At 44.2% G+C, this 72,089-nt stretch overlaps 1 protein-coding gene across 1 annotated transcript; it reads right to left on the bottom strand.

Moving 5' to 3' along the window:
* Positions 1 to 31,942: 31,942 nt before the first annotated feature.
* Positions 31,943 to 71,742, bottom strand: ccdc85a (coiled-coil domain containing 85A). Its single transcript, XM_021610738.2, has 4 exons — positions 71,159 to 71,742; positions 68,033 to 69,080; positions 37,312 to 37,369; positions 31,943 to 32,778 (listed from the first exon to the last, which is right to left on the bottom strand). Exons 1-4 carry the CDS (start codon positions 71,387 to 71,389, stop codon positions 32,763 to 32,765), a joined length of 1,353 nt encoding a protein of 450 aa, XP_021466413.2. The 5' UTR covers positions 71,390 to 71,742; the 3' UTR covers positions 31,943 to 32,762.
* Positions 71,743 to 72,089: the final 347 nt, after the last annotated feature.

Here is a 72,089-nt window from a genome sequence, read left to right as displayed (position 1 = left end):
TCTCCAGACCTTAATCCCATTGAGAACTTGTGGTCAAGCCTCAAGAGGCGGGTGGACAAACAAACAAAAAAACAAATTCTGACAAACTCCAAGCATTGATTTTGCTAGAATGGGCTGCCATCAGTCAGGATGTTGCCCAGAAGTTAATTGACAGCATGCCAGGGCGGAATGCAGAGGTCTTGAAAAAGAGGGTCAACACTGCAAATATTGACTCCTTGCAACTTCATGTAATTGTCTATAAAAGCCTTTGACACTTATGAAATGCTTGTAATTATACTTCAGTATTCCATAGTAACATCTGACAAAAAATATCTAAAGACACTGAGGCAGCACACTTTGTGGAAATTAATATTTGTGCCATTCTCAAAACATTTGGCCACAACTGTAGAGCCATTATGGAGTAGCTGTTGTGTGAGAAAATCAGACAACCTCAGGATGAAATAGATTTGCTAGGAGGTGAAGAAAGCAAAACTATGAAATCACACATATGGAATCATATAGTAACCAAAAAAGTGTTAAACAGAAATCAAAATATTTTATACTTGAGATTCTGAAAAGTATCCACCCTTTGCCTTGATGACATCTTTGCACACTCTTGGCATTCTCTCAACCAGTTTCACCTGGAATGCTTTCCCAACAGTCTTGAAGGAGTTCCCACATTCTTGCCATTATATGGACAACTATTGCTCATCACAATATGAGCTATTGTGATGAGCAATAGTCGTGTTGAGAACAACCAAAATTTAAACTTATATTATACTCTCATTCAGACAACCTCAGGATGAAATAGATTTGCTAGGAGGTGGATGATAACGAGAAAAGCTGGGAACCTGTGACGCTGAGAATTCCGATCCGGAATTCCACTCAGTCTGTTTAAATCTTTGTGAGACAGCCAATCCATCACCACAGGAACCTAATTTCTGCCCTGTGTCCGATGCAAATGAACAGCGTTCCCAATCCCCCCGCCGTTGTCTTACCAATACTCCAAGAGAGGCGGGTATAATGTCGGACCATCCGTTTTCCGTTTAGTAAATAGTGTGGGTGTTTCGACGCATGAGGGGTCACATCTCATCTGCATAACTTAACAGAGACAAGATTTGCTCTATGTTATCACAAATGCTTAGTTTATGTGCTAAATATGCTATATGATGTTCATTTCAGAAATAGCTCATCTGACATACATTGTCTTCTGTAAATGGCAATTTAGTGTGCATTTTTAATACCTCTCTACACCTCACAGACTAATATATAACAGAGCTGAGCAAACACACGTGTGGGTGGGGGGGTGGACAGAAGTTTTTGCCCGCGCTGCAGATGGCTATATCGGTCCGCTATTCCAGGACTATTAAAAGCCTTGGGTACGACTTTTGTGAAAAATATTTTCTTCTAAAATATACAATGCCAGTCAAAGGTTTGGACAAACCTACTCATTCAACGGTTTTTCTTATTTTTTTCTATTTACTACATTGTAGAATAACAGTGAAGACAGCAAAACTATGAAATCACACATATAGAATCATTAATTGTTTACTCCATGTGTAACTCTGTGTTGTCTGTTCACACTGCTATGCTTTATCTTGGCCAGGTCGCAGTTGTAAATGAGAACTTGTTCTCAACTAGCCCACCTGGTTAAATAAAGGTGAAATAAATAAAAATATAGCAACCAAAAAAGTGTTAAACAAATCAAAATATTTTATATTTGAGATTCTGAAAAGTATCCACCCTTTGCCTTGATGACATCTTTGCACACTCTTGGCATTCTCTCAACCAGCTTCACCTGGAATGCTTTCCCAACAGTCTTGAAGTAGTTCCCACATATGACGAGCACTTGTTGGCTGTAGTTCCTTCACTCTGCGGTCCAACTCATCCCAAACCATCTGAATTGGGTTGAGGTCGGGTGATTGTGGAGGCCAGGTCATCTGATGCAACACTCCATCACTCTCCTCCTTTGTAAAATAGCCCTTACACAGCCTAGAGGTGTGTTGGTCATTGTCCTGTTGAAAAACAAATGATTATCGCACTAAGCCCAAAACAGATGTGATGGCATATCGCTGCAGAATGCTGTAGTAGCCATGCTGGTTAACTGTGCCTTGAATCCTAAATAAATCACTGTCAGTGTCACCAGCAGAGCAGCCCCACACCATCACATCTCCTCCTCCATGCTTCACGGTGGGAACCACATATGTGCAGATCACCCTTTCACCTACTCTCATAAAGACACGGCGGTTGGAAACAAAAATCAAAAATTTGGACTCATCAGACCAAAGGACTGATTTACACCTGTCTAATGTCCATTGCTCGTATTTTTTTGGCCCAAACAAGTCTCTTCTTATTATTGGTGTTCTTTAGTAGTGGTTTCTTTGCAGAAATTAGACTATGAAGGCCTGATTCACACAGTCTCCACTAAATAGTTGATGTTGAGATGTGTCTGTTACTTGAACTCTGTGAAGCATTTATTTGGGCTGCAATTTCTGAGGCTGGTAACTCTAATGAACTTATCCTCTGCATCAGAGGTATCTCTGGGTCTTCCTTTCCTGTGGTGGTCCTCATGAGAGGCAGTTTCATCATAGCGCTTGATGGTTCTTGCGAGTGCACTTTCAAAGTTCTTGAAATTTTCCGCATTGACTGACCTTCAAGTCTTAAAGTAATGATGACTGTTGTTTCTCTTTGCTTATTTGAGCTGTTCTTGCCATTATATGGACTTGGTCTTTACCAAATAGGGCTATCTTCTGTATACCCCCCCCCCCCCCCCCCCCCCTACCTTGTCACAACACAACTGATTGGCTCAAATGCATTAAGAAGAAAATAAATTCCACAAATTAACTTTCAACAAGGTACCTGTTAATTGAAATGTATTCCAGGTGACTAACTCATGAAGCTGGTTGAGTGTGTAAAGCTATCATCAAGGCAAAGGGTGGCTACTTGAACAATGTCAAATATAAAGTATATTTTGATTTGTTTAACACTTTTTTGGTTACTACATGATTCCATATGTGTTATTTCATAGTGTTGATGTCTTCACTATTATTCCACAATGTAGAAAATAGTTTAAAAATATATATATATATAAAGAAAAACCCTGGAATGACTAGGTGTGTCCAAACTTTTGACTGGTACTGTATATATTTTAAAAATATTATATATTTACTTTTTTTCAAATCTGATTTTTGAAGAGCCCCAAAGGAAATATTACCATGATTATTTAACCAACCAACCCCAACGCTGCAAAATTAACCACATGAATTGCAGTAGAGTTCATTGAAGGTACTTGTGTACAAAGATTCTGTGATTCTTTCTCAATTATTTATTTAATGTGACATTTACGAGATTCTGATCTGATATATCACCCCCCACAGAGTCAGGAAAAGAGGAGAGGGGATAGACTTGAGCAGATAGTTGTGTTTATTTATTTTTATTTAACATTTAAGCAGGTAAATCCCATTGAGACCAAGGCCTATTTTCCAAAGGGAGCCCTGCATGTACACAATCAATACAAATGTACATTTACAAATACAAAATACTCCACCATCAACATCATCAAAACGCAATCATACAAATCAAACACATTCTTCAGTAAAAATATGAACAATTAGCTGTCTGAATTGTGATAGCGGCACCAAAACATCAAATTTTGTGAGTTTTCGAGATTATTCCACAAATAAGGTGAAAAAAAAAAAATGAAAAAAAAAATCTGATGTAGGTTAACGATGAAGTAATGTATGGTGAAAGTTTGGTGCTAGAGGGCTTTATAAACAAAAATAGTGCAATGTATGGATCTATGAAACTTCAAAGAGGGCCAGCCTACTTTCTGATACAGAAAGCAATGATGTGTATTGAACCTGATGCCCATAATAAAATGCAGTGTGCTATGATAAACTATGTCCAATGGCTTCAATATAGTGGCAGCTGCATCCATATAAACAATATCACCATAATATACAACCGTATGAATGTCAACTGAGTTATTTGTTTTCTATTTAACGAAAGGTATTCCCTATTCCTATAAAGAAAGACCATTTTACTTCTTAACGTGTAACTGTCCAGTGTTTCCAGATTACTATGAAATATTACCTATTATTAATTACAATATGAGTGAAATTGTTTTCCTAAAATAAATTTTATTAAGTATGTTAAAAAGCAGCTTTTCTGTGTTGGAATTGTACCCCAACAACAGAATGGTGTGGGAGTATACTGGAATTGTCCATAGAGCTCCGAGGCAAGATTGTTTTGAGGCACAGATCTGGGTAAGAGTACCAAAACATTTCTTTGGAACCACCAGGACTCTTCCTAGAGCTGGTCGCCTGGCCAAACTGAGCACTCGGGGGAATAAGGCCTTGGTTACAGAGGACATCCAATAAAAAAAACATCACATCACATTTCTCAGTAATGATGTCAGACTCTGACACAACTTGCCCGGGCAGGGACGAAGAGCAATTTCCACATTTCCTAAATGTAGACGGATCACCAGCGGAATGGGCATTAAGTGTGGTTCTAAATGTGTTTAATCTAGATGTGTGTGATGGGCCAACAGATGGCAGCGGGGACAGATTATTGCTGGTGATTGAAGTGCCTGGTGGTGTGTGTGTGTGCGTGTGCGTGTGTGTGTGTGTGTGTGTGCATGTGCATGTGCATGCATGTGTGGTTGCAGTAATTGGGTGTCAGGTCAATGCTTCTGTCATCTTAATTGCATGCATGGTCCAATCTCACAGTCATTTTTTAATCCCGGTTTAATCCCTGTTATAATGAAGACTAGCGTTAACCAGTGGCGATTTTAGCATGTAAATCTTGGTGGGGCAAAAAAAAAAGAAAGTGGGATGCATGCCAGCGATTAAGAGGAAAAATTAAGAGGAGAAAATAAACCAAATTTAGGGTGAGGCACATGGGCTACTAACAGTTTACTACACAACATACACTTACAGTAGTATTAATTTCTTAGCTACAGTATACATATCTCCCTGGCACATTACATAATTTAGGCAGCTGCATACAAGACATGTTTGGACTCACCTTGTGCTGTGCTCACAAGTGGTGCAGCAGTCCGTCGTGGGCAAATTCTGTCATCAAACTATGGGATCAAAGTCTGGCATTATGGTGCATTCAAGACAACTGGGAAGGTTGAACCATTATGATGTCAGTGATCTTCAGGTCGTAGCTCTAGAAAAAGACCAGAGTTCCCGATTTACAATTCCGAGTTGGATGAAAGTGCAAAACGTATTTTCCCAGTCATAGCTCGTTTTTCTTGAGTTCCCAGTTGTCTTGAACTCACTAAAGTCAAATTTTGCAGTTCCAAGTTAACAGTTGTTTTGAGTGCGGCACAAATCATACTTAATTGATAGCATGGCCAATGTTGAATGTTTATCATATTAAACTAGGAAAAGAGACCTTTAATATTAGACTTGTGACCACACAGCCACTCCACTGAATAGCAGGGTAATGATTGCTTTGCAGTTAGCCACTGATTCCTTCCAACCTACTCTGTGTTGAATTTTTGTTGTGTAATATTTATGCCCAAAGGCCGATGAGCACCTATACGTTTTATCTATAATTTATCTTCATTACTTCTCTTCATATGACTAGGATTAAAAAGGATTTGCCAGTAGGTTTATCAAGGCGAGACCCAAATGCAGACACGGGAGGCAGATGGTTAGAGTCTTACAATGTTTATTAATCCAAAGGGGTAGGCAAGAGACAGTCGTGGTCGTGGACAGGCAATAAGGTCAAAACCAGATCAGAGTCCAGGAGGTACAAAGTGGCAGACAGGCTCGTGGTCAAGGCAGGCAGAATGGTCAGGCAGGTGGGTACAAAGTCCAGAAACAGGCAAGGGTCAAAACCGGGAGGACTAGAGAAAGGAGAATGCAAAAAGCAGGAGAACGGGAAAAACGCTGGTTGACTTGGAAACATACAAGACAAACTGGCACAGAGAGACAGGAAACAGGAATAAATACACTGTGGAAAATAAGTGACACCTGGAGGGGGTGGAGACAATAACAGGAACAGGTGAAACAGAAACAGTATCCCCACCCCCTAGGGACCTCCTACCTGGACGCATACCTGGCTGACCGGGTTGTCGGGGGTGGAAATCTGCGATGAGGGCCGGATCCAAGATTTCTTTAGCAGGAACCCAGCACCTCTCCTCTGGGCCATAACACTCCCAGTCAACCAGGTACTGGAAACCCCTACCCCGTGGTCAAACCTTCAGGAGGCGTCTGACCGTATATGCTGGCTGGCCACCGATAACCCGGGGAGAAGGGATGGGCCTGGACACAGAAGACAAAAGGACAGTGAGACACAGGCTTAATCCTAGACACATGTAAGCTAGGGTGAATGCGGGGTAACACAAGATGGACAGCAGTGGAACTCAGTACTCTGGAGATGGGAAATGGGAGACAGCTTGCGGGACTCTACCCGAAGGGGTAGATCCCAAGTGGAAAGCAATACCCTCTGCCCAATGCAGTAGCGGGGAGCTGGTGTCCGGCGACAGTCCGATTGTCGACAATACCTAGTGTTGGTCTTGAGAATAGCCGCCCTGGCTCTTCTCCAGGTACGTCGACAGCAGCGGACAAACATCTGGGCCGAGGGTAGGCTAACTTATTCTTATTCCGGGCAGAGTGGAGGCTAATATCCCATGGAGCACTCGAATGGAGAGAGTCCCGTGGCAGAACTGGGAAGAGTGTTCCGGGCATACACCACCCAGACCAGTTGACGGCTCCAGGTAGTTTGGTTAGTTGAGAACAGGCACCTTAAGGTGGTCTCCAGGTCTTGGTTGGCTTGGTCCAACTGACTGTTAGTTTGGGGATGGAATCCGGATGACAGGCTGGCCGACGACCCAATAAGGGTGCAAAATGCCTTCCAGAACTGAGACGAGAACCTGGATCGGAGACCATGTCTACCGGGAGTCCATGGGTCCGGAAGACATGCTGCACCATAAGCTGGGCTGTCTCCCTGGCAGAAGGTAGTTTGGGGAGAGGGATGAAATGGGTGGCCTTGGAGAACTGGTTGACTACCGTCAGAATGACAGTGTTGCCATCAGATGGAGGGAGCCCAGTGACAAAGTCCAGAGATATGTGAGACCAGGGACGATGAGGAACCGGTAGTGGCTGCAGAAGGCCAGAAGGAGCTTTCCGTGGAGTTGTTTTGAGCACACGCAGTGCATGCAGTGACGAAGGCAGAGACGTCAGGGACCATTTTGGGCCACCAGAAACATTGTCGAAGGAAGGCTAGTGTACGGGACCCTGGATGACAGGTCAGCCTGGAGGAATAAGCCCATTCCAGGATACGGGACCAGAACGGGTTAGGGACAAACAGCCGGTTAGACGGGCCCCCTTCAAGTCCAGGTTGGGAGCGTTGCGCCTCGCGAACCAGGTTCTCAATACCCCAATCCACAGTGGCAGAAAGGCATGAGGTAGGGAGAATGGTTTTGGAAGTCGAGGGTGTGGCAGAGGAACTGTGCAGTGGGAGAGAGCATCAGGTTTCACATTTTTAGACCCAGGAAGGTAGGAAATTGTAAAGTTGAGTCTGGTAAACAGGAGGGCCCACCGGGCCCGCTTGGCTCAACGGAGATATTCCAAGTTTTTATGGTCGGTCCAGACCAGGAATGGCTGTTCTGTTCCTTTCAGCCAGTACCTCCACTCCTCCAACGCCATCTTCACTGCCAGGAGTTCTCGGCTGCCAACATCGTAGTTCCTCTCTGCAGGATTGAGACGATGGGACAAGAATGCACAGGGATGAAGCTTCTAGTCCTGGACAGATCGCTGGGACAGGATGGCCCCCACTCCAACATCCGAAGCATCCACTTCCACCACAAATTGACACGTGGGGTCAGGATGGATGAGAATGGGTGCTGTTGTGAACCAATGCTTCAGGTCCACAAAGGATGTGTCGACAGCTGGAGACAATTTGAACAGTACCTTGGGGGAGTTGAGTGCAGAGAGGGGGGGCACCAGGGTGCTGTAATCCCGAATGAAATGGCGGTAGAAGTTTGCAAACCCCAGAAACCGATGCAACTGCACCCTGGACGTTGGTTGAGGCCAATCCACCCTTTTCCTTTCCAGGATCCATCTGAACATTTCCCTCAACAATGACATATTCCGGAAAGGTAATAGAAGAGCTGTGGAACTCACTTCTCGGCTTTCACAAACAATTGGTTCTCCAGGAGGTGGTGAAGGACCTATCTGACATGGAGTACATGTTCTTGGGCAGATCGGGAAAAAAACAGGATGTCGTCCAGGTAGACAAACACAAACCGGTTTAGCATGTCCCGAAGCACATCATTGACCAAAGCCTGGAAGACAGTGGGGGCGGGGCGTTGGAGAGTCTAAATGGCATGACCAGGTACTCATCAAATCAAATGTATTTATCTAGCCCTTCTTACATCATCTTATATCTCAAAGTGCTGTACAGAAACCCAGCCTAAAACCCCAAACAGCAAGCAATGCAGGTGTAGAAGCACGGTGGCTAGGCAAAACTCCCTAGAAAGGCCAAAACCTAGTAAGGAACCTAGAGAGGAACCAGGCTATGAGGGGTGGCCAGTCCTCTTCGGGCTGTGCCGGGTGGAGATTATAACAGAACATGGCCAAGATGTTCAAATGTTCATAAATGACCAGCATGGTCAAATAATAATAATCACAGTAGTTGTCGAGGGTGCAACAAGTCAGCACTTCAGGAGTAAATGTCAGTTGGCTTTTCATAGCCGATCATTAAGAGTATCTCTACCACTCCTGCTGTCTCTAGAGAGTTGAAAACAGCAGGACTGGGACAGGTAACACGTCCGGTGAACAGGTCAGGCTTCCATAGCCGCAGGCAGAACAGTTGAAACTGGGGCAGCAGCACGGCCAGGTGGACTGGGGACAGCAAGGGATCATCATGCCAGGTAGTCCTGAGGCATGGTCCTGGGGCTCAGGTCCTCCGAGAGAGAGAAAGAAAGAAAGAGAGAAAGAGAGAGAGAATTAGAGAGAGCATACTTAAATTCACACAGGACACAGGAAAAGACAGGAGAAGTACTCCAGATATAATAGACTGACCCTAGCCCCCCAACACATAAACTACTGCAGCATAAATACTGGAGGCTGAGACAGGAGGGGTCAGGAGACACTGTGGCCCCATCCGATGATACCCCCGGACAGGGCCAAACAGGCAGGATATAACCCCACCCACTTTGCCAAAGCACAGCCCCCACACCACTAGAGGGATATCTTCAACCACCAACTTACCATCCTGAGACAAGGCCGAGTATAGCCCACAAAGATCTCTGCCACGGCACAACCCAAGGGGGGCGGGGGGGGGGGGGGGGGGGGGGGGGGGGGGGCTCCAACCCAGACAGGAAGATCACATCAGTGACTCAACCCACTCAAGTGACGCACCCCTCCTAGGGACGGCATGGAAGAGCACCAGTAAGCCAGTGACTCAGCCACTGTAATAGGGTTAGAGGCAGAGAATCCCAGTGGAGGGGAACCGGCCAGGCAGATACAGCAAGGGCGGTTCGTTGCTCCAGAGCCTCTCCATTCACCTTCACACTCCTGGTCCAGACTACACTCAATCATATGACCATCTGAAAACATAAATAGGCAGACCATTCCATAAAAATCGAGCTCCAATAGGAGAAAGCCCTGCCTCCAGCTGTTTGCTTATAAATTCTACGGACAATTAGGAGGCCTGCGTCTTGTGACCATAGCGTACGTGTAGGTATGTACGGCAGGACCAAATCGGAAAGATAGGTAGGAGCAAGCCCATGTAATGCTTTGTAGGTTAGCAGTAAAACCTTGAAATCAGCCCTTGCCTTAACAGGAAGCCAGTGTAGGGAGGCTAAACCAAATTTTTTGGTTCTAGTCAGGATTCTAGCAGCCGTATTTAGCACTAACTGAAGTTTATTTAGTGCTGTATCCGGGTAGCCGGAAAGTAGAGCATTGCAGTAGTCTAACCTAGAAGTAACAAAAGCATGGATTAATTTTTCTGCATCATTTTTGGACAGAAAGTTTCTGATTTTTGCAACGTTACGTAGATGGAAAAAAGGCTGTCCTTGAAACAGTCTGGATATGTTTGTCAAAAGAGAGATCAGGGTCCAGAGTAACGCCGAGGTCCTTCACAATTTTAGTTGAGACGACTGTACAACCATCAAGATTAATTGTCAGATTCACCAGAAGATTTCTTTGTTTCTTGGGACCAAGAACAAGCATCTCTGTTTTGTCCGAGTTTAAAAGTAGAACGTTTGCAGCCATCCACTTCCTTATGTCTGAAACACAGGCTTCTAGCGAGGGCAATTTTGGGGCTTCACTATGTTTCATTGAAATGTACAGCTGAGTGTCATCCGCATAGCAGTGAAAGTTAACATTATGTTTCGAATGACATCACCAACAGGTAAAATATATAGTGAAAACAATAGTGGTCATAAAACAAAACCTTGAGGAACACCGAAATTTACAGTTGATTTGTCAGAGGACAAACCATTCACAGAGACAAACTGATATCTTTGCGACAGATAAGATCTAAACCAGGCCAGAACTCGTCCGTGTAGACCAATTTGGGTTTCCAATCTCTCCAAAAAATAAAATAACAAATAAAAAATAATGTGGTGATCGATGGTATCAAAAGCAGCTCTAAGTTCTAGGAGCACGAGGACAGATGCAGAGCCTCGGTCTGACGCCATTAAAAGGTAATCTACCACCTTCACAAGTGCAGTCTCAGTGCTATGATGGGGTCTAAAACCAGACTGAAGCATTTCATATACATTGTTTGTCTTCAGGAAGGCATCATTGTGTCAAGAGATATAGTACTAAAACACTTGAGCGTCTCTTTTGATCCTAGGTCCTGGCAGAGTTGTGCAGACTCGGGACAACTGAGCTTTGGAGGAATACGCAGATTTAAAGACGACTCCATAATTTGCTTTCTAATGATCATGATCTTTTCCTCAAAGAAGTTCATGAATTTATTACTGCTGAAGTGAAAGCCATCCTCTCTTGGGGAATGCTGCCTTTTAGTTAGCTTTGCGACAGTATCAAAAGGAAATTTCGGATTGTTCTTATTTTCCTCAATTAAGTTGGAAAAATAGGATGATCGAGCAGCAGTGAGGGCTCTTCGATACTGCTTGGTACTGTCTTTCCAAGCTAGTCGGAAGACTTCCAGTTTGGTGTGGCGCCATTTCGTTCCAATATTCTGGAAGCTTGCTTCAGAGCTCGGGTATTTTCTGTATACCAGGGAGATAGTTTCTTATAAAACATGTTTTTAGTTTTTAGGGGTGCAACTGCATCTAGGGTATTGCGCAAGGTTAAATTGAGTTCCTCAGTTAGGTAGTTAACTGATTTTTATCCTCTGACGTCCTTGGGTAGTCAGAGGGAGTCTGGAAGGGCATCAAGTATTCTTTGGGTTGTCTGAGAATTTATAGCACGACTTTTGATGCTCCTTAGTTGGGGTCTGAGCAGATTATTTGTTGTGATTACAAACGTAATAAAATGGTGGTCCGATAGTCCAGGATTATGAGGAAAAACATTAAGATCCACAACATTTATTCCATGGGACAAAACTATGTCCAGAGTATGACTGTGACAGTGAGTAGGTCCAGACATGTTGGACAAAACCCACTGAGTCGATGATGGCTCCGAAAGCCTTTTGGAGTGGGTCTGTGGACTTTTCCATGTGAATATTAAAATTAGAATATTATCTGCTATGACTATAAGGTCCGATAAGAATTCAGGGGACTCAGTGAGGAACGCTGTATATGGCCCGGGAGGCCTGTAAACAGTAGCTATAAAAAGTGATTGAGTAGGCCGCATAGATTTCATGACTAGAAGCTCAAAAGACGAAAACGTTGTTTTTCTTTTTTAATTTGAAATTTACTATCGTAAACGCATTAAATTCATCACGCTTAAGCCATGTTTCAATCAGGCCAATCACATCAAGATCATGATCAGTGATTAGTTAATTGACTATAACTGCCTTGGAAGTGAGGGATCTAACATTAAATAGCCCTATTTTGAGATGTGAGGTATCACGATCTCTTTCAATAATTGTTTTCTTTTTTATTTGATTTAACCTTTATTTAACCAGGAAGGGCTCATTGAGATTTAAAATCTCTTTTTCAAGAGCGTCCTGGCCAAGATAGGCAGCACCAAGTCATTACAAAAATTGCAGACAAACAACATGAAAAACTACAAGTAATCTAGTAAAAACCATAGAATTCACAAGAGTATAACAAAATCAAAAACAGCAAATTAAAAACATTGACAGGTCAGGGAATCAGTCTCAAGATCATTCATCAGCGATTTAAAATTATCGGGACAAGTTCTTGCAGTTTAAAAGTATTTTGTAAGGCGTTCCAAGACAATGGCGCAGAGTACATTAAAGCCCTTTTACCAAATTCAGTTCGGACATTTGGAACAGTTAGCAGGATAAAGTCCAGCGAACGAAGAGAGTACCCACCACATTTCTGAACAATAAAAATGCCCAAATAAAAAGGTAGTAAACCCCAAATGGCTTTGTAAATAAAAGTATACCAGTGCCTGAGCCTACGAGTGACAAGAGAAGGCCAGCCAACCCTGGTATACAAAGTGCAATGGTGTGTAAGGGTTTTGCAGTTTAAAATAAATCTCAAAGTGCCATGGTAAAGGGTGTCAATTGATCTCAAACACTGAGCGGAAGCATTCATATATAAAATGTCCCCATAGTCTAGTAAAGGCATAAATGTAGCTGATACTAGCCTCCGCCTTCAAAAGAAAAATAGGCCTTCATCCTAAAATAAAATCCCAATTTCAGCTTCAAGTTGTTGAATATGCCATTTAAAAGAGAGGCCATCATCAATTAAAATTCCAAGATATTTATATGAGGTTACAACCTCAATCTCCTTGCCCTGACAGGTAGTAATAGGTGAAAGGTTCAGAGGTCTATTTCTTGCTTTAAAAAACACCATTAGTTTAGTTTTGTCAGTATTGAGGATAAGCTTCAACCGACACAAGGTATGTTGAACAGTATAAAAAGCAGTTTGCAAGTTCTGGAAAGCTTTTGTAAGAGACGAGGCACAACAGTAAATAACAGTATCATCAGTAGGGATGGAGGAGGTCTTTATTCTAGTGAGATTGCTAAGGCGAACACCGCCATGTTTAGTTTTGCCCAACCTAAGTTGTGGCACAGACACGGTCTCAATGGGGATAGCTGAGCTGACTACACTGACTGTGCTAGTGGCAGACTCCACTATGCTGGCAGGCTGGCTAACAGCCTGCTGCCTGACGTGCACCCTATTTCAATGTGGAGCTAGGGGAGTTAGAGCCCTGTCTATGTTCGTAGATAAGATGAGAGCACCCCTCCAGCTAGGATGGAGTCCGTCACTCCTCAACAGGCCAGGCTTGGTCCTGTTTGTGGGTGAGTCCCAGAAAGAAGGCCAATTATCTACAAATTCTATCTTTTTGGAGGTGCAGAAAACAGTTTTCAACCAGCGATTGAGTTGTGAGACTTAGCTGTAGAGCTCATCACTCCCCCTAACTGGGAGGGGGCCAGAGACAATTACTCGATGCCGACACATCGTTCTAGCTGATTTACAGGCTGAAGCTATGTTGCGCTTGGTGAACTCTGACTGTTTCATCCTAACATCGTTGGTGCCGACATGGATAACAATATCTCTATACTCTCTACACTCTTCAGATTTAGTTTTAGCTAGCACCATCTTCAGATTAGCCTTAATGTCGGTAGCCCTGCCCCCTGGTAAACAGTGTATGATCGCTGGATGATTTGTTTTAAGTCTAATACTGTGGGTAATGGAGTCGCCAATGACTAGGGTTTTTAATTTGTCAGAGCTAATGGTGGGAAGCTTCGGCATCTCAGACCCCGTAACGGGAGGAGTAGAGACCAGAGAAGGCTCGGCCTCAGACTCCGACTCGCTGCTTAATGGGGAGAACCGGTTGAAAGTTTCTGTCGGCTAAATGAGCGACACCGGTTGAGCATTCCTACAGCATTTCCCTCCAGAAGCCATGAGAAGGTTGTCCGGCTGCGAGGACCGTGCGAGGGGATTTGTACTAACGTTACTATCTGTAGTTACTGGTGGCACAGATGCTGTTTCATCCTTTCCTACACTGAAATTAACGATTGCCTAACGATTGTGTCTGAAGCTGGGCTTGTCCAGCGACTGCAATTAGAAGGCTTCATGTTAATGTTACTACTTAGCTTCGGCTGTTGGAAGTCCTGACAAACCATGTCCAGATAAAGCGTCCGGAGTGAAAAAGTTGAATGAAAAAAGGTTGAGTGAGGGAAAAACTGAAAATATAAACGGTAATTAAAAAGTAAAAAACGTAAAGTTGTCAGGTAGCAAAGTAAGGTTGGCAACAAAATGCACAGCAACATGTAAACAAGTCTGCAAACAAGTTGATGTCAACTTGATGTCATAATTGATGTCATAATGTCCACTGGCTGTGTTGAAGGCTGTCTTCCACTCATTCCCCTCGTGTATCCGAACCAGGTGGTAGGTATTCCGAAGGTTCAACTTGGAAAACATGATAGCCCCCTGGAGAGGTTCAAACGCCGAGGAGAGGTAGGGTATACCAATTTTTTACAGTGATATTGTTAAGTCCCCGGTAGTCAATGCACAGGTCCTGTCTTTCTCCACAAAGAAAAGTCCTGCACTGGCAGGAGATGCAGAAGGACGGACGACCCCAGTTGCCAGAGACTCCTCTATGTACTCCTCTGTAGCCTTGGTCTTTGGTCCAGACAGAGAATACAATCGAACCCGTGGTGGTGTAGTGCCTGGGAGAATGTCAATGTCACAATCATAAGGACGGTGCGGGGGAAGGGAAGTAGCACGTGCCTCACTGAACACTTCCAGGAGGTCATGGTATTCAGTAGGAATAGCAGAGACATCCACAGTCTTGCTAACATCCTGAGGAGGACAACTTGGGGATGTGCTGCTTGAAGGCAGTGGGAATGGCAAAAGGACTCCATCCCAGGATGGAGCTTGTGGTCCAGTCAATCACAGGATTGTGTTTTTGTAGCCAGGAAAAGGGGAGGAAATGTGGTTACCAGAAACACGTAATTGAAGGGGCACACTACTGTACTATGGGTGACTTCCCCTATAGAGCGGCCGTCCAATGCCCTAGCATCCATGTGCACAGAGAGAGGCTGAGTGGGAATACCAAGCTTCGAAGCTATCGTGGCATCCTGTTAGGAGAATTATGTTCTCAATGTTCATAAACCAATTCAATTAAACTACTCAGTCTGCAACCAGGATTTGTCAGATACTGGCTGAAATGAAAACAGACAGAGGCCCAGTCCACAATAGTCAAATGTTTATTCAAGGGAACGTTCTGGAGTCCACAATACAAAGACATTCATTTTATAGCGACACACATACTTCCACACAAAACATTAGGTATCCTACGCATCCACTGTCCAGCTACCCAGCCAACAGAGATTAGGGGAGTCCGTGAGAATCACTCCCCGCCCTCCCTCAAGATAGGGAGACCCTGGGAAGTTCTCAGTGCCCCCAGCCAAGGTCGGCACCGAATCTTGCTCAGACAGTCTGTTTTCAAGATACTAGACATATTGTTACAGATATATTGTTATACCCTAATTCTGACTAAAAACTACACTCCCAGATATATAATTCTACTGACTAAAACTACACACAGCATTAGAATAATCTAATGATTCTAATCAATTTCATTCAATAAATGGTTTCAGAGTGGAATATTCTAATCATTCATTTAAACATATAAATCCCATTAACACATCCATAAGACATTCATCAGTCCCAGAGTTAATGAGCACTCAGAGAGACTTAGATTGGTCTCCCCACAGCACAAGAGCAAAAAGGGGTGTGCGGATGATGGGAATTAGGGAACTCCCAGTCTGACTCACCATAGTACTGGTACCCACTAGAGACAAGGGTTTCCTAATAGGGCAGGTAGCTAGCTATAAAATGTCCTGCCCCTCCACAGTACAGACAACAGTTATTATTTATCCTCCGTGCGCGCTCCCAAACTGATAGCCTAGCTCTTCCCAACGGCATAAACTCAGGAGTCTCCAACTAACCTGTCATAGATTCACGAGAGAGCTCGGGTGGCTTTGACTCCTCTCGGAAGAGCTGCCTTTGGAAACTTACGTGTGTGCCTGAGACCAGACCTCCTCTCACTCTTGCGTTCCCTTAGGCGTCCATCAATGTTAATGGTTAAGGTGATAAGGGAGTTGAGGTCCACCGGCAGTTCCCGAGCAGCTAGCTCATCCTTTACCTCCTCAGACAATCTGTGCAGAAAAGTATCGAAAAGAGACTCCGGATTCCAGGCACTCTCTGCAGGCAACGTGAGAAAGTCCACCGCGTAGTCTGCCACACTACGGGAGTTGTGACGTAAGTCAAACAGTTTGCTGGCTGCTGTTCTCCCGGATACCAGAGACTCAAAAACGTCTGACCTCTGCCATGAATTCCTCCAAATGACCGCAAATGGCAGATTGTTGTTCCAAAACTGCCATAGCCCAGGAGAGCACCCTTCCCGACATTAGCGTAATTATATACGCTATCTTCGATCGGTCTGAAGATAACGAAGATGGCTGCAGCTCAAAAATAAGCGAGCACTGACAAAGAAAACCGCAGCAGGTACCAGGATTCCCCAAACGTCGCTCTGGAGGAGGTAAGCAGGGTTCACAGGGAGTCGGGATAGGCTGTACAAACTCGCCACAGATAGGGATAAAATTACAGGTCGATTGGGGTTTTTAAGAGGTGGCAGACAGTTGATGAGCTAACTCCCTGATTTGCTCCATAATAGCCCTTAACCCATGGTCGTGGTGTTCCGTCAAGGAACTGAGCCCTTCCAAAAGGACCTGTAGTAACTCCTGATCTCTCCCAATGGTGGCTCCCTGCAGGGAGACAGCTTGACAGAGCTGGTCCAAGTCTACTGGGTCTGTCAGAGCCAGTTCGTACTATAAAGGCACAAGGCGAGACCCAAATGCAGACACAGGAGGCAGATGGTTGGAGTCTTACAATGTTTATTAATCCAAAGAGGTAGGCAAGAGAATGGTCATGGACAGGCAATAAGGTCAAAACCAGATCAGAGTCCAGGAGGTACTCTGAGAGTGAGGCGGATATATTTCATTGAGCTGATTATTTACAGTTGAAGTCGGAAGTTTACATATACCTTAGTCAAATACATTCAAACTCAGTTTTTCACAATTCCTGACATTTAATCCTAGTAAAAAATCCCTGTTTTAGGTCAGTTAGGATCACCACTTTATTTTAAGAATGTGAAATGTCAGAATAATAGTAGAGAGAATGATTTCTTTCAGATTTGATTTCTTTCATCACATTCCCAGTGGGTCAGAAGTTTACATACACTCAATTAGTATTTGGTAGCATTGCCTTAACATTGTTTAACTTGGGTCAAACGTTTTGGGTAGCCTTCCACAAGCTTCCCATAATAAATTGGGTGAATTTTGGCCCATTACTCTTGACAAAGCTGGTGTAACTGAGTCAGGTTCGTAGGCCTCCTTGCTCGCACACACTTTTTCAGCTCTGCCTGCAAATTTTCTATAGGGTTGAGGTCAGGGCTTTGTGATGGCCACTCCAATACCTTGACTTTATTGTCCTTAAGCCATTTTGCCACAACTTTGGAAGTATGCTTGGGGTCATTGTCCATTTGGAAGACCCATTTGCGACCAAGCTTTAACTTCCTGACTGATGTCTTGAGATGTTGCTTCAATATATCCACATAATTGTCCTACCTCATGATGCTATCTATTTTGTGTAGTGCACCAGTCCCTCCTTCAGAAAAGCACCCCCACAACATGATGCTGCTACCCCCGTGCTTCATGGTTGGGATGGTGTTCTTCGGCTTGCAAGTCTCCCCCTTTTTCCTCCAAGCAAAACAATGTCATTATGGCCAAACAGTTATATTTTTGTATCATCAGACCAGAGGACATTTCTCCAAGAAGTATAATCTTTCTCCTCATGTGCAGTTGCAAACCGTAGTCTGGATTTGTTATGGCGGTTTTGGAGCAGTGGCTTCTTCCTTGCTGACCGGCCTTTCAGGTTATGTCGATATAGGACTCGTTTTACTGTGGATATAGATAATGTTGTACCTGTTTCCTCCAGCATCTTCACAAGCTCCTTTGCTGTTGTTCTGCGATTGATTTGCACTTTTCGCATGATTTCTAGGAGACAGAACGCGTCTCCTTCCTGAGCGGTATGACGGCTGCGTGGTCCCATGGTGTTTATACTTGCGTACTATTGTTTGTACAGATGAATGTGGTACCTTCAGGCGTTTGGAAATTGCCCCCAAGGATGAACCAGACTTGTGGAGGTCTACATATTATTTTCTGAGGTCTTGGCTGATTTCTTTTGATTTTCCCATGATGTCAAGCAAAGAGCCACTGAGTTTGAAGGTAGGCATTGAAATACATCCACAGGTACACCTCCAATTGACTCAAATTATGTCAATTAGCCTATCAGAAGCTTCTAAAGCCATGACATAATTTTCTGGAATTTTCCAAGTTGTTTAAAGGCACAGCCGACTTAGTGTATGTAAACTTCTGACCCACTGGAAAATAAATTATAAGTGAAATAATCTGTCTGTAAACAACTGTTGGAAAAATTACTTGTGTCATGCACAAAGTAGATGTCCTAACCGACTTGCCAAACTATAGTTTGATAACAAGACGTTTGTGGAGTGGTTGATAAACAAGTTTTAACCTGTTGAGTGTATTGGGCAGTATTTTGATATTTGGAGGAAAAACATACCCAAATGAAACTGCCTATTTCTCATGCCCAGAAGCTAGAATATGCATATATATATATATTGTATATATTGTCAGATTAGGATAGAAAACACTCTAAAGTTTCCAAAACTGTCAAAATATTGTCTGTGAGTATAACAGAACTGTTTTTGCAGGTGAAAACCTGAGGAAAATCCAACTAGGAAGTGCCTCTTATTTTGAAACCTCCCTGTTCCATAGCATGCCTTCGCTACATTTAAAGGGATATCAACCAGATTCCTTTCCCTATGGCTTCCACATGGTGTGAACAGTCTTTCGACATAGTTTCAGCCTTTTATTCTGAAAAAATGAGCGAGAATGATTACATTGCATCAGTGGATGGCTGGGTGTCCCTAGAGTTTTGCATGCGCCAACAACTTGGAGCATTTTCTCTCTCTCTCCTATTGAAATATTATCGATTATTTATTGTAAAAACAACCTGAGGATTATTTATAAAAAACGTTTTACATGTTTCTACGAACTTTACGGATACTATTTGGAATTTTCTCTGCCCCGTCGTGACCGCTCGAGCCTGTGGATTACTGAACAAAACGCGCCAACCAAATGGAGGTTTTTGGATATAAAAATAATCTTTATCGAACAAAAGAAACATTCATGTGTAACTGGGAGTCTCGTGAGTGCAAACATCCGAGACATTTGTCTGCTGAGAGAGATGTCCTTACATAAACACTTGGTTTGCTTTCGCTGTAAAGCCTTTTTGAAATATGACACGCCAGGTGGATTAACAACAAGCTAACCTGTGTTTTGCTATGTTGCACTTGTGATTTCATGAAAATTAAATATTTTTAGTAATTTAATTTGAATTTGGCACTCTGCAATTCAGCGGATGTTGACGAAAATGATCCCGCTAAAGGGATGGGTGCGCCAAAAAGTTTTAATGACTCCAACCTAAGTGTAGGTAAACTTCCGACTTCAACTGTATCTCTCTGAAATTAAACCATCAAGTAATTTTTAACAAATACATGTCTCTCATTGAACAGCCCCATACCATGATTAGATAGTGACAAAACACACCAGTCTCTTATGCCATTTCTGAAAAAGGATATACTGTGTACGGTTGCATTTTGGAATGAAACTCTTCTATTCAAGTTTGAGGTAAAATGTAGATTCTTCTGACGTCCTTTTTTAGGTAGGGAATTAAGGAAGGAAGTAAAGTCGAAGTTCTCATTGGATGAATTCAAACTCTATTTCAATGTAGTTCATCAATAAATAGTTTCTTATCTCAAATTGTCAAATTAAAGTGTACGTGTCACATGATTCGTAAACGACAAATGTCGTAGACTAACAATGAAATGCTTATCTACGGGACCTTCCCAACAATACAGAGAGAAAAATAATAATGACACAAGGAATAAATAAACAATGAGTAACGCTAACTTGGCTATACACATGGGGTACCAGTACTGAGATGATGTGCTGGGGTACGAGGTAATTGGTAGATGTGAACATTTAGGTAGGGATAAAATTACTAGGCAACATAATAGATAAGAAACAGTAGCAGCAGCGTATGTGATGAGTCAAAAGAGTTAGTGCAAAAATAATAAATGCAGCTAGTCAGGGTAGCTATTGGTTAACTATTTAACTAACTATTTAGCAGGGAGTAGAAGCTGTTCAGGGTCCTGTTGGTTCCGGACTTGGTGAATCAGTACCACTTTCTGTGCTGTAGCAGAGGGAAAAGCCTATGGCTGGGATCTTTGACAATTTGTAGGACCTTCTTCTTACACCGCCTGGTATAGTAGTCCTGGATGACAGGGAGCTCGGCCCCAGCGATGTACTGGGCCGTATGCACTACCCTCTGTAGCGCCTTGCAGTCGGGTGCCTTGCAGTTGCCACACCAAGTGGTGATGCAGCCAGTCAAAATGTTCTCAATGGTGCAGCTGTACAACTTTTTGAGGATCTCAGCTTGTAGTCTATTCCTGTAGTCTATGATCAGATCCTTTTGTTTAGCTGACCTCTTCCCGATAGGCTGTCTCATCGACTTTGGTGATCAGGCCAGCCACCGTCGTGTCGTCAGCAAACTTAATGATGGTGTTGGAGTCGTGGGCGGCCAGGGAGTACAGGAAGGGACTAAACACGCACCCCTGAGGGGCCCCCGTGTTGAGGGTCAGCGTGTTGATTGTTTTGTTGCTTACCCTCACCACCTGGGGGCAGCCGGTCAGGAACACCAGGATTCAGTTGATGTGAGGCATGATCAGCCTTTCAAAGCATTTTATGACTACAGATGTTTGTGCTATGGGGTGATAGTCATTTGCCTTGGCATTCTTGGGCACAGGGACTATGGTGGTCTGCTTGAAACATGTAGGTATTACCGGTCAGGTAGAGGTTGAAAATGTCAGTGAAGACACTCTCCAGCTGGTCGGCAACTGCTCTAAGTACGCATCCTGGTAATCCGTCTGGCCTTGTGAATGTTAACCTGTTTAAAGGTTACGGAGAGCGAGATCAGAGTCGTCCAGAACAGCTGGTACTCTCATGCAAGGTTCAAAGAAAGGTGAAATTAATTAATTAATTAAGTGTTGCTTGCCTCGAAGCAAGCATGAAATTAATTTAGCTTGTCTGGTAGGCTCCCTTCACTGGGCAGCTCGCGGCTGAGTTTCCATTTGTAATCCGTGACAGTTTGCAGCCCCTGCCACATCCGATGAGCATCAGAGCTGAAGAATTCCGTCTTAGTCCTGTATTGACGTTTTTACTTTTTGATGGCTCGTCAGAGATTGTAGTGGGATTTATTATAAGCATCCAGATTAAATCAAATAAAATGTTATTTGTCACATGCGTCGAATACAACAGTAAAATGCTTACTTACCCTTAATTAACCAACAATGCTTTAAGAAGTTATAAGAAAAATAATAAGAAAAATAATACAGTAAAAAATAGAAAATAGACAATAAAAGTAACGAATAATTAAAAAGCAGCAGTAAAATAACGAGGCTATATACAGGGGGTACAGGTACAGAATCAATGTGCGGGAGCACCGGTTAGTCGAGGTAATTGAGGTAATATGTACATGTAGGTAGAGTTAAAGTGACTATGCATAGATTATAAAGAGAGAGTAGCAGCAGATAGAACAGTCCACAATCATCTCCTTTGTCTTGATCGCGTTGAGGGAGAGGTTGTTGTCCTTGCACCACATGGTCATGGTCTCATCGTTGTTGGTGATCAGGCCTACCACTGTTATGTCATCGGCAAACTTGATGATGGTGTTGGAGTCACGCCTGGCCATGCAGTCATGAGCGAACACGGAGTACAGGAGGGGATTGAGCACGCACCCCTGAGGAACCCCTGTGTTGAGGATCAGATTGGCGGAAGTATTGTTACCTACACTTACCACCTGGGGGCGGCCGTCAGGAAGTCCAGGATCCAGTTGTGTTTAGTCCCGGGGTCATTAGCTTAGAGATGGAGCATTGGAAGTTAAGTCCAGGTTTAGCCATTGTTCTCTCTCTTACGTCTGGCCTTCACAAGAGAAGGTCACAGTTGTTTTATTGGGTATCCTTCATTTGGCGTGGGCTACGGCCAAACAGTAGCCTGTGTGAATTTGGGTTAATCAACCATAAATTTGTAAACTCAATACTCTGTCTGTACAATTGTTCCTTTATGATCTAGCCAGGTCCTTACAATGGTGTCAGAAGTAGAAACATTGATAAAACTTAGCCAGCTAGCTAGCTGACTTCGTGGCTAGCTAACGTATGTGAGAACGGGGGTTGAAAATGCTTAGAGGGAATCCGGAAGTGGAGGTAGGGGACGATTATGGCCAAGGAGGTGCGTGTTGGAGGATCTGGCGGATCTGGAGGAGATCGCCAGGGTGACGGAGCACAGAGGCCGCTTGAGGGAGAACGCTAGAATGATTGAGGCTGAAGCGGGCATGTGTGCTTCGTCGACTGTGCTTCGCACGGATTCTGGTGGGCGGACCGAAGGTGTGATGTTGGTATGAAGAATCTTGGGCTCAGGGTGTAAACAAACATGGCAGCGCCCAGGTCCCGATTGCGTCTGTATCTGTTAAGATCCAGAAGTATTCCGGTAAGGCGGATTGGGAAGCTTTTCATGCTCAGTTTGAACTGTTAGCTCATTTTGGGGAGTGGTCGGATGAAGATAGGGCACTGCAGTTGGCTTTGTGCCTCACGGATGATGCTCTGGCCTGTTTGATATGAATTAGCCCCGAGGACAGATGTGATTATGAGGCTTTAGCGGGAGCGCTGAGGAGGCGCTTTGGACAGTGTGTACAGCCCGGGCTGCTGCCCTCTGAACTGAGTAATAGACGCAGGCAGCCTGGAGAGCCACTACAGGTGCTAGCTAATGACATTGACAGCCTCTCTCGGCGGGCATATGCTCACATGCCTCGCTCCGTGCAGAACGAGCTAGCACGGGACCAGTTCATCCAGGCGCTTTCTCCTACGGAGCTGCGCATACAGATCCTGGATCATCCTGAGTCATTGCAGATAGCCTAGGAGATGGCTTTGGAGAGGGAGCTGGTGTGGGCTGAGGCTTAAGCTTGGGCTTTGGTGAGTGTGCAGGGAGACAGACCCTCTGTGTGGGCTGGGGGGCAGAGCAGCCCAGAGCTGGAAAAACCTGCATGGGTGGCTGAAATGACTGAACTCATTCGTGCTGTGTCGCTACAGGCGCCCTGGTCCCAGGGTCAGCGGGGGTGTGGCCAGCTAGGCCATCTGCGCTGGGATTGCCCCATGTCCCCCAGAGCTCAGGGAAACGGCTCGGGGTCCGTATGGACCTGGGAGTGCGGACCCCTGGCTCTCTTTCCCAACCACCATCATCTTCAGGAGGAGCCCACCGGCACAGATGGGGAAGCAAGGCTCCACTTCCCCCAGAAGCAGACGAGGGCAAGCTGATGGAGCCTGTTGCTGTGTTGGGCCGGACCTGTGTTGGGGACTTTTGTCTTGTCCCTGTCACTGTGGAAGGGGTGCACTGCTCTGCCCTGGTGGACACTGGGTCCACAGTAACCCTGGTGAGGCCGGATATTGTGCCAGGTTGGACACAGTTTGAGTCCACAACTGTGCAGCTCTGCACAGTCACAGGTGAGCTGGCACCCATGAAAGGGAAGGGAATAATGACACTGACAGTAGGGGGCAGGTCTGTGAGTAATCCTGTGTGGGTGGCGCCTGTGCAGGACCCTTGTATCCTGGGGTTGGACTTTCTTAGAAGCACAGGCTACCAGTTAGACCTAAATGGGGGCACACTGAGCTTCCAGGGAGGGCCGGCAGTCACCATGGCCCCCCCCCCCAATGTCGCATTCACTCAATCCGACAAACCCTTTACTCCAACAGTTAAAGCAGCAGAGACTCATGCCCCCCACATCTTTGTGACTTTTCCCCAGCCCCTCTGCTACCTACGGCAGTGTGTTACATTCCCCCAGCTACCTCCACAACACATCCCTCCGTGAGCCCAGGCCACACCCCCCCCCCCCCCCCCCCCCCCAGTCCAGCTACCCCAGATGGGAGAAGAGAGGACACGGTCTGCTTTGAGGGAGATATGGGGAAGGAACTGTGTTGGTCTTGACCCCGAGTAGCAGGAACGGTTGTGGCATTTGCTGTTTGAATTCAGAGACAGCTTTGCACTGACTGAGGAAGAGGTGGGTCAGACTCATCTGGTGCAGCATGAGATCGACACAGGTGATGCTCGGCACATCAAGATGCGTTCATATCCCGCTGGCACGCCAGGAGGCGGCAGACAAGGCTGTGTTGGAGATGCAGTGGGCAGACTTCATCGAGCCCTCAGACAGCCCCTGGGTGGCGCCAGTCATCATGGTTCCTAAGAAGGGGGGCAAGCTGAGGTTCTGTGAGGACTACAGGCAGCTGAATGAGGTAACTAGGACGGACTCATACCCCATACCACGTATTGATGAGTCACTGGACCTGGTTAGGTGGTCCTCCTGGTTCTCCTCACTAGACCTCCGCAGTGGCTACTGGCATGTGCCCCTCTCCCCAGAGGCCAGAGCCAAACCTGCATTCTCCACTAACAGAGGACACTGGCAGTTCAAGGTCCTGTGCTTCGACCTGTGCAACGCTCCAGCTATTTTTGAGCGTTTGATGGACAGGGTGCTGGGTGGCGTCCCCCGACAGCAGTGTCTGGTATACCTCGATGACATCCTGGCCCATGGCAGCTCCTTCCAGTCAGCCCTGGGGGTGCTACGGCGTATGCTGGAGCGGGTGGCTGCCACAGGTTAAGTCCAGGTATAGCCATGGTTCTCTCTCTTACATCTGGCCTTCACAAGAGAAAGTCACGGTTGTTTTATTGGGTATCCTTCATTTATTTGGCATGGGCTATGGCCAAACAGTAGCCTGTGTGAAGTTGGGTTAATAAACCGTAAATTCGTAAACTTAATCCTCTGTCTGGACAATTGTTCCTTTATGATCTAGCCAGGTCATTACAATAGCATCTTGAAAATGACTGGTCGCTGAGTCAGACAGGCACGGTCATTGAGACACAGAGTGTAAAACTGTGGAAACCCAGATAATCATAATAGTGTCTGAGCATTTAGGTCTGTTGCCATGGTGATGAAGTCATGTCGCCCATGGTTGGGCAGCGTTATGTAAGTGTGTGGGGGGTGGGGACACGGTTGGATACAACATGGGCAACATGCTACAAAACAACGCAACAGAAAGAGGAGTGTGTTTGTGGGTGTATGCGCATTTGTGATTATTTCACAAGTCTGGATTTCATCAAGTATTTACCTGCTTTCAAGTTTACAAGCAAATATTTAGATGGTGGTAATGTATCAAATATAACCCAGAATCCCTTTGATCAAATTGCATTTAGATAACTACTGTAAGGGGTCAAACACAATACAATGTATACTGCGTATGCCCTTGGGTCTTGCAATACATTTGTGTAAGTATCCCCTCTCAGACTTCTAGGTCAGTATGACTCAACAGTGTGTCGAAACGGTACTGTACTGAACAACCAGTTGAAGACATTGACCACGTTTACATGCGCACAGCATTCTGGATAGTAGCTCATAAGACCCGTTGAAGGTCTTATTTGGGATAAAACGTTTACATGCACCTTTGATATCCCGCTAACAAGTATCCCCGTATACATGAAAAAAACTGAATATTCCTAATTAAAGTGAATATATGGGTTAAATGGAATAGTAATTGAAATATGGACACCGACCGTAGGCCTATAACTGCTCACATGTAGCTTAATACAATATTAACTACTGCAGAATTATGCATTTCTTGCAGTAAAGGTATATAACAAATGTTTATTTTGTCTCGGGTACAGAAGTGGAGAAATATTATTTATTTCTTTCAGCATCTCTTGAGAAAATGCAAATGTGCGTGTAATGTGTTATCTTTCACACTGTTATGCAAGCAGACAGTATTTCAACCACATAAAATATCAGCCTGGTCTCATAGACTAGACGTAATATAGTAAATGTAAATCCGGGACACTCAAATTATATAGTATTATTTGTTAGGTTTGTTATGGTTACATAAGACAGAAGGTTATGTAAGGCAAAAACATAAGGAGGGTGTAACAGAGCAACCTGGTCTCAGAGCATTTCATATTATTATTATGTACGTAAATTTGAGAAGCTCCATTTAATATGTTACATTTGGTATGGTCACATAAGACAAACAGTTACTTCAGGCAAAAACAAAAGGAGGTTGGTTATTCAGGGTGGATGGGTGGGTGTATAATATGATGGACAACTTTAGCATTTTAGATGAATAGCAACTTTTCAACTATTTACTACTTTTTAGCTACTTCGCAACTACTTAGCATGTTAGCTAACCCTTCCCCTAACCATAACCCTTTTAGCTAACCCTTCACCTAACCTTAAGCCTTCAGCTAACACTTCAACTAACCTTAACCCTTTAGGCTAACTCCTAACCTTAACCCTAACCCCCCAACCCCTAGCCTAGCTAACTTTAGCCAGCTAAACAACATTAGCCACCTAGTCACCAAGCTAACGTTAGCCACAACAAATTAGAATTCATAAAATGTGATACATTTTACATACAGTACCAGTCAATAGTTTGGACACAATAAAACTAATTCAAGGGTTTTTCTTTATTTGTACTATTTTCTACACTGTAGAAATAATACAATGTAGAATCATGTAGTAACCAAACAAATCAAAAACATATTTGAGATTCTGAAAAGTAACCACACTTTGCCTTGATGACAGCTTTGCGCACTCTTGGCATTCTGGCATTCTCTCAAGAAGCTTCACCTGGAACTTTTCCAAGAGTCTTGAAGGAGTTCCCACAAATGCCGAGCACTTGTTGGCTGCTTTTCCTTCACTCTGCGGCCAACTTATCCCAAACCATCTCAATTGGGTTGAGGTCGGGTGATTGTGGAGGCTAGGTCATCTGATGAAGCACTCCATCACTCCTTATTGGTCAAATAGCCCTTACACAGCCTGGAGGTATGTTGGGTCAGTGTCCTGTTGAAAAACAAATGATAGTCCCACTAATCCCAAACCAGATGGGATGCCGTATCACTGCAGAATGCTCTGGTAGCCTTGCTGGTTAAGTGTGCTTTGAATCCTAAATAAATCACAGACAGTGTCACCAGCAAAGCACCCCCACACCATCACACCTCCTCCTCCATGCTTCACGGTAGAAACCACACATGCGCAGATAAACCGTTCTCCTACTCACAGTTGATGTTCAGATGTGTCTGTTACTTGAACTCTGTGAAGCATTTATTTTGGCTGCAATCTGAGGTGCAGTTAACTCTAATGAACTTATCCTCTGCAGCAGAGAACTCTGGGTCTTCCTTTCCTATGACGGTCCTTATGAGCGCCAGTTTCATCATAGCGCTTGATGGTTCTTGCGACTGCACTTTCAAAGTTCTTGAAATTGACTGACCTTTATGTCTTAAAGTAATGATGGACTGTCATTTATCTTTGCTTATTTGAGCTGTTCTTGACATAATATGAACCAGGTCTTTTACCAAATAGGGCTATCTTCTGTATACCAACCCTACCTTGTCACAACACAACTGATTGACTCAAACGCATTAAGAAGAAAATAAATTCCAAAAATTAACTTTCAACAAGGCACACATGTTAATTGAAATGTATTCCAGGTGACTAACTCATGAAGCTGGTTGAGAGAATGTCAAGAGTGTGCAAAGCTGTCATCAAGGCAAAGGGTGGCTACTTTGAACAATCTCAAATATAAAATATATTTTGATTTGTTTAACACTTTTTTGGTTACTACATGATTCCATATGTGTTATTTCATAGTGTTGATGTCTTCACTATTATTCTACAATGTAGAAAATAGTCCAAATAAAGAAAAACCCTGGAATGAGTAGGTTTGTCCAAACTTTTGACTGTACTATATACATATAAAATATTATATATTTGAAATGTTTTTAAATGGTATTCTGATTTTTGAAGAGCCCTAAACGAAATATTACCATGATTATTCAACCAACCAACCCCAAAGCTGCAAAATTAACCAAATGAATTGCAGTAGAAGCCATCTGTAATGTTTCATAAAATAAATTAATGAATGAGACCATTGATGGTACTTGTGTACAAAGAACACTTTTTTGCTTACTATATGATTCCATATGTGTTATTTCATAGTTTTGACATCTTCACTGTTATTGTCTTGCCCTGATCTGTTTCACCTGTCCATGTGATTGTCTACACCCCCTCCAGGTGTCGCTTATTTTCCCCAGTGTATTTATCCCTGTGTTTCCTGTCTCTCTGTGCCAGTTTGTCTTGTATGTTTCCAAGTCAACCAGCGTTTTTCCCATTCTCTTGCATTTTGCATTCTCCTTTTTCTAGTCCTTCCAGTTTTGACCCTTGCCTGTTTCTGGACTTTGTACCCACCTGCCTGACCATTCTGCCTGCCTTGACCACGAGCCTGTCTGTCACTTTGTACCTCCAGGACTCTGATCTGGTTTTTACCTTTTTGCCTGTCCATGACCATTCTCTTGCCTACCCCTTTGGATTAATAAACATTGTAAGACTCCAACCATCTCCTCCTGTGTCTGCATTTGGGTCTCTCCTTGTGTCTTGATAATTATTCTACAATGTAGACAAAAGTAATAATAAAGAAAAACACTGAAAACCATTGACTGGTACTGTATTTGTAATATATCATAAATTAAGCAAGTTCGCCACATGTTGTACTTTCGCAAATTCCGTAACATCATATGAAATGGATGATGTACATCCACAAATTAATACATACCATACTAAAAGTAACTTATGATACTAAATGGAGCATCTCAGATTTACATACAGAATAATATAAAATATTCTGAGAGCAGGTTGCAGCTATGCACCCAAGATAAACTAAAGTCTTATCAGAAAGCGTGTTTCATAGTTTTCTCGCCTTTCATTTCCTTAAAACCGGTCAAGCTGATGACACTTGGACATTTTGCAAAGGACCAATCTTCCCACTGTTTTGGAATTGCGTTTTCTCCCCGGTCCCTAAACTTTACCAGTGTTAACTGCTTTCATTCTGTAAATGTAAGACATTATTCTGATGAGCACTACTTTATTTAGTCTTCTGGGGCAACATCTTATGACAGAAGAGAAAAATATCAACGCAACATGTAAAGTGTTGGTCTCATCACGAGCTGATTTAAAAGACCCCACCCCCCCCAAAAAAACATTTTACATCCCTGTTAGTGAGCATTTCTCCTTTGCCAAGATAATCCATCCACCTGACAGGTGTGGCATATCAAGAAGCTGATTAAACAGCATGATCATTACACAAGTGCACCTTGTGCCGTGGACAAACGGCCACTCTAAAATGTGCAGTTTTGTCACACAACACAATGCCACAGATGTCTCAAGTTTTGAGGGAGTGTGCAATTGGCATGCTGACTATAGGAATGTTCACCAGAGCTGTTGCCAGATAATTTAATGTTAAATTAAGACACTTTCAATGTTGTTTTAGGGAATTTGGCAGTACGTCCAGCGGTTTGCTGATGTCAACGTTGTGAACAGAGTGCCCCATGGTGGTGGGGTTATGTAATGGGCAAGCATAAGCTACAAACAACGAACACAATTGCATTTTATCGATGGCAATTTTAATGCACAGAGATACCATGTAGAGATCCTGAGGCCCATTGTCACGCCCATTTTCTTAAGGTGCAGTATCTGTGACCAACAGATGCATATCTGTATTCCCAGTCATGTGAAATTCATAGATTAGGGCCTAATGAATTTATTTCCATTGGCTGATGTCCTTATTTGAACTGTAACTCAGTAAAATCTTTGAAATTGTTGCATGTTGCATTTATATTTTTGTTCAATATACCTATATTTGACTAACAAATGGCCTATCAAATGATAATGTGGCCAGTAGGCTATACGGTCCAGTACGGAGTATCAGCTAAATCAATTATTATGAAATTACTATGGTGGTTGGAACTGCGCAGGTAGCCTACTTTTTGAAGTGATTTGTTTGACAATCAGATGACATCATCACACCACACCCATGATATGTAAAATTGAACTTGCGGAGACCGCAAAAAACAACAGTAAACAGGGTAAGATGTTTACAAGGCACAGTATCAGGTCTAAGATCAGCATATCCCAGGCATCTTATACGGGTTTCTCATAACCGGGATATAAACTTTTTCAGATGATTGTAAACAGGATATGATGTTTATATGCATCAACTCAAAAACAGAATCCTTGAGTATCCCGAATAATAACGGGATATTGGTGTGCATGTAAACGTGGTCAATGTGACAATGGTGGCCCAGATGGTGATTATATATGGTGTGTTTGGCGATTTCAAATGGTCACAAGCATATTGATCAGGCCGCACATTGCTACATCCACCAAACTGGAGAAAACATACCTCAAATGCTGTTGAAGACCGTTTTGGGAAATGTGGTTTCAGTACAAACAGCCACACAATGTAGCAAACGTTGAACGCACCCCAGGTAGACTTCCAGGTGTAGTGAGTCACATAACTGACGGAGAGAGAAAATAGAGGCAAAGGAAAAGCTGCTTTACTCAATCCCTAGTGAGAACTACTGATTTATACACAGACAGTTCCCTACAGGGAACAGGGAATAACAATGAAGGGGAACAATCCATTGCAAATCCAGGACTTTGCCATGTGATTCCCAAATCCCTAGGCTCTGACATTAGTGTGCGACTGTTATCCTGGATCAAATGTAGGATGTTTAGGACATGAAAAAACAACGCAGTTCTTCTATAATGAGAAATCCCCAGGGATCTCCATGCATGCAGACACACACACACACAAACACACACACATGTGCAGAAACAGACACACACAGAAAGTCACACACACACCAGGTATCAAAGTGCTAGCGAAGGCATGTTGCTAATTAGACAATCCCAGTTCCTACAAATTGTGTTATTTTATTTGAACAATACTGCAGTTATGAAATCTATGCCATCCTCTTCAGCCCTCTCAGCCTACATTGACATTACATGTCAAAGTAAGTACAGGCAGATAGACAGACAGTGTGTTAAGTAGTCAGGTAGGCTGACACAGAGACACAGCTTGCAGGCAGTAGTGAGGGCAACCCTAGTAGGACCCACTACTGGTGCATTGCAGTGGGAACTGAGACAATCACAGGAGTAGGTTTCCAGTTCCGCCCCGCTGACAGACTTAATGTTAATCAGCACACCACTCCCCTCGCCTACCCCACACACAGGTGTGTTTTTGTAAGATAATTGTGTACAATGAAAATAAAACATTTTCCCTTGTGTGATTTCCTTAGTGTGTATGCTTCCTTTGCGCGTGTATGTATGTTGGTTGGGAAAGTGTAGAGATGTGTTTCTAGCTGCGAGTGTGTGTTCGAGGGTGGTTCTCATTAGAATTGCTTTGATCGGATGCCATTTGAGTAAATAAATAATGTTAGACCATTTCCCATGGCAGCAACCCAGAGGAAAATCTATGTTTACTGTATAATATACTGTTACGAAAACACACACACACAAGCTGACCATAGAGAGATATTGATCAGATAAGCCTGTGAATATCATGGAGGTCTCTTCGGTCAAGCGGAATGGTGAGCTTGATCATCGTGAGCTTCTATCTGCTGTGTTGTGCCTGGATCGACGAGTTAAGCTCATAATTGCTGAATACCTGTTGCCGCTCCTTCTGCTGGGGTGAAATAGTCATTTTCTTCCACCTTAACATGAATCCATGCACTCCTAAACACAAACACACCTATCGTCAGTGTATGGTGTGTGTGTGTGGGGCCAAACAGAAGACAAGTCTCTCTGGATTAGGTATTTTACATAAAGACACTTTATTATATTAGACATACATCTCTTGATATGATATTTATAGATATTATAAGACCAGTAGGTCAAAAATAATACTATAATTGTTATATATAGAAAACTAAGCAGATATACACTACTTTTGACTTATCTTAGTTCTGTCACCAAAAATCTAAAAGTCACAGGGATTAGAGGTTACACAGTACAGTCTGTTAGTAATAATGTGTGTGTGTGTGTGTGTAAGTGACCCCTCACAAATCACATGAATTGAGATTAGGATTTTGTTAGGTTCTCACCACAACCATTGTCATATTAGCTGGTGTTTACATTTGTAGATGTATAATAAGGGGCCAATATAATGCAATCTTCTCAGTTGAACTTTGACACAAGGTTTATGTACTGTACTGTAACACTGGTTGGAACTTCACACAAAGCTGAAAGGGGAACACAGTACTGTAATGCATTATGGAGAGCATGTGTTGGTCTGTAAAGGGCCTATGGCCTACAAGTCTTGTTCCTTTCTGTTTCATAGGCTTTTTTACAAAGGAGGTAGGACTATTTTGTTGGCAACAGAGAGAAAATTCACTGACAGTAATATTAATTTGGCAATCACACTACCGTGTTTCCTCTATCTGACATTAAGAAAGAGCATGGCTGAAGTGGGAGTTGCCCTCATCAAGACTCTGTCTTTCAATCTTTATTTTGTCTTTCTCTCTTTTTTTCTCTTTCTCTACTGCACCTCTCTCTCTAGTGTTTCTCTGTATCTCCCCCTCTCTCTCTCTTTAGGGGCTCTGGTCACTGCAGCATGTATTATGGAGGCTTGTCGGGGTCAGGAGGCATCAAAGCTGAAAGACAAGAGGGGAAAATGCGTATTACTATTACTGTGTATATGCATATTTTGTGCAAGTTGCTGTGTGTGTGTGTGTGTGTGTGTGTGTGTGTGTGTGTGTGTGTGTGTGTGTGCGCGCGCGCGTTAGGGATGGGGTTTTTAAATCATTTCACTATTGGAATAGAAATTTCTGTCAGATATCCGGATATTGTAAATATATGTTATTTTTTTACTTACGTTTCTAGGGTTTTTCTTAATTTTGTACTATTTTCTACATTTTCTACATAGTAAAGGCATCAAAAATATGAAATAACACACATGGAATAATGTAGTAACCAAAAAAGTGTTAAACAAATCAAAATATATTTTAGATTCTTCAAAGTAGCCACCATTTGCCTTGATGACAGCTTTGCACACTCTTGGCATTCTCTCAACCAGCTAGTCTCCTGGAATGCATTTCAATTAACAGGTGTGTCTTGTTAAAAGTTGTTAAAAGTTCATTTCTTTCCTGAATGTGTTTGAGCCAATCAGTTGGGTTGTGACAAGGTAGGGTTGGTATACAGAAGATAGCCCTATTTTGTAAAAGACCTGGTTCATATAATGGCAAGAACAACTCAAATAAGCAAAGAGAAACGGCAGTCCATGTCACGTTCTGACCATCGTTCGTGTGTGTTTTCCTTGTTTTAGTGTTGGTCAGGACGTGAGCTGGGTGGGCATTCTATGTTGTGTGTCTGGTTTGTCTATTTCTATGTTCGGCCTGATATGGTTCTCAATCAGAGGCAGGTGTTAGTCATTGTCTCTGATTGGGAACCATATTTAGGTAGCCTGGGTTTCACTGTGTGTTTGTGGGTGATTGTCCTTGTTCCTATCTGTGTTACTTTGCACCAGTATTAGGCTGTTTTGGTTTTCGTGTTACGTTTATTGTTTTGTATTTGATTCGTATTTATTTTGTTTCATTAAACATGGATCGCAATAGCCACGCCGCATTTTGGTCCGACTCTACTTCACCCGAAGAAAACCGTAACAGAATCACCCACCACAACAGGACCAAGCGGCGTGGTAACGGGCAACAGCAGCGAAAAGAGGAATGGACATGGGAGGACGTTTTGGACAGCAAAAGTTTGGAGTATACGACTTGGGAGGAGATAGACAGGTGGGCGGTCGACCCAGGGAGAGTGCCGGAGCCCGCCTGGGATTCGATGGAGCAGTGCGCGGAAGGTTATCGGAGAATGGAGTTGGCGAAGCAAGCACGGCGGCGCGGACGGAAGCCTGAGAGTCAGCCCCAAAAATGTATTGGGGGGGGGGCTCACAGGGAGTATGGCTACGCCAGGTAGGAGACCTGGGCAAACTTCCTGTGCTTACCGGGGGGCTAGAGAGACCGGGCAGGCACCGTGTTATGCTGTGGTGCGCACGGTGTCTCCAGTGCGGATGCATAGCCCGGTGCGGTACATTCCAGCTCCGCGTATCGGCCGGGCTAGAGTGAGCATCGAGTCAAGTGCCATGAAGCCGGCTCTACGCATCTGGTCTGCAGTGCGTCTGCTTGGGCCGGCTTACACCAGCCTTGCGCTCGGTGTCTCCGGTTCGCCTGCATAGCCCAGTGCGGGCTATTCCACCTTGCCGCACTGGCAGGGCGACCGAGAGCATTCAACCAGGTAAGGTTGTGGGCAGGCTCGGTGCTCAAGAGATCCAGTGCGCCTGCACGGTCCGGTCTATCCAGTACCACCTCCACGCATCAGCCCTCCGGTGGCAGCTCCCCGCACCAGGCTTCCTGTGCGTGTTCTCGGCCCAGTACCACCAGTGCCAGCACCACGCATCAGGCCTACAGTACGCCTCGCCTGTCCAGCGCTGTCAGAGCCTTCCTCCTCTCCAGCGCTGCCGGAGTCTCCCGCCTATCTAGCACTGCCAGAGCCTTCCGCCTCTCCAGCGCTGCCGGAGTCTCCCGCCTGTTTAGCGCTGCCAGAGCCTTCCGTCTCTACAGCGCTGCCGGAGTCTCCAGTCTGCATAGAGCTGCCAGTCTGCATGGAGCTGCCAGTCTGCAAGGAGCTGCCAGTCTGCATGGAGCTGCCAGTCTGCATGGAGCTGCCAGTCTGCAAGGAGCTACTAGTCTGCAAGGAGCTGCTAGTCTGCAAGGAGCTGCTAGTCTGCAAGGAGCTGCCAGTCTGCAAGGAGCTGCCAGTCTGCAAGGAGCCGCCAGAGCTGCCAGTCTGCAGGATGTTGCCAGAGCTGCCAGTCTGCAAGGAGCCGCCAGAGCTGCCAGTCTATATGGAGCAGCCAGAGCCGCCAGTCAGCATGGAGCAGCCAGAGCCGCCAGTCAGCATGGAGCAGCCAGGGCCACCAGTCAGCATGGAGCAGCCAGGGCCGCCAGTCAGCATGGAGCAGCCAGAGCCACCAGTCAGCATGGAGCAGCCAGGGCCGCCAGTCAGCATGGAGCAGCCAGGGCCGCCAGTCAGCATGGAGCAGCCGGGCCGCCAGTCAGCCGGGATCTGCCAGAACTGCCAGTCAGCCAGGATCTGCCAGAACTGCCAGCCAGCCGGGATCTGCCAGAGCCAACTACCTGCCTGGGCTTCCTCTCAGTGCTGAGCTTCCTCTCAGTCCCGAGCTTCCTCTCAGTCCCGAGCTTCCTCTCAGTCCCGAGCTTCCTCTCAGTGCTGAGCTTCCCCTCAGTCCCAAGCTTCCCCTCAGTCCCGAGCTTCCCCTCAGTCCCGAGCTTCCCCTCAGTCCCGAGCTTCCCCTCAGTCCCGAGCTTCCCCTCAGTCCCGAGCTACCCCTCAGTCCCGAGCTACCCCTCAGTCCCGAGCTACCCCTCAGTCCCGAGCTACCTCAGTCCTGAGCTGCCCCTCAGTCCAGTGGGGCCCTTGGTGAGGACTACTAGGCCAGGGTCGGCGGCGAGGGTCGCCTATCTAGGGACGCTAAGGAGGTGGACTAAGACTATTATGGAGTGGGGTCCACGTCCAGCGCCAGAGCCGCCACCGCCCACCCGCCCACCCACACCCTCCCCTATAGGTTTAGGTTGTGCGTCCGGAGTCCGCACCTTGGAGGGGGGGTACTGTCACGTTCTGACCATCGTTCGTGTGTGTTTTCCTTGTTTTAGTGTTGGTCAGGACGTGAGCTGGGTGGGCATTCTATGTTGTGTGTCTGGTTTGTCTATTTCTATGTTCGGCCTGATATGGTTCTCAATCAGAGGCAGGTGTTAGTCATTGTCTCTGATTGGGAACCATATTTAGGTAGCCTGGGTTTCACTGTGTGTTTGTGGGTGATTGTCCTTGTTCCTATCTGTGTTACTTTGCACCAGTATTAGGCTGTTTTGGTTTTCGTGTTACGTTTATTGTTTTGTATTTGATTCGTGTTTATTTTGTTTCATTAAACATGGATCGCAATAGCCACGCCGCATTTTGGTCCGACTCTACTTCACCCGAAGAAAACCGTAACAGTCCATCATTACTTTAAGACATGAAGGTCAGTCAATCTGGATGCACTTTGAAAGTTTCTTCAAGTGGAGTCGCAAAAACCATCAGGCGTTATGATGAAACTGGCTCTCATGAGGACCACCACAGGAAAGGAAGACCCGAGAGTTACCTCTTCTGCAGAGGAAAAGTTCATTAGAGTTAACTGCACCTTAGATTGCAGCCCAAATAAATGCTTCACAGAGTTCAAGTAACAGACACATCTCAACATCAACTGTTCAGAGGACACTGTGTGAATCAAGCCTTCATGGCCAAATTGCTGCAAAGAAACCACTACTAAAGGACACCAATAATAAGAAGAGACTTGCTTGGGCCAATAAACACGAGCAATGGGCATTAGACAGGTGGAAATCTGTCCTTTGGTCTGATGAGTCCAAATTTGAGATTTTTGGTTCCAACCGCCATGTCTTTGTGAGACGCAGAGTAGGTGAATGGATGATCTCCGCATGTGTGGTTACCACCGTGAAGCATGGAGGAGGTGTGATGATGCGTGGGTGCTTTGCTGGTGACACTGACAGTGATTTATTTAGAATTGAATGCACACTTAACCAGCATGGCTACCACAGCATTCTGCAGCAATACGCCATTCCATCTGGTTTGGGCATAGTGGGACTATAATTTGTTTTTCAACAGGACAATGACCAACACATCTCCAGGCTGTGTAAGGGCTATTTTACCAAGAAGGAGATGCATCAGATGACCTGGCCTCCACAATCACCCGACCTCAACCCAATTGAGATGGTTTGGGATGATGTGGACCGCAGAGTGAAGGAAAAGCAGCCAACAAGTACTCATCATATGTGTGAAGTCCTTCAAGACTGTTGGAAAAGGATTCCAGGTGAAGCTGGTTGAGAGAATGCCAAGAGTGTGCAAAGCTGTCATCAAGGAAAGGGGTGGCTACTTTGAAGAATCTCAAATATAAAAAATATTTTGATTTGTTTAACACTTTTTTGGTTACTACATGATTCCATATGTGTTATTTCATAGTTTTGAAGTCTTCACTATTATTCTACAATGTATAAAATAGTCCAAATAAAGAAAATGAGTAGGTGTGTCCAAACTTTGACTGGTATTGTATGTCTCACCTGTCCCAAATCTTCACACTCCTACAGGTGTTGGTGCAGCAGCCAGCAGATATGAGAGCTGCAAACAACATCAATAAATATGATCAATAATCTATATGACAAGGGACAAGCACAACATCCTGACAATAAAACCAGAATGGAATAGAATAGAATAAACATATTTAAGAGTATTGTCGTGTGTCTGTCTTGATTTTCACAGTATATCCAGGGCAGTGTGTGTGTGTGTTCGTACGTGTGGCCATAGTAGTGAGTCACTGTACTAATTACAGTCATTAGGTGGAAAACAACCCCATAATTCAAGTGTGTTGTAATAAGGAAGCATCACTTAATCTGAGAGGTCTGGATCTGCTGGTTTGATTTGCTTATAATGCCCTCTTAATTATTTATGTTTGATACACTGAGGACAACACACACACACACCCCAGTTAACACACAACATTCTGAGAACCATGTTTCTTAGAGCTTGGTGAGAGCAAGGTTGTTCTATGGTTATTTTGCATACAATCTTCCCACAAACTTCTGTGAATGGTGCAGGATACTAAACTAGCATATAACATGAAACATATGTTTATTAGGCGGGAATTTCAGTGTTCTCAGAACGTTCAGACAATGTTAAGAGACAACGATCTTCTGTGGAAATTTCAGTACTTGAGCATAACATTTTCTACAGGTTTCCTCATGGTTCTATTTAAAGTCATGTTCACAGGACATTAAGAAGACATTCCATAAAAAAATATAAGAAAACAGTAACATTCAAAGAATGTTATTTAAAAACATACATTCCGTTCTCAGCGTCAACAAAACTCTCTATGTTGTGTGTTCAGGTGTGTTGGCCGCGCCCACTAATTGGCCACACCTGGTTCTTAAAGACGGCTTGTTTCCTTTGACATTAGGTCAATTTGAATAGACTAAACTGAACAGCTTTGTATGAGTAAAAATGCAAATGACATATTTGCATATAAGCCTACTGTACCTCTGATTGGCTATGATGCACTGGTCTGCGTAGACTCTGGTCCCAGACAGGACAGATGTTGTTTTTGGTTTAAATTACAGCAGTGTCTATTAATTGTCCAAACGCGAGGCCGCTTTCCCATTCTATATTAATATAGAATTTTCACAAACGCCTTACTGTACGTAATTCACAAACATATTATGAATTTATGAAAACATGATAATGAACATATCTCTCTTGTCAGAAAATGTACAAAAAAGGTGTAATATTCTTCCTGGAGGAATATGAACAGATTTTATGTAATGTTGCAAAAATGCTGTCAGTTCAACTTTAAAACAGTTAGAGTTGAATTGCTGTGATAGGAGAAAACTAAGGATAGATTAACAACATTGTAGTTATTCCACAATACTAATCTAAATGACAGAGTGAGAAGACTGAAGCCTGTACATAATAAAAATATTCAAAAACATGCATCCTCTTCGCAAAAAGGCACAAAAGTAAAACTGCAAAAATGTGTCAAAGAAATTAACTTTTGTCCTGAATGTTATGTTTTGAGAAAATCCAACACATCACTGAGTACCACTCTTCACATTATCATCGGCAAGGACTAGGGAGTTTTTGAGGATAAAAAGAAATGGAAAAAAGCCAAACACAGGCAAAATCCTAGAGGAAAACCTGGTTCAGTCTGCTTCTAACAGACACTGGGAGACAAATTCCCCTTTCAGCAGGACAATAACCTAAAACACAAGGCCAAATATACACTGGAGTTGCTTTCCATGATGACATTGAATGTTCCTGAGTGGCCTAGTTACAGGTTCGACTTAAATCGTCTTGAAAATCTATGGCAAGACTTGAAAATCGCTTTCTAGCAATGATCAGCAACCAACTTGACAAAGTTTGAATAATTTTTTAAAGAATAATGTGCAAATGTTGTACAATCTAGGTGTAAATAGCTCTTAGAGACTTAAACAGGTAGATTCACTGCTGTAATCGCTGCCGAAGATGATTCTGATATGTATTGATTCAGGGGTGTGAATACTTATGTAAATTAGATAATTCTGAATTTCATTTTCAATAAATTTGCAAAAATTTCTAAAGACATGTTTTCACTTTGTCATTATGGGGTATTGTGTGTAGATAGGTGAGAAAAAAATATATAATACATTTTGAATCAGTCTGTAACACAACAAAATGTGGAATAAGTCAAGGGGTATGAATACTTTCTGAAGGCACTGTACATATATGACTCGTTTCAGGAAACTAGGCATATGTCGCACTACTTCACAGGAGCGTCATTTGAACATAAACAAACATTTTTTATCAAAATGTGTTTTTTGGTAGAAATGCCTTCTGGAATATGTGACCTTTCATGTGCCTTAATAACAAACTTGTACTCTATCCATAAATACGAATACAATTGTTGGTTTAGCCACAGAAAAAGGTGGAACCTTCCCACAAGCCATGATTGGCTGAGAAAATGGATGGGTTGGATATGCCGGGAGATGAGTTTGGATTGGTCTGCCATGTAACATGCTTCTGTCTATAACGTGAGCTGTTCAGTATGTGTTGACAGTCCTTTCCATGAAAGCTATGACGTTAGCCATCGAGAACTACAAAGGTTTTGCTATTTTTCTCAACAACATGACTTGACACAACGCTGGCCAAACGAGATTTAGCTAAACAAAATTGAGTTAAATGTTTAACTTTGTGAAGCATTCATCCATGTATACAGGTAAGAGTCTAGCTCCATTTTCAGATATAAGTTTCTAATTTTGTCAGAAAGTAATTTTTATTGCAAGTTAAAGCCTACTGTTAGTTAGCAAACGTTAGCTTGCTGGCTTGCTAACTAGCATTATGGGTATGATCTGTGTAGTAATATTATTTGAATCAGAAACCCATTTGCAGTGCTAGTTATAGCCTAATGTTAGCTAGCTAACGTTGAACCAATTTTGTTAGCTTTAGCTACCTTCAGATTCATACTACAGCTATGACAATGTTTGTATTGGTACTGTAGTACTATGAGATTATCCTGGTTCATTGTTTAACTAGCTAGCTACCTAGCTAGCTAGCCAACATGTCTAAACAAAGGACTCCACTTCGGCCGGATTATTACATGACCCATCAAATTAGCGAGGTTTGTCTGGGGGTAATTATGGCCATCTATTGTATTTCATGAACATGTGTACCTGTCTAGACAATAGTGACTCATCCACTTAGCTAGATGTGGCTGGGGAGTGGTTATAGCATTTCCTTCACATGACCCAACAATTTAGACAAGTGTGTTGGGTAAGCGTCATATAATAATGATAAAATATTTATACAATATTTTTATATGGACACTTTCTGTTTTTGATATTGCTACTAAGTAACCACTTCACTGTACTGTTTACACCTTCTGTATCCTGTGCATGTGACAACAAAACTAAGATTTTATTTGATATAGCGTGTGTTTACCACATGGCCTCACACGTGAATCCCTAAAGAGATGGGCGTGGCTAAGGCTTTAGAGGGGGTGAACGATGCTGAAAGGGTGTAGACAAAGAAGAACTCTCCAGTAGGTGTACCAAAAGATTCAAAGGCCAAGTGGGGTTAAAAGTTTATCAACATTCAAAGCAGAATTACTTTCCCATTGTTCCTCAACTGCAGTGTATGATATAAAATTTTCTAGCTTTGAGTCTACTTTTATCCAATGTAATTTTAAAAAAAACACCATTTCAGATTTTACTACATAAGACCGAATCTACTGTAGACGGTCGGACACATATGAATTTTTCCCTGTTGCCTTCCGTGGATGTCATTGGGCAAGGGCAGAGAAAAAGGCAAGACACTGCTTTGACAGTGATTATTAACACACATACCACCACACTGACTCTCTATGTGGAGAAAGGTATTTTAAAACCCAATACTTAGCCATCAATGGTCAAATATTTGGCAGTACATATGTATCCTATTTAGACCCTTCAGCCATCTTGGTTATTCATGCAGGATCAGTGGATCAGACTTCCAGTGAGCATGTGGCAGAACAGCTGTTCAGAAAGAGAAAATAAAGAAGAGCTGACTAGTGACCACAGTCATTCATCATCTGTCATACATGATGTGTGTGTGTTGTGTGTGCATGCGTGTTTATTTAATATTCTAAGTACAGAGAAAACACTGACAGGTGTTTTGAAGGGCTATCCTGCCCCTATCCTGTCCTCTAAGCAGAGCGACCCTGATCCTCCTGGCCCTCTCTGCCACTATTGACCTGCTTCCTCCTGCCCTCCCATTGGTCCAGCCAGAGACAAGGACAGAGACCTCTGGCTAGTCCACAGCTGTCTCCTCTGCTCTGCTGCACCTGTGTGTGTGTGTGTGTGTGTGTGTGTGTGTGTGTGTGTGTGTGTGTGTGTGTAGGGGGGAGTGGCCCTCCATTTTGTTAGGGTCCTTTGAGGCATAGCCTCATTGTGAGAGGAGGAAAGAGGAAAGAAGGGAGAATAGAAAGAGGCGACTCTTTGAAAAACAGCGCCAGGCTTCTATGAAGACTTCAAAGAGTAAACACACACACACACACAAACACTACAAACACAAATAAAAAGGTAAAGACACACACACACCAACTCAACAGTCTTCATTATGTTCCTGAATCCCTCTATGACAGCCATTAGACACAGTGTCAGTGAAGGTCTGCTCTGAATCTGAACCTCTGCATTAGGCTATTAGTGGGGGAACAAAAAGCTCAAAGCACCAGGAACGACGCCTAAGTGTTGCTTACACTATCAAATAAACAGAGTGATATTACTGCATCTATTTGGATACATAACACACTGTACACTAAGATCAGTCACAAGCCTGTAGCTGACATGGTTAGGGGAGTTTGTGTGTGTGCGTTGCGTGCCTGTACACGCATACTGTACATGCGCATGTGTGCGTGTCTATGTTCATGACAGTGTGGGTAGGTTAGCTGCACATGTAAGCCATTAATAATATGCTAAATATTCCTCAGCAGACATAATAGGAAAAAGGCTTCAAAGTGGAAATGCAAATTAGAAGCCAGGGAAGCAGCTGTTGGCCTAGCTTAGGAGCTGTCCCCTGTAGAGGACCTCTGATCACTATCACACACACATACACATGCTCAAACACACTCACATACACTCACACATCCTCCAACATCCCATAATCCAACAGCAGTCCAGGTCAACACTTAATTAGTTTCTTACCAAATATCTGTGCTGGGCTTACCACCTTATTAACCTACTTCTTGCCTGCTAGCAACCAAAAGAGAGAAAAATACCCAACAGTGGCAGCACACACACTTTTTGACTCCCACACACACTTTCCTGTTATAGTTGTTTGTGGGAACTCCTAGCACTCGCAGCCGGAAGACCCAGAGATGGAGTAAATAGAAGTGATTGGAGCACACCAGGGAAACCAGCGATATTAGGAGCTTAAACTACTATTTAAAAACCCTAAGATCAAACACACTCACACACCTACGCTGTGTGTGTGTGTGTGTGTGTGTGTGTTTTCTCTGGAGGCAAATTAGGCTCTCATCCCTAGTCCTACCAAAGGCATCCACCCACAACAGACCAATGTTCTGTCTCTTCTCTTGTCTGTAGAAACACTCTCTACGTGGAGAAAGGTACTGAGGAACACTATACTGTATTCAGTCCTGGTCTAGCTACTGATTGCCTGCCCTGGTACTGAGAGAGAGGTCACAGGAGGACGGCTCATAATAATGACTGGGATGGAGTGAATAGAATGGTATCAAACTCATGGAAACCACATGTTTGATGTGCTTGATATCATTCCATTGATTCCGTCCCAGAGTGTCTAGTTTGAGAAACAGACGCCTCAGAAGTCCTCAACTGGCAGCTTCATTAAATAGTACTCACAAAACACCAGTCTTAACGTCAACAGTGAAGAGGCGACTCCGGGATGCTGGCCTTCTAGGCAGAGTTCCTCTGTCCAGTGTCTGTGTTCTTTTGCCCATGTTAATCTTTTATTTTTATTGGCCAGTCTGAGATATGGCTTTTTCTTTGCAACTCTGCCTCGAAAGCCAGCATCCCGGAGTCGTGTTTTCACTGTTGACGTTGAGACTGGTATTTTTGCGGGTACTATTTAATGAAGCTGCCAGTTGAGAACTTGTGAGGCGCCTATTTCTCAAACTAGACACTCTAATGTACTTGTTCTATTGCTCAGTTGTGCACCGGGGCCTCCAACTCCTCGTTCTTTTCTGGTTAGAGCCAGTTTGCGCAGTTCTGTGAAGGGAGTAGTACACAGCGTTGTACGAGATCTTCAGTTTCTTGACAATTTCTCGCATGGAATAGCCTTAATTTCTCAGAACAAGAATAGACTGATGAGTTTCAGAAGAAAGTTATTTGTTTCTGGCCATTTTGAGCCTGTAATCAATCCCACAAATGCTGATGATCCAGATACTCAATTAGTCTAAAGAAGGCCAGTTTTATTGCTTCTGTAATCAGAACAACAGTTTTCAGCTGTGCTAACATATTGCAAACGGGTTTTCTAATGATCAATTATCCTTTTAAAATTATAAACTTTGATTACCTAACTCCTGGAACACAGGAGTGATGGTTGCTGATAATGGGCACCTATGTAGATATTCCATTAAAAATCAGCCGTTTCCAGCTACAATAGTCATTTACAACATTAACAATGTCTACACTGTATTTCTGATCAATTTTATGTTATTTTAATGGACAAAAATGATATTTTCTTTTAAAAACAAGAACATTTCTAAGTGACGCCAAACTTTTGAACGGTAGTGTACATATATAGATTTTTTTTTTTTACACATACTTTTCTCAACATTAACCACATCCGAAACAAACCCTTCCACAAACCAAAGTGTGAGCCATCACACCATGCAAAGGAACATGTCACGTTGGTATTAATTATTCGGGAGACAGGCGCGTAATGCGTAATAGTTTGTTTTTTTCTAACCCAAATTACGGCATGACGTGTAAAGGCACGGGGACGAAAACCAAACAAAATAGCGAGGAGTACCTCGGATAAATAACACAAGCGCACAATGATTAACACACTGGACGAGACCCGTAATCATCTGCGCAATCCACAATGGCACGAAAGACAAACCACACATAGAACAGGGACTCACACGAACCAAAGGACATAGTAACAATAATCGACAGCACAATGGTAAACCAAAGACACACTTATACAATTACTAATCACTGGGAATAGGGGGCAGGTGTGCGTAATGAAAGTTCCGGAGGGATCCGTGAAAGAACAACCTAATCAAAACCTTTCCTTTATAGAATGCACCTAACTGTCAACTCCGTCAAACAGCACAAAAGGCATGTCTATCTCTGTATCCATTATCCAACAAGTGTTCAAAAGCTTTGATTGTTCTACTCTAACACTAGACTATTCAAAAATGCAATACAAATCTTCAAAACGTCCCCCTGTTCCGTTCCATACCGCTGAATAATGATCCGGGGCCAACCCTACTAGCATCCTGGCATGCCATTCCAGACTCAGAACATAAAACAAGATCCACAAAGCAAACACCATCCCTTATGTCCAGCACAGCAAGTACTTCAACAGTCTTAGCATATATTGCAGGACAATGATGAATAATGATTAGCAATCAGTGACGGAGCTGACAACCATGCATCAATTACAAAACATCTTCCTTCTCACTATACTGTTGGATTGTGCAACCCTTTACTCAGTTCGGAACCATTGCTATTCTAAAATGTTTACACAGCTTATCAGTGATATTGAATGCAGGCCAGTTAGCACATCTGTCATGACAACAGGAAGTCTGACTGACAGTGAGAAGAGGATGTGGAGCAAATGCTGACGTCATATCCTCTTTCTCAGCAATCTTTCTTCACAGCTACAACCGGGATCAAATCTCAGGGCTAAAAATAGACCCAGCATCATACACTGTATGACAGCCTAGAGAATAAACAGCCACCGTTTAGTCTATTCTCTTATCCAATGTCGCTCTCTCTCTCTCTTGTTCACTCACACAAACACACACAGGAGAGGTTGGTGTGCTTAACCCTTTACAGAGTGGAAAAGTGATGTCATTAGGTCTGGTGAAGGTGTGCTCAGGAGCTTCTCTGCTGACACGTTAGAACATCATGCGGTCAGGTGACACACTGCCAACCAATGCTATTATCATGAGACTAATTCAGACTTCTGTAACGGACACCCATTACCAGATTGGAATACAGTACTAGTGCAAAAAGTAAACACTCTGCATCTACCAGGATTGGGATTCAAACATTTCAAGGACGGATGAGGTTTGCGCCATTTTCTCCCTTGGAGAAAGGTTCTGTCTTTGTGTTCTTTGCTTCGCCAGGCTTCTGCAGCTGTCTTTTGTCTGGGTGAACAAGTTCTCAAAAGATGACTTGGGAAGGGGGGGGGGGCATACAGCCAGTTCATGAAAGACAGAATATGACCTTCAGCTTGGCATACCCCACAAAGAGTAAAGCTCCTTCAAATACAACAGCTCAGCCTTCGTCATACCCTCAATGTGCGTCACACACTCATTCACTCACAGTGAGCGACCACAGTTGGATGGCTGAATCGACCATGGCAGTATGATTGCCATGTGTATTGGTGATAGTGAAGAGGCTATTGCTAATGTCCATATTCTTATGATGCTCCACTCCCTCACTCGCATATGTACACCCCCACGCACACAATACACACAACACAAATACACTCTGTCACTCTCTCTCTCTCTCTCTCTCTCTCTCTCTCACTGTTTGAACAGATTTTCGTGGCTAGGCCAACATGATTGGTCGTGAGAGTCTGGAAAATGAGACATTCGATTCTCCCATTCTGCTGGTTTACAGGAAGTCCCTCCATCCTACTCTGCATCTTCACTGGCAGGTTTGCTCCTGATTTACTATGTGACTGCTGGCCTTACTTCTGGAATTGTATTAACTTCTTAAAGCATGTGCTAAATATTCACAGTGCATATGCTATTTAGCTGCCAAACGATTCTACTACTTCCTTTCCCTCTATGTCATGTGGTCCAATTCTGTACAGTCTAGGATGGCCACAGTGAAAGAGCAGAGACAGAGTGATGTGTGCCCTCTCATCAGAAACAAAAAAAGTTGCCTTCTGTTCAGTCGAGCAACCACTTCTTTCTGCTTATGAACAATAATGCAAGCAAGGCCAGCTGAGACCCAGCCAAACTGCAGTGCTTTCACTTATGCCCCTTAAAGCATGTACACACACACACGTTCATAATCATATTTTCTGTGACAGACACACACACTGTCACACACACACACTTTCTCACTCAAGCGAATGGGGCACCATCTGTTGCTGCTCACACCACACCTGACACCAAGCATGTCAGTGTTCTGGTCTTAACGACACACACACTGACTTCTACACATCAAATCAGTCATCTCTTTTCCATCCATAGTATCATTATCTAAAACCACATCATCTACAAAACATAATCATCATTAAGGCTCTAAATCGTGCTATTTAAGGCCTGACAGCATAAATTAAAGCTGTGATTAATTCATGCAACACACACACACACACACACACACACATATGCACACACTAACACACGTACGTACACACACACACACACACACACACACACACACACACACACACACACACACACACACACACACACACACACACACACACACACATTAACATTAATCAAGAATATAATGGACTCTGCTGGTGCTGGGCAATTAGAGCGCAGCAGACAACTACTATAGCATGAGATGAGTATTTGACAGATAGTCATGCACTATCTCTGAGACTGACGGATCTATAAGATGAAGAATGTCTGTTGAGAGCTACAACACATACTTGGGGACGGATTCAATATAGCGTGCTTGACATTTTAGTCATTTCTGATTGAGCCGACCTGCGCAGCACATACAAGTGTCTGCATACAGTGCCTTCAGAAAGCATTCCTACCTCTTGACATATTACACATTTTGTTGTGTTACAGTCTGAAATCAAAATTGATTAAACTGATTTTTTTTCTCTCACCCATCTACACACAATAGCCCATAATGACTAATTGAAAGACAGAAATATCTCAATACATGTTAGAATCACCATTGGCAGTGACTACAGCTACGAGTCTTTCTGGGTAAGTGTCTTAGACCTTTGCCCTCCAGGATTGTACAATATTTGCACATTATTCTTTTTTTATATAATTCAAGCTCTGTTAAGTTGTTTGTTGATCATTGCAAAACAACTATTTTCAGCTCTTGGCCTCATGATGAAATCCCTGAGCGGTTTCTTTCCTCTCCGGCAATTGAGTTAGGAAGGTAACATGTATCTTTGTAGTGGCTGGGTGTATTGATATAGAATCAAACGTCTAATAACAACTTCACCATGCTCAAAGGGATATTAATTGCTTTTCATTTTTACCCGACGCTCGTCGGATGTGGTAGGGCTTGCAAACGAAAACGGACTACAAAGGGAAGCACAGCCGTGAGCTGCCCAGTGACACAAGCCTACCAGACGAGCTACAGTTGAAGTCAGAAGTTCACATACACCTTAGCCAAATAGATTTTGTAGGCTGTGATTCGATGATAAATTAACAGGCACCACATTGATTATATGCAATGCAGGACAAGCTAGTTAACCTAGTAATATCATCAACCATGTGTAGTTAACTTGTGATTAGGTGAAGATTGATTGTTTTTTATAAGATAAGTTTAATGCTAGCTAGCAACTTACCTTGGCTCCTTGCTGCACTTGTGTAACAGGTGGTCAGCCTGCCACGCAGTTTCCTCATTGAATGCAATGTAATCGGCGTCCAAAATTGCCGATTACCGATTGTTATGAAAACTTGAAATCGGCCCTAATTAATCGGCCATGCCAATCAGTCGACCTCTAATGTAAACTTCTGACCCACTGGGAATGTGATGAAAGAAATAAAAGCTGAAACAAATCAGCTTCAAATCAATCTCTTCTATTATTCCGACATTTCACATTCTTAAAATAAGGTGGTGATCCTAACTGACCTAAGACAGGGAATTTTTACTAGGATTAAATGTCAGGAATTATTAAAAACTGGGTTTAAATGTATTTGGCTAAGGTGTATGTAAACTTCCGACTTCAACTGTATATAAAGCACAGGAAAAATCACGTTTTGGACTGCCCTGGATCTTTAAACTCATAGCACGTCATGCCAATTTTAGGCAACAATGTTTTACAGTTGAGGCATAAAACACCCACCTGTGAATAACATGAGACTCAGTTCAGAATAGACTCAGGTGTGTGAAAGTTCATTTCTTCAGAATTTCACCACAAAATGTTTTTGGGATGTCCTAGGCAACGCATTGCGGGGCAATTCAGCCTATGCTTTTTCACTCTCCCTAGTTCCAATTCCTGATTGAATATGAATGCAAGTCTGATAACAACAACAATTGGCCTTTACAAATGAGCCATAATAGACCTGTCACACTGACAACTCCTTTCCGTAATATCAGACATGTTCAACCTTATTGGACAACTGCTAATAGCCTTGTATGCATTGCATTGAACCAACTTTATTGAAATCCCAAGGTATTTGGAGACACTAGTCAGGGTGTTAACAAGTGGAGGAGGAAACACAGAGAACATGGCCCTAAGTACTGCTCAGTGTACCAGACTGATTATTCAGAGAACTGGGCTTCCACTTATGCCAACAGCTGGGTATGTACAGTAGGAGGTTTTCTCAGAAAATTCCTTTAGTTTCTGAGAATGAGGGCGATGGAAGGGAGGGAGAGAGACAGTGAAAGAGAGAGGGAGCAAGAGAGAGGGCGCGTGAAAGAGAGAGACAGAGAGAAAGAAAGAGGGAGGGAGGGCGGGCAGGAGGGATTGATGGAGGGGGAGGGAGGGAATGAGTAAAGAAGAGAGTAAAGAAGAGAGAAAATGCAATATTGAAAACTTCAGATGAACGCTAAAGCCTTGTTTATATTGGCAGTTTGAAGTGACTAAAATCCAAATTTGTTGCATTTCTGATTGGTTTGAGTCAGTTATTTTTCCTGCAGTCTGAACAGCCCTAAAGCACATGGAATAGGATACTTTAAGCCACATTTTCATATGTGGTTTGAAGTCAGATATAAATCTGATTCCTGGCCATGCGACTTGTGTGTGAATGGTCAAATCTGATTTATTTTACCTCAACTGGTTTTAGGACTGTTTTTTGGCATATCTTGTTGCTTGCTAGCTACTCTGTTGACAGTCTGACAAGGACATGTGGTAGCTAACTAGGTTGTTTAAGGTTTTGAAAGTGTTCTTACACTATGATTTTGAACATTCAAAGCAACCGGGAACTGTCCATTGTAGGCATTGTTGTCACTGTAGCTTGCTACATAACTTCTGAGTGATAGGAAGCACCGGCACCACCACCAATCAGTCTACACCACTGCAAACATGTCAGCAAAAGACTGCGGTCTGAACACACACAAATTAAATTTGGTCACTTGTAACTTGCTGTTTGGACAGTCAGAATTCCATAACGGATTTGAAAAACACAACTGATTTGAGAATTAAGGCCTGCAGTGTGAACAAGGCTTTAGAGAGGATCCCTGCCTGCTCCCTCTTTCCCTCATCAGTAACACCATCTCAAGAGAGGATAAATTAAATTCCAGCTTGATGCCAAAACAGCCGATGTTCAACCTTCTACAACCCCACCCACCTCCCCCCAACACTCATTGAAACCCAGAGAGCAATTCAAAATCCCTCCAAATTAAATTAGGTTCATACTGCAATATAAACATCCTAAACCAAACAGAACAGGACAGACCAGATCAGGGCTTTTGAGATTCTCACGATTCTATATGAATTGTGATTTGATACTGCAATTTTATTTCGATTTGATGTTCCAAACATATTGCTCTCCATACTGTATGTCTACTACAGAGAGACAAGTGAGAAAATTAGTTTCGGTCAGTCACGGAAATAAAAGTCGAGAAAACATTATGGCTCAAAATGTAAAAAGAAGATGGATATCTATAGGATTGGATGCAGGAACTGCTGACTAGCACTAGCTAATACTACCCAGCAAAATTAGTAGTCAAAGTATTGATATCATTTTGTCAAAAATATCACGATATGTAGGCTAACTGTATCAATTTTTCACTACAGGATACGGAAAGGAAAACCTATGTAGCATGAAGCAGCCTGAAAATTCAGCAGGGCCTGTTGGGTGTCACATCTCCAATGCTAATGCCTGGGCACCCTGAGCACACAACAGGGAGAATGATGCCTTATTTACACAGCATCTGACACCAGTACTCACTGATTGACTGGCTGACACACTGAGATCACTCCACCAAAGCCCAGAGATATTAAGTGCTCTCAAAAGACAAACATACACAGTGCCTTCGGGAAGTATTCAGACCCCTTGACTTTTCCACATTTTGTTACGTTACAGCCTTATTCTAAAATTGATTAAATGTTATTATTTTCTCAGAAATATACACACAATACCCCATAATGACAAAACAAAAACAGGTTTGTAGAAAAAAATGTTTTTTTAAATATATGAAATACCTTATTTGCATAACTATTCAGACCCTTTGTCATGAGACTCGAAATTGAGCTCTCGTGCATCCTGTTTCCATTGATCATCCTTGAGATGTTTCTACAATGGAATAGAGTCCACTGGTGGTACATTCAATTGATTAGGCATGATTTGGAAAGGCACACACCTGTGGTCCCACAGTTGAGAGTGCATGTCAGAGCAAGAACCAAGCCATGAGGTCGAAGGAATTGTCCGTAGACAAAAAATGTCTGCAGCATTGAAGGTCCCCAAGAACACAGTGGCCTCAATCATTCTTAAATGAAAGAAGTTTGGAACCACCAAGACTCTTCCTAGAGCTGGCCACCTGGCCAAACTGAGCAATTGGGGGAGAAGGGCCTTGGTCAGGGAGGTGACAAGAACCTGATGGTCACTCTGACAGAGCTCTAGAGTTCCTCTGTGAATGGGAGAACTTTCCAGAAGGACAACCATCTCTGCAGCACTCCACCAATCAGGCCTTTACGGTAGAGTGGCCAGACAGAAGCCACTCCTCAGTAAAAAGGCACTTGACAGCCCGAGTGGAATTTGCCAAAAAGCACCTAAAGACTCTCAGACCATGAGAAACAAGATTCTCTGGTCTGATGAAACCAATATTGAACTCTTTGGCCTGAATGCTAAGCGTCACATCTGGAGGAAACCTGTAACCATCCCTACGGTGAAGCATGGTGGTGGCAGCATCATGCTGTGGGGATGTTTTGCAGAGGCAGGGGCTGGAAGACTAGTCAGGATCGAGGCAAGGATGAACGGAGCAAAGTACAGAGAGATCATTGATGAAAACCTGCTCAAGAGCGCTCAGGACCTCAGACTGGGGCGAAGGTTCACCTTCCAACAGGACAACGACCCTAAGCACACAGCCAAGACAATGCAGGAGTGGCTTCGGGACAAGTCTCTGAATGTCCTTGAGTGGCCCAGCTAGAGCTCGGACTTGAACCCGATCGAACATCTCTGGAGAGACCTAAAAATAGCTGTGCAGCAACGTTCCCCATCCAACCTGACAAGAGCATGAGAGGATCTGCAGAGAAGAATGGGAGAAACTCCCCAAACACAGATGTGCCAAGCTTGTAGCGTCATACCCAAAAAGACTTGATGCTGTAATTGCTGCCAAAGGTGCTTCAACAAAGTACTGAGTAAAGTGTCTGTATATATATATTTAAAATATATAAAATGTAAAATATATATATATATATATATATATATATATTTTTTTTTAATTAGCAAATAATTCTAAAAACAGTTTTTGCTTTGTTATTATGGGGTATTGTGTTAAAATTGATGAGGGAAAAAACAATTTAGTACATTTAGAGTAAGGCTGTAACGTAACAAAATGTGGAAAAAGTCAAGGGGTCTGAATACTTTCTGAAGGGACTGTATATAGTAGAGGTCGACCGATTATGATCTTTCAACGCCGATACCGATTATTGGAGGACCAAAAAAGCAGATACCGATTAATCGGACGATTTTTTAAAATGTATTTGTAATAATGACAATTACAACAATACTGAATGAACACTTATTTTAACTTAATATAATACATCAATAAAATCAATTTACCTCAAATAAATAATGAAACATGTTCAATTTGGTTTAAATAATGCAAAAACAAAGTGTTGGAGAAGAGAGTAAAAGTGCAATATGTGCCATGTAAGAAAGCCAACGTTTAAGTTCCTTGCTCAGAACATGAGAACATATGAAAGCTGGTGGTTCCTTTTAACATGAGTCTTCAATATTCCCAGGTAAGAGGTTTTAGGTTGTAGTTATTTTAGGAATTATAGGACTATTTCCCTCTATATCATTTGTATTTCATTAACCTTTGACTATTGGATGTTCTTATAGGCACTTTAGTATTGCCAGTGTAACAGTATAGCTTCCGCCCCTCTCCTCGCTCCTCCCTGGGCTCGAACCAGGAACACAACGACAACAACTTACCTTGGCTTACTGCATTCGCGTAACAGGCAGTCTCCTTGTGGAGTGCAACGAGAGGCAGGTGGTTATAGCGTTGGACTAGTTAACTGTAAGGTTGCAACATTTGGTTCCCCGAGTTGACAAGGTGAAAATCTGTCGTTCTGCCCCTGAACGAGGCAGTTAACCCACCGTTCCTAGGCCATCATTGAAAATAAGAATGTGTTCTTAACTGACTTGCCTCGTTAAATAAAGATTAAATAAAGGTGTAAAAAAATATCTATATTATTTTTTTTAATCGGCCAAATCGGGGGTCCAAAAATACAGATTTCCGATTGTTATGAAAACTTGAAATTGGCCCTAATTAATCGGCCATTCCGATTAATCGGTCAACCTCTAGTATATATGACTACTCTAGGGCTGTAGCAGATCATTGACTTCGATATTTTGATATGTTGTTGTTACATTGACATACCAATACAGTTGTGTCCATTTTACACCTGTGTGTTGATATGTATTGTTGTGTGTTGTCACACTAAACAGAAATCAAATGCAGTGCATCATGTCCCCGAGATAAATCCAATATTGCATTGTTTTCTTTGAGATCAGTTGTGTTTTTCTGTGTCCTTAGTCCAAGGTTAACACCTCTAGGGAAGGAACATTACAAAATTAAGCACCAAGAAAACTATACCCAGACTCTACATAGTGAATAAATAGGAACGTTATGGTGCTATACTAATAGTGGATGACAAGCAAGAGCCATGATGCTAATCGAAGGGGACAAAGAAGAGACACTCATTATGATATTGTGTTTGGAAGGTGCTTATTCAAGGTAGTCCAGATCACAGCCTGTGTGTGTGTGTGTGTGTGTGTGTGTGTGTGTGTGTGTGTGTGTGTGTGTGTGTGTGTGTGTGTGTGTGTGTGTGTGTGTGTGTGTGTGTGTGTGTGTGTGTGTGTGTGTGTGTGTGTGTGTGTGTGTGTGTGTGGCGCGCGTGCTAGGGTAGAGGGCAGTTTCAAGGGGACACTGTCAGGTGGTATGCACTGTGCAGTTACACACACACACACAAACGTAAATTCAAACACAGACATCCATAACACCGGTATATGTTTTTTCACTAGGATCAAGGTTGAAGCCCCCTAGAAGCAGTCCTAGCGAGGTTAGTATGGAGCTGGTTACCTCACCACCCTCTCTGAAGGAACAAAGTGATTGTCTGACCTGCACAGGGCCAACTGATGTCCATAAAGCATCTACAATGCATTACAAACTGGTTGATAGAAACTCTTACCTTTCTGAAATGTTTACTGACTACTGGCTTTCTCAATTATTGAACACACTAGGCCTTAATAACCATAGTTTGTTAAGGTGACCACTCTTCTGTTATAATAAAGATTTATCCAGGGGTGAAAGTAAGCCGGTATAGCGTCCCGGCAAAATAAATATTGGGAGTACGCCGTACCGGTAAAACATGAGCCTATCACGATAATTAACACAAAATGCCAAGAAAACTATATATAACATTATTTAACATTACCACATGTCAGCCACAGTATACACTCCAAATTGAGTTGGTTTGACGAGAACACTTACATTTTGCCAAGGCGGAGATGAGTGGCTGATACCAAGACGCACGCGGACATCAGTAGGCCTTATGAAAATCACAGAATGTCATCATAATACAAGTTTAGGTGTTTTCTAAAAAAAAGTATTGTTTCCATTCATCAAATTGTGGGTGCACAGTGCACTGTTTGGATGCTGGAATTATTTTGTGAATGGACGAACATGAATGGGCAGCTTACAGGAGCGCTTTTTTGAAGTGATTGTTTGAACAATCAGATGAAAACATCACTGGTTGTGTTTATTCTACATTAAAAGATAATACATGTTACTAGCTAAAGTTGAAGTCGGAAGTTTACATACACTTAGGTTGGAGTCATTAAAACTTGGTTTTCAACCACTCCACAAACTACTTGTTAACAAACTATAGTTTTGGCAAGTCGGGTAGGACATCTACTTTGTGTATGACACAAGTCATTTTTCCAACAATTGTTTACAGACAGATTATTTCACTTATAATTCAATGTATCACAATTCCAGTGAGTCAGAAGTTTACATACACTAAGCTGACTATGACTTTAAACAGCTTGGAAAATGTCTGAAAATTATGTTATGGCTTAAGAAGCTTTTGATAGACTAATTTACATAACTTGAGTCAACTGGAGGTGTACCTGTGTACCTATTTCAATGCCTACCTTCAAACTCAGTGCCTCTTTGCTTGACATCATGGGAAAATCAAAAGAAATCAGCCAAGACCTCAGAAAATAAATTGTAGACCTCTACAAGTCTGGTTCATCCTTGGGAGCAATTTCCAAATGCCTGAAGGTACCACGTTCATCTGTACAAACAATAGTACACAAGTATAAACACCATGGGACCACGCAGCCGTCATACCGCTCAGGAAGGAGACGCGTTCTGTCTCCTAGAGATGAATGTACTTTGGTGCGAACATTGTAAATCAATCCCACATGATCATACTTTTTTGAGAAATGTCCTCTGGTCTGATGAAACAAAAATAGAACTGTTTGGCCATAATGACCATCGATATGTTTGGAGGAAAAAGGGGGAGGCTTGCAAGCTGAAGACACCATCCCAACTGTGAAGCACAGGGGTGGCAGCATCATGTGTGGAGGTGCTTTGCTGCAGGAGGGACTGGTGCACTACACAAAATAGATGGCATCATGAGGCAGGACAATTATGTGGATATATTGAAGCAACATCTCAAGACATCAGTCAGGAAGTTAAAGCTTGGTCGCAAATGGGTCTTCCAAATGGACAATGACCCAAAGCATCCTTCCAAAGTTGTGGCAAAATGGCTTAAGGACAATAAAGTCAAGGTATTGGAGTGGCCATCACAAAGCCCTGACCTCAATCCTATAGAAAAGATGTGGGCAGAACTGAAAAAGCGTGTGCAAGCAAGGAGGCCTACAAACATGACTCAGTTACACCAGCTATGTCAGGAGGAATGGGACAAAATTCACCCAACTTATTGTGGGAAGCCTGTGGAAGGCTACCTGAAATGTTTGACCCAAGTTAAACAATTTCAAGGCAGTGCTACCAAATACTAATTGAGTGTATGTAAACTTCTGACCCACTGGGAATGTGATCAAATAAATAAAAGCTGAAATAAATAATTATCTCTACTATTATTTTGACATTTCACATTCTTAAAATAAAGTGGTGATCCTAACTGACCTAAGACACAGAATCTTTACTAGGATTAAATGTCAGGAATTGTGAAACTGAGTATAAATGTATTTGGTTAAGGTGTATGTAAACTTCTGACTTCAACTGTATGTGACAAAATCTTTACTAGGCCTACTAGGCCCACAGAGATCTTATTAAATGAATAGGGATTCTATACGTGATTCTATGATTACACCCAGGCTATAATAAATGTTTTTTTGCACACATAGGGAGTCCCTTACTGGTAAGAAATTAAATCTACTTTCATCCCTGGATTTACCCATGCCTTAGACTGCCATGCTGAATGTACATCAAAGGAGGCTGGTGGGAGGAGCTTTAGGAGAATTGAAATGGCTGGAATGGAATAGATGGAACGGTATCAAACATAATTGAAACCACATGTTCGACTCCATTCAATGAATTCCATTCCAGCCATTACAATCAGACAGTACTCCTATAGCTCCTCAAACCAGCCTCCACTGATGTACATGTATGGTTGGTTCTTTGGAAGACACATGACATTGCTGAACTTAGATGCAGGTGCAAAGGAGAAGAGCAGAGGAGTAGTAGGCAGGACAGAGGGAGACCAGAGAGAGAACAGACACACAGAAAGGGTTAGGCTAGAGCTCATGGAAACCATAGAGACAGGGAGCAATTTAAAGGTTTTTTGAACATTTTGATAAAGCATTCCTTAATTGCTGATTGTGCATTTATTTATAAGTGCATAAATGTCATTTTATCTACAGTCTTCGTTTTTTGTTGATGCATACACTGTATACATGACCTAATGAATAATAACTGATACCAATAATGTATATATGAGGTGATGTATTATAGATGACGCCAAAGGACTATGATATTTTTTTTGTGTCTCAAAACTCTATTTGAGTGGTCCACAATGTGGTTTAAAAAAAACTGTATTTTGTACTGTCAATTATTGTATCATTGTGGAGTGACACTTTAATACATTCTTCTTACCCTCTATTATTCTGTGATTAACCATGTTATTTACTGCCGGTAAAATATTTATATTTAAAATATTTTACAGTCATGCCAGTAAAAACTGAATTCAATTTGATAGAGTACAACACAAGGCGCGCACACTGCACACAGACATAGGGAACAGGATTGTCACAAACACGTACAATGGCAAAACACCAGTAAGGCACAAGCAGATACAGGTAAAGATAGAAGTGGCACAGAACCGAGAGGGCACAGGCGTACACACGACACCAGCACCAACAGTGAGGGGTTAACTGGATAACTGGTGCCTCTATGTGCCTATAATCCTCAGACCAACAGACCAGACCACAGTATGTGTTAGCCTAATTGGTTCTGCAACATTAACAGAGGGATGGAGACAGAAAGAGTGGGAGGCAGAGGGGAAGAAAGAGAAGGCGTTGGGAGGAAGAGAGAGGTAGGGTGATTTGGAGACTGCGAGACTATGGGTGTGAGTGGAGCAAGAGGGTGGATGAAAGAAAGGGATAAAAAACAGAGAGAGAGAGGCAGGAGGATAGAGGGAGAAGGGGGAGGGAGAGCAGTGCTAGGCGGTGTCAGCTCCTGTAGACTGTTCTCCACTCGTTAGCTCATGGTGTCAAAAGGGTGAATGAGCACTAGACGGAGACATTCATTTCCCAATAAACTCAGCTTCAACAGCAGGAAGGGAGGGAGCAGAGAGAGGGAGAGGCTGAGAGAAAGAATGAGGCAAAGGAATTAACAGAAAAAGAGAAAGAGAGAGAGGAGGAAGTGAAGAGAGTGAGGATGAGATACAGTCTGCCCAGCTAGCACATTGTGGGAACGTACATTTTTAGGTACCCATTGGTTCTGGGAATGAAACAATACGTTTTCTGACCGTTAAAACTGAACGTTTTATAAATGTTCTGAAAACAGACATGATAATTTTACCTGTTCTGGGAACATACATTTTTAAGTTGCAGGGAGGTCCTGAGAATGTTTTACTATGGTTCTCTGAAAGGTTTTATTAATGTTGTGAGAACTAAAATTCAAGGTTATTTTAAGGTAATTAAATAATGTTCTGAGAACATGTTTCAATAAGACTTTTAATAACACTGCTAGATTAGTTTAGTTTAACTGTTTTGAACTCCAAGCATAGATAGGACACATGGAAATGAATTTGCTCAGGCAATAATCATACAAGGCATTTTTTTTTATTGTGGCACAGCGACAGTGAGATTCAAAACCATGATCTTCTGTTCTCTATCCATGGAATTAGTCCAAGTCCACTGCACGACCAGAATGGAAGTAGCATGCCATGTTTTTTTTTTACTCATACAAAGCTGACCCAATTTCAAAGAAAACAAGCACTCTTTAAGAACCATGTGTTGCCAATTAGTGGAACGGCCAACACACCTGAACACACAACATAGAGAAAGTTTTGTTGACGCTGAGAACGGAATGTATGTTTTTAAATAACATTCTTAGAACGTTCTTTGAATGTTACTAATGTTTTCTTGTTTTTTTATGGATTGTCTTCTTAATGTTCTGAGAACATGACTTTAAATATAACCATAAGGAAAACTGCAGAAAACGATTTGCTGAAGTATTGAAATTCCCATAGAAGAACGTTGTTACTTAACGTTCTCTGAACGTTCTGAGAACTTTACATGAAATAGAACCATGTATAAGCCTGTAGAAAACCTTATGCTGAACTTCCGAAATTCCCACAGAAGAACATTGTTTCATATCGTTCTGTAACGGTGTTCGTCTATAGGAGGAGAAGAAGCGGACCAAAGCGCAGCGTGGTGGTTACTCATGTTCTTTAATTAATGGAAACTGAACGATACATGAAATAACTTAACTCTACAAAAACAACAAACGGAACGTGAAAACCTATACAGCCTATCCTGTGAAAACAAACACAGTGACAGGAACAATCACCCACAAACAAACAGTGAAACCCAGGCTACCTAAGTATGATTCTCAATCAGAGACAACTAATGACACCTGCCTCTGATTGAGAACCATACTAGGCCGAAAACATAGAACTGACCCAAAACATAGAAAAACGAACATAGACTGCCCACCCAACTCACGCCCTGACCATACTAAATAAATACAAAAAACAAAGGAAATAGAGGTCAGAACGTGACAGTACCCCCCCCCAAAGGTGCGGACTCCGGCCGCAAAACCTTGACCTATAGGGGAGGGTCTGGGTGGGCGTCTGTCCGCGGTGGCGGCTCTGGCGCGGGACGCGGACCCCACTTCGCCATTGTCTTAGTCCGCCGTATTGTCCGCCTCCGTGGCTTACTCCCCATGCCCACCCCTCTCAATGACCCCACTGGACAGAGGGGCTGCTTGGGACAGAGGGGCAGCTCGGGACAGAGGTGAAGCAGCAGCTCGGGACAGAGGGGCAGCTGCTCGGGACAGAGGGGCAGCTGCTCGGGACAGAGGGGCAGCTGCTCGGGACAGAGGGGCAGCTGCTCGGGACAGAGGGGCAGCTGCTCGGGACAGAGGGACAGCTGCTCGGGACAGAGGGACAGCTGCTCGGGACAGAGGGACAGCTGCTCGGGACAGAGGGGCAGCTGCTCCGGGCGGAGGGGCTCTAGCGGCCCCTGGCTGACTGGCGGCACTGGCGGCCCCTGGCTGACGGGCGGCACTGGCGGCCCCTGGTTGACTGGCGGCACTGGCGGCCCCTGGCTGACGGGCGGCACTGGCGGCCCCTGGCTGACGGGCGGCACTGGCGGCCCCTGGCAGACGGGCGGCATTGGCGGCTCCTGGCAGACGGGCGGCACTGGCGGCGCTGGGCAGACGGGCGGCACTGGCGGCGCTGGGCAGACGGGCGGCACTGGCGGCGCTGGGCAGACGGGCGGCGCTGGCGGCGCTGGGCAGACGGGCGGCGCTGGCGGCGTTGGGCAGACGGGCGGCGCTGGCGGCGCTGGGCAGACGGGCGGCGCTGGGCAGACGGGCGGCGCTGGGCAGACGGGAGGCTCCGGCAGAGGCGCCGGACAGGCGGGAGGCTCCGGCAGAGGCGCCGGACAGGCGGGAGGCTCCGGCAGAGGCGCCGGACAGGCGGGAGGCTCCGGCAGAGGCGCCGGACAGGCGGGAGGCTCCGGCAGAGGCGCCGGACAGGCGGGAGGCTCCGGCAGAGGCGCCGGACAGGCGGGAGGCTCCGGCCGAGGCGCCGGACAGGCGGGAGGCTCCGGCAGAGGCGCCGGACAGGCGGGAGGCTCCGGCAGCGGCGCCGGACAGGCGGGAGGCTCCGGCAGAGGCGCCGGACAGGCGGGAGGCTCCGGCAGAGGCGCCGGACAGACGGGAGACTCCGGCAGCGCTGGAGAGGAGGAAGGCTCTGGTAGCGCCGGAGAGGCGGGAGACTCCGGCAGCGCTGGAGAGGAGGAAGGCTCTGGACGGATGGGCCGGAGAGACAGCCTGGTACGGGGAGCTGCCACCGGAGGGCTGGGGTGTGGAGGTGGTGACGGATAGACCGGGCCGTGCAGGCGCACTGGAGCTCTTGAGCACCGAGCCTGCCCAACCTTACCCGGTTGAATGGTCCCGGTCGCCCTGCCAGTGCGGCGAGGTGGAATAGCCCGCACTGGGCTATGCAGGCGAACCGGGGACACCGTGCGCAAGGCTGGTGCCATGTAAGCCGGCCCAAGGAGACGCACTGGAGACCAGATGCGTAGAGCCGGCTTCATGGCACTTGGCTCGATGCCCACTCTAGCCCGGCCGATACGCGGAGCTGGAATGTACCGCACCGGGCTGTGCACCCGCACTGGGGACACCGTGCGCTCCACAGCATAACACGGTGCCTGCCCGGTCTCTCTAGCCCCCCGGTAACCACAGGAAGTTGGCTCAGGTCTCCTACCTGGCGTAGCCATACTCCCTGTTAGCCCCCCCCCAAGAAATTTTTGGGGCTGACTCCCGGGCTTCCATCCACGACGCCGCGCTGCCTCCTCATACCAGCGCCTCTCCGCTTTCGCCGCCTCCCGTTCTTCCTTGGGGCGGCGATACTCTCCTGGCTGAGCCCAAGGTCCTTTACCGTCTAGTTCGTCCTCCCATGTCCAATCCTCCTCGCGCTGCTCCTGCTGCTGCTTTCTCCTTTGCCCATTACCACACCGCTTGGTCCTGTTGTGGTGGGTGATTCTGTAACGGTGTTCGTCTATAGGAGGAGAAGAAGCGGACCAAAGCGCAGCGTGGTGGTTACTCATGTTCTTTAATTAATGGAAACTGAACGATACATGAAATAACTTAACTCTACAAAAACAACAAACGGAACGTGAAAACCTATACAGCCTATCCTGTGAAAACAAACACAGTGACAGGAACAATCACCCACAAACAAACAGTGAAACCCAGGCTACCTAAGTATGATTCTCAATCAGAGACAACTAATGACACCTGCCTCTGATTGAGAACCATACTAGGCCGAAAACATAGAACTGACCCAAAACATAGAAAAACGAACATAGACTGCCCACCCAACTCACGCCCTGACCATACTAAATAAATACAAAAAACAAAGGAAATAGAGGTCAGAACGTGACACGTTCTCTGACCGTTCAGAGAACATGACTTTAAAGCCGGTTGTGAAGGTCCTGGGCTGGCGTGGTTACACGTGGTCTGTGGTTGTGTGGCCAGCTGGACGTGCTGCCAAATTCTTTAAAACGATGTTGGAGGCAGCTTTTGGTAGAGAAATTAACATGAAATTCTCTGGTAACAGCCCTGGTAGACATTCCTGCAGTCAGCATGCCAATTGTACGCTCCCTCAAAACTTGAGACATCTGTGGCACTGTGTTGTGTGACAAAATTGCACATTTTAGAGTGGCCTTTTACTGTCCCCATCACAAGGTGCACCAATGTAATGATCATGCTGTTTGATCAGCTTCTTGATATGACACAACTGTCAGGTGGATGGATTATCTTGGCAAAGAAGAAATATTCACTAACAAGGATGTAAACAAATATTTGCACAAAATGTGAGAGAAATATATTTTCTGTGCATATTGAAAATTTCTGGGAACTTTCATTTCAGCTCATGAAACATTTCAGCTCATGAAACATGGAACCAACACTTTACATGTTGCATTTACAATTTTCTTTTCAAAAGAATTCAGACCCCTTGACTTTTTCCACAATTTGTTACGTTACAGCCAATTGCGTTACAGCCAATATGTTTTCCCTCATCAATCTACACATAATACCCCATAATGACTAAGTGAAAAACAGCTTTGTATACATTTTTGCAAATGTATTAAAAAGAAAAAAACTGAAATGCCTTATTTACATAAGTATTCAGACCCTTTGCTATGAGACTCGAAATTGAGCTTAGGTGCATCCTGTTTCCATTGATCATCCTTGAGATGTTTCTACAACTTGACTGGAATCCACCTGTGGTAAATTCAATTGATTGGATGGCACACATCTGTCTATATAAGGTCCCACAGCTGACAGTGCATGTCAGACCAAGCCATGAGGAATTGTCCGTAGAGCTCCGAGACAGGATTGTGTCGAGGCAAAAATCTGGGGAAGGGTACCAAAACATTTCTGCAGCATTGAAGGTCCCCAGAACACAGTGGCCTCCATCATTCTCAAATTGAAGAAGTTTGGAAGCACCAAGACTCTTCCTAGAGCTGGCCACCCGGCCAATCTGAGCAATTGGAGGAGAACAGCCTTGGTCAGGGAGGTGACCAAGAACCCGATGGTCACTCTGACAGAGCTCCAGAGTCCCTTTGTGGAGATGGGGAAACCTTCCAGAAGGACAAGCATCTCTGCAGCACTCCACCAATCAGGCCTTTATGGTAGAGTGGCCAGATGGAAGCCACTCCTGAGTAAAAGGCACATGACAGCCCGCTTTAAGTTTGCCAAAATGCACCTAAAGACTCTCAGACAATGAGAAACAAGATTATCTGGTCTGATGAAACCAAGATTGAACTCTTTGGCCAGAATGCTAAGCGTCACGTCTGGAGGAAACCTGGAACCATCCCTACGGTGAAGCATGATGGTGGCAGCATCATGCTGTGGGGACATTTTTCAGAGGCAGGGACTGGGAGACTTGTGATGATCAAGGGAAAGATGAACGGAGCAAAGTATAGAAAAATCCTTGATGAAAACTTGCTCCAGAGTGCTCGGGACAGGACAATTACCCTAAGCACACAGCCAAGACAACGCAGGAGTGGCTTTGGGACAAGTCTCTGAATGTCCTTGAGTCGCCCAGCCAGAGTCCGGACTTAAACCCGATCTAACATCTCTGGAGAGACCTGAAAATAGCTGTGCAGCGAAGCTCCCCATCCAACCTGACAGAGCTTGAGAAGAGTTTGAGAGGATCTGCAGAGAAGAATGGGAGAAACTCCCCCAAAACAAGTGTGCCAAGCTTGTAGCATCATACCCAAGAAGACTCGAGGCTGTAATCGCTGGCAAAGGTGCTTCAACAAAGCACTGAGTAAAGAGTCTGAATACTTATGCAAATGTAATACTTCAGTTTTTTCACACAAAAAAAAACTTTCTCTAAAAAAACGTTTTCTAAATACCTGTTTTTGCTTTGTCATTATGGGGTATTGTGTGTCGATTAATGAGAGGGGAAAACTATTGAGTAAATTTTAGAATAAGGCTGTAACGTAACAAAATGTGAAACAAGTCAAGGGATCTGAATACTTTCCAAATGCACTGTACACTGCTCAAAAAAATAAAGGGAACACTAAAATAACACATCCTAGATCTGAATGAATGAAATATTCTTATTAAATTATTTTTTCTTTACATAGTTGAATGTGCTGACAACAAAACCACACAAAAATTATCAATGGAAATCAAATTTATCAACCCATGGAGGTCTGGATTTGGAGTCACACTCAAAATGAAAGTGGAAAACCACACTACAGGCTGATCCATCTTTGATGTAATGTCCTTAAAAACAAGTCAAAATAAGGCTCAGTAGTGTGTGTGGCCTCCATGTGCCTGTATGACCTCCCTACAACGCCTGGGCATGCTCCTGATGAGGTGGATGGTCTCCTGAGGGATCTCCTCCCAGACCTGGACTAAACCATCCGCCAACTCCTGGACAGTCTGTGGTGGATGGAGCGAGACATGATGTCCCAGATGTGCTCAATTGGATTCAGGTCTGGGGAACGGGTGGGCCAGTCCATAGCATCAATGCCTTCCTCTTGCAGGAACTGCTGACACACTCCAGCCACATGAGGTCTAGCATTGTCTTGCATTAGGAGCCACACCAGCATATGGTCTCACAGGGGGTCTGAGGATCTCATCTCGGTACCTAATGGCAGTCAGGCTACCTCTGGCGAGCACATGGAGGCTGTGTGGCCCCCCAAAGAAATGCCACCCCACACCATGACTGACCCACCGCCAAACCGGTCATGCTGGAGGATGTTGCAGGCAGCAGAACGTTCTCCACGGCGTCTCCAGACTGTCACGTCTGTCACATGTGCTCAGTGTGAACCTGCTTTCATCTGTGAAGAGCACAGGGCGCCAGTGGCGAATTTGCCAATCTTGGTGTTCTCTGGCAAATGCCAAACATCCTGCACGGTGTTGGGCTGTAAGCACAACCCCCACCTGTGGACGTCATACCACCCTCATGGAGTTTGTTTCTGACCGTTTGAGCAGACACATGCACATTTGTGACCTGCTGGAGGTCATTTTGCAGGGCTCTGGCAGTGCTCCTCCTGCTCCTCCTTGCACAAAGGCGGAGGTAGCGGTCCTGCTGCTGGGTTGTTGCCCTCCTACGGCCTCCTCCATGTGTCCTGATGTACTGGCCTGTCTCCTGGTAGCGCCTCCATGCTCTGGACACTACGCTGACAGACACAGCAAACCTTTTGCCACATCTCGCATTGATGTGCCATCCTGGATGAGCTGCACTACCTGAGCCACTTGTGTGGGTTGTAGACTCCGTCTCATGCTACCACTAGAGTGAAAGCACCGCCAGTATTCAAAAGTGACCAAAACATCAGCCAGGAAGCATAGGAACTGAGAAGTGGTCTGTGGTCCCCACCTGCAGAACCACTCCTTTATTGGGGGTGTCTTGCTAAATGCCTATAATTTCCACCTGTTGTCTATTCCATTTGCACAACAGCATGTGAAATGTATTGTCAATCAGTGTTGCTTCCTAAGTGGACAGTTTGATTTCACAGAAGTGTGATTGACTTGGAGTTACATTGTGTTGTTTAAGTGTTCCCTTTATTTTTTTTAGCAGTGTATATTAATATTCCGGTCTCTGAAATTGCGCATTCTGATATTTCTTCATTTCTTTATAATTATTTTCTGCATTAGGTGTGTATCGTTTATTTTATTATTGCTAGGTATTACTGCACTGTTGGAGCTAGAAACACAAACATTTCTCTGCACCTGCAATAACATCTGAAAATCTGTGTATGATTTGATCATACTGTACTATACACCCTGTTCTGACAGTGATGTGTGTTCTAAAGTCTTATAATAAACTGTGCACAGTACCACAGGCCCACTTTTCAATTACTAAGTCATCCCCTTTCAACATGCCTCCAATAATCAATCCTCTCATCAATACTGGATCCTAAATAGTACTTCTTTAGATCTTTGAATAAGGTAGCAACTACATCACCCAAAAACAGAATCACCCCAGTCCACATTATGTATCTAGAGTGTTTTTACTACTGAGTAGACTAGTATGTAAATGAGAGTGTAGTGTTGTGGTGATATGCTGGCTTCGAGGCAAGTAACACTGAAACATGCATGAGAGCATCAGCTGTTCCAACTGATCACGCTCTCCACAGCCGGTGTGAGTAAGACCTTTAAACAGGTCAACAGGGCCAGACAGATTGCCAGGATGTGTACTCCGAGCATGCGCTGACCAAATGGCAGGTGTCCTCACTGACATTTTCAACCTCTCCCTGTCTGAGTCTGTAATACCAACATGTTTCAAGCAGACCACCATAGTCCCTGTGCCCAAGAACACTAAGATAACCTGCCTAAATGACTACCGACCCGTAGCACTCACGTCTGTAGCCATGAAGTGCTTTGAAAGGCTGGTCATGGCTCACATCAACACCATTATCCCAGAAACTCTAGACCCACTCCAATAAGCATACCGCCCCAACAGATGATGGAATCTCTATTGAACTCCACACTGCCCTTTCCCACATGGACATCTATGTGAGAATTATATTCATTGACTACAGCTCAGCGATCAACACCATAGTACCCTCAAAGTTCATCACTAAGCTAAGGACCCTGGGACTAAACACCTCCCTCTGCAACTGGATCCTGGACTTCCTGACGGGCCGCCCCCAGGTGGTAAGGGTAGATACAACACATCCGCTACGCTGATCCTCAACACGGGGGCCCCTCAGGGGTGCGTGCTCAGTCCCCTCCTGTACTCCCTGTTCACTCATGACTGCACAGCTAGGTACGACTCCAACACCATCATTAAGTTTGCTGATGACACAACATCTGTAGGCCTGATCACCGACAACGATGAGATCTGGCCGTGTGGTGCCTATTCCCCCTCAGGAGACTGAAAAGATTTGACATGGGTCGTCAGATCCTCAAGAAGTTCTACAGCTGCACCATCGAGAGCATCCTGATTTCTTTGCATCACTGCCTGGTATGGCAACTGCTCTGCCTCTGACCGCAATGCACTAGAGGGTAGCGCGTACGGTGCAGCACATCACCGGGGCCAAGCTTCCTGCCATCCAGGACCTCTATACCAGGTGTGTCAGAGGAAGGCCCTAAAAATTGTCATAGACTCCAGCCACCTTAGTGATAGACTGTTCTCTCTGCTACCGCACTGCAAGCGATACCGGAGCGCCAAGTCTAGGACCAAAAGGCTTCTCAACAGCTTCTACCCCCAAGCCATAAAACTCCTGAACAGCTAATCAAATGGCTACCGAGACTATTTGCATTTCTCTGATAAGTGACGCATCAGGCCAACTGCTCACAACCAGGACTCATTCCCATGGCCTTACACAGAGGATCCACTCAGCACTCTACACTAATCTTTAGATCTCAGGGCTGCAGATACACACACACACATACAAACATAGGAACACACACACTCTCTCTCTCTCTCTCTCTCACACACACACACACAAACATGTGCACACACATTCTTAAATGGAAAAACATACTCACGTAATTTCTCCCTAATAAATGCATACTTACTAAGGGACAGAGCATCTATGAATACATACTCAGTTGTTCCTCAGTCAATGCAGTCACTGAAATGGATTCCCAGAAATCTTTTTAGGTATGAAAGAGACTTTTACTATTAAAAGAGGAACCGTTTGTCAAGGTTATTAAGAAAATCTATTTGATTTAATGTTATTTAACTGTCAAATGAAAGCCTTATATTTAACTAAGTGGAGACCCTTCCTGATAGACTCCCTCTCCATGTTTATCCAAGACAGTAGACTCCCTGAACTCTTATACACACACACACACAAACACATGCCCTTGGAACTGTGGGTAAAAATAACTAAAAGATGCTCCTAATAATAATAATGAACCAAGAAGACAGGACCCTGCTGTGCTGAGTGGCACATATGTGTGTGCGTATGCGTGTGTGTGTTGCCTGAATCACGGCCCTGAAAGCACACAGCTGTGTTACCTGTGTTGACTTCAGACACCCTGGGGAGTGTTACATCATATGCCCTCCACCATCCATCCATCCATCCACACACACGCACAAATACCACCCCCACCACCACAACCCCATGTGACCCACAGAGAGAGAATCCCACAGAGCGGTGACATCACTGCTGCTTGGCTAACACCATAACTGCTGCTGAACCACATAGGTGATACCACAGTAACTGAACCTGCCATAGCCCCAACCTCCCAATTGGCTGCTAAACACATTACACAGTCAATTGTGTTAGATCTGCTTATATGCGTGTTCTAGTCATATACAGTGGTCCTGGAAGGCTACTGGGTGTGCTAACCCATAATGTCTGCACACCTAAAGACTGTGTTAGCCCACTCAGCTAAAGCCTAGGTATTAGCACAAGTGTTTACTGTATGTCTCAGACAGTGTTATTGGAAAAGACTCAACCCACAGATATCGTTCCCTGAACCACCTCAGCTACACACAGTATTTCCCCTGATAAATAATCAAATAAAACATTATGACTATTCTGAACAAAAAACGCACCGTTCATGCCGTTGTAGATGCTGCGGTGGTGAGGGGACAACTCGTCTCCAGTGGTCCTCCTCTGTACCCCCTCCCTGCCTGCTGGGGGGCTGCTGCTGTACCTCCCCTTCCCGTGCTCTGAACTGGGGCTGTGGTGGAGGTTCTGGTGTCGTAACACTTCAGGGCTCCCCACTATCACCCGACCCTTCCTCAGGTGCTCTGGTGTCCCCAGCAGTGCCTGTTTGGCCTCAGGGCTCCCACATCCAGCCCCAACCACGACCGGATTACCCCTGTGTCTCTGTGAGAGGTCTGGACTTGACTGACCCGGACCCTGGTTTGGCCCTAGACCTTGCCCAGCCCCCAAGAGCTGTTTCTGGGCCAGCATGTCAGCACTGCTGGGTTTGGACTGAGCTTTGGCCTCCAGTCTAGTAGGGGATTTGCCGTGTTTCTCTGGGCTGCAGGGTCCTCGGAGGCCCCAGGGGTCAGGGCTGGTGAGGGACCCCCCGCGGGGCCTGCAGGCCTGGGGGAAGGTGTGGTAGTCTGGGGTGGAGCTGTGGCGACGGCCTGTAGACTCTGGGCCTGGGCCCTCTGGTTTGTCATGGTTAGAGCCAGGGTCGGAGCCCAGCCTGGAACCCTGGGTAGGGGGCTTTTGATGGGGGTGGTCGGGGTTGTCCGTGCTCCCCGTGCTGGAGTTGCTGCTCCCATCCCCCACGTCTCGGAGCAGGCACGTTGTAGCCCCCCCAGTTTGAGACAGACTACTCTGGCTGTCGATGGAACTTCTGCACCCTGCACCCCGCACTGCTCCTCCCCCTTCTCCCCTCTCCTCGTCCAGTAGGATACACAGCTCCTTGAGCTCCAGGTTTTCTCTGATCACCTCTCCCTGGCGCTGCTCGAGATCCTTCAGTTTGTGCAGGTAAAGGGACACCTCTTTTCTCATGAGGCCAGCGCTGTAGCGTCCCAGGCGCTGCCACTCCCGAGACACACGCTTGCCCTTCTGACGGTCGTCATCAAGGAAACAGCACAGGTCCCGCAGCTCTTGGTTATCCTCCTGCAACTTCTGGTTCACGTCCTGGATACACACACACACACACACACACACAAGAGCAAGCACAGAGGAGGTGATACAGTTGAAGTCGGAAGTTTACATACACTTAGGTAGAGTCGTTAAAACTCGTTTTTCAACCACTCCACAAACTACCTGTTAACAAACTATAGTTTTGACAAATCGGTTAGGACATCTACCTATCTACCTATCTATCTACTCTACTCAAAAAATTGTTTGCAGACAGATTATTTCACTTATAATTCACTGTATTACAATTACAGTGGGTCAGAAATGTACATACACTAAGTTGACTGTGCCTTTAAACAGCTTGGAAAATTCCAGAAAATAACGTCATGGCTTTTAAAGCTTCTGATAGGCTAATTGACATAATTTGAGTTAATTAGAGGTGTACTTCAAGGCCTACCTTCAAACTCAGTGCCTCTTTGCTTGACATCATGGGGAAATCAAAAGAAATCAGCCAAGACCTCAGAAAATGAATTGTAGACCTCCACAAGTCTGGTTCATCCTTGGGAGCAATTTCCAAATGCCTGAAGGTACCACGTTCATCTGTACAAACAATAGTACGCAAGTATAAACACCATGGGACCACGCAGCCGTCATACCGCTCAGGAAGGAGACGCGTTCTGTCTCCTAGAGATGAACGTACTTTCGTACAAAAAGTGCAAATCAATCCCAGAACAACAACAAAGGACCATGTGACGATGCTGGAGGAAACAGGTGCAAAAGTATCTATATCCACAGTAAAACAAGTCCTATATCGACATAACCTGAAAGGCCGCTCAGCAAGGAAGAAGCCACTGCTCCAAAACCTTCATAAGAAAAGCCAGACTATGGTTTGCAACTGCACATGGGGACAAAGATCGTACTTTTGGGGAAAATGTCCTCTGGTCTGATGAAACAAAAATGGAACTGTTTGGCCATAATTTTTTGAGGAAAAAGGGGGAGGCTTGCAAGCCTAAGAACACCATCCCAACTGTGAAGCACAGAGGTGGCAGCATCATGTTGTGGGGGTGCTTTGCTGCAGGAGGGACTGGTGCACTACACAAAATAGATGGCATCATGAGGTAGAACAATTATGTGGATATATTGAAGCGACATCTCAAGACATCAGTCTGGATGTTATAGCTTGGTCGCAAATGGGTACTTCCAAAGTTGTAGCAAAATAGCTTAAGGACAACAAAGCCAAGGTATTGGAGTGCCCATCACAAAGCCCTGACCTCAATCCCATTGAACATTTGTGGGCAGAACTGAAAAAGTGTGTGAGAGCAAGGAGGCCTACAAACCTAACTCCATTACACCAGCTCTGTCAGGAGGAATGGGCCAAAATTCACTCAACTTATTGTGGGAAGCTTGTGGAAGGCTACCCAAAACGTTTGACCCAAGTTCAACCATTTAAAAGGCAATGCTACCAAATACTAATTGAGTGTATGTAAACTTCAGACCCACTGGTAATGTGATGAAAGAAATCAAATCTGAAATAAATCATTCTCTCTACTATTATTCTGACATTTCATATTCTTACAATAACGTGGTGAGCCAAACTGACCTAAGACAGGGAATCTTTACTAGGATTAAATGTCAGGAATTGTGAAAAACTGAGTTAAAATTTATTTGGCTAAGGTGTATGTAAACTTCAGACTTCAACTGTCCATCACAGAAGACTAAAATATAACAAAACCAATTTGACATAGAAACACAGGATTATTTTTTATTTTTTTAATAATATGTATTTATTATTAAAAAAATATTAATAACATTCCACCCATGGGGACACGTCATTTCGACTGCAGGCAAGGGCTACTCCATATCTTCAGCAGTTCCAGCTCTTGTGATAAGCATACAAGCAACAAGTGGTCCATTGGGTTGAATTATGTAAACCACTTGAAGACTACCTTGCTACATTCAAACCACCTACCGTTGTTATTTTTAAGGAGTTTGCAGTGGTAAATTACAGCTTTTTTTAACGCATGAATTATAATAATAATTAGACCATGGCTTTTTTCATCAGGAATCCATCAGACATCCATAGAGCAGTGCGCAAACTTGTGCGCCCAGCATTATCAACATCACACCTGCCTCACCTTCAAACCCCGGATCTCTGTCAGGTGCTGCTGGAGTCGCCGGTTCACCTCCCGGATCAAATTTCCGTGGTCAAGCATGACACCCATCTTCTCGGCTTCTGCCCTCCGTAACCGCCGCACCAGCTCCTCTTTCCTCCACTTCACCAGCTCCTCGTCGCTTATCTTGGAGAGTTCATCCGCTGGACTCTCTGCGCTCTTGGCCATCAGCTGGGGCTGCGTCCCCTTCTCCATCGTTGAATTTAGGCTAGCCTACTCTAATGAGAAGATAACACTACGACGGTAACCTACTAATTCAGTGCAAAAGCCACCCAAACGTAACTCCTCACCTGCACTTACCCAAATGTACACTCTTTATCTAACGTCCAGATTGATCTAACGCCCATTTTAAAGCTATCCAAGACAAGCAGCGCTCTCCTATATTCCCGCCTTTCTCAAAGTAGTCCGCACGCGGTCTCTTCTGGAGAGCCCATCGCCGGCTCGTGGGCTGTTTCTGGGCATGCCTGCTGCCTCGCACATAAAGCCTTTGCCTATGGCTCTCCTGCTCCTGCGCTTCAGCCAGAAGGGAGAAGTAGTGGCTGCAGATGCATCTCGAGAAGCAACGGTGCTCTCTCTCTCTCTCTCTCTCTCTCTCCCTTTCTCCCTCAGGGGTTGAGTGGCGAGGACGCGTTGTCTTCTTGCGCCATCTGCTGCAGGATTTTATCCTTGAAAACCAATACATTTTGCACAAAACTGTATTAATCAGGTTTTCAATCATATAACTAGGCCTAGTGTGGACTTTATTAAGATTGAAAACCCTGTGAAGATATTGGTCAGCATAAAAATGTCTACTATGGAAGCTCTTCCTGCCACCAAAAAAAAAGGAAAGGTGATCTGTATCACATTAATCCAATGTGCACTTGAATTTTCATTTAGCAGACACTCTTATCCAAAG

Source organism: Oncorhynchus mykiss, chromosome 1 (assembly GCF_013265735.2).
Source record: "Oncorhynchus mykiss isolate Arlee chromosome 1, USDA_OmykA_1.1, whole genome shotgun sequence".
Taxonomy (NCBI): Eukaryota; Metazoa; Chordata; class Actinopteri; order Salmoniformes; family Salmonidae; genus Oncorhynchus; species Oncorhynchus mykiss.
This window is presented reverse-complemented; position numbering and strand designations above follow the sequence as displayed.

Bases quoted from the DNA above. Each gene is read 5' to 3' on its own strand.
- ccdc85a (XM_021610738.2), bottom strand. From the start codon at position 71,389: ATGGAGAAGGGGACGCAGCCCCAGCTGATGGCCAAGAGCGCAGAGAGT. The intron at 69,081-71,158 runs GTGAGGCAGGTG...GTGTGTATCCAG, and splicing joins CAGAGATCCGGGGTTTGAAG to GACGTGAACCAGAAGTTGCA. The intron at 37,370-68,032 runs GTGCGTTTTTTG...TGTTGTTTGCAG, and splicing joins CATCTACAACGGCATGAACG to CTCTCATATCTGCTGGCTGC.